Here is a 72,089-nt window from a genome sequence, read left to right on the forward strand (position 1 = left end):
ATATCTAAAAGATCGCCAATAATAAGATCCAAAAGAACTGATGAAGAAATCGATCATCAAAACACTGTGTTCACGCCACCGGGTAAACAGCAGTGAACGGCGAGGAGCAGTGAGGAGTGAGGAGGGTTCTTTGATCCTCGGCGGGTACGGTCACACCTATCCATCCGCCTCTCAACAAGCATACTTGTAAGGCCTGAGTCCACTGGATCAAAGTAGACAAACTTGGCACGAATTCACTTTTATGTATATTAGATTATCTATGTATATTTACTTATTTATTAACCAGGAAAAGAACCGTCTTATTGAACACTTTTAATTTCACATCTTATTTTTTAACAAGACCAACACAACTTCTTCGTCCAGCAACTCAAGCCTCTCTCTTCGTCGATTGTCAACCTATCGATATATATTAAACCAATATCGTTATCGGCATTCTGATACCATTAGGGGTTCTCACGAAATCCTACATACTGATAATGGCGCAATTGCATCAAAAAGAGTCAGAAGATACACGAGCTGAACGCAATCAAGCTATACGCAGAACAAATGGCCAACAACGAAAACAGCAACATCGAGCTTTTTAGTATGAGCCCGATGTTAAATATTAGTCACTTTTAACGATGGTAATTGATGCTGTGGACCAGGAATGTTCACATTGTCATGCACTAAAAGTGCAGCTACATAATATTGAAACATAACCTGAACCATTGAACGGATTCTTTATCGGCACGGATCCAAATTCTAACGTGTTTCTGAAGTCGATTCGAACATTCAATTTATGCTTTCAATTGACATCGTTTCGGAGCTACAGAAATAATTGGATATACTACGGCAATTGGTAACAATGTAGAGCTGTATCTGAATGACTGCACACTGTGACTATAATAACCTTGATTCATTGTTTGTCAGACGCATCGTCAGCAATCTGGAAGCATTATTGCACGAGCACAATGAATTGTTAAAAAAATATATGAGACACACATGCACAAATTTAAAAGCTCTAATCACGCTATGGTCATTAATCCTGTTGAAACACCAGCTGGAGTGCATATTCGTACATTTAACGCATCTGTTGGTGATGTCGTTGCTGGAATTATTGTTAGCGATCGTACAAGTGCCCGTAAATTGTGATAGAAGAAAAGCAATGAGGTGTCACGGGACACCCGGGTAGAGCGAAGCTCTCTAGGAATTCGTCGAATTTAGGGGGTCACTGAAGTGTAGCTGAATTTTGTGAATACATTTCGATTTGAAGTCTCACTAAATTGATCGCAATATTGGGGGGAGTGAACACCCCATGCCAGTACTAGGCGATGCCCTTGTGTACACATACTTTTTATACCCTTGCAAAAAGGGTACATTAATGTTTATCAAAAGTGTGCAACGCATAGAAGGAAGCATCTCCGACCATACAAAGTATATATATTCTTGATCAGCACGACGAGACGAGTTCAAATAGCCATGTCCGTCCGTCCGTCTGGATCAACGCAAACTCCTCCTAGACCGTAAGAGCTACAGAGCTGAAATTTTGCATGTAGGCTTGTATATCTCGGATTCAGCCGGATCGGATCACTATATCATATAGCTCCCATACAAATGACAAAGTCACAAACAGTGACTTTTCTTAATAACTTCGTTATTTTCTGAGCTATTGTCGTGAAATTTAATATTGGTGAGTTAATTACACATATAAACGACTATGCCAAATTTGATCAAGATCTGGTGACTATATCATATAGCTCCTATAGGAACGATCTTTCGAAAACAGTGACTTTTGTCAATAACTTCGTTATTTCCTATGCTATGCCGTTTTTCGGAAACATTAGCCTTTTTAGCTTAAACGTTTTTCCACTTTGATGGCTATAGGTAAGGAAAGAGTTACCAAAAATGTTGCAAGGGTATACAAACTTTGACGCGGTGAAAGTTAGCCCCGTCCCTCTGGTTTAAGCGTAACTCTTATACATACATACATACATATATATACATACCCTCCAGTACCAAATGTTCCCGGTCGACAATGTCGCCGCATCGTCGACTATACCGAAGTCGGCAGAATTAAATTCTGCCGGCGTCGACATGCAAAGACCAGCCGACGGTGCCCGAACTATCCAATGTTGTCATGGAAACACTTCGGCTACCGAAATAAGTTGAGCAAACACAATTTCTTGAAAAAAATTGACACAAAAAAAGGCAAGGAAAAATGCAGCATCAAATAATATTTATTTTCATGACGGCTTTTCCATACCCTTGTTACTTATGGATGAGGGAAAAATTTGAACATTATTACCATATACATATTTTTATATATGTATACATAATTTGTCAATAACTTGTTACTTATACATAAATTGATCATTAAATAAGCATGTTTTTTTGATGTGAAACATATGTAAATTTCACATAATTTTACATGCATCGTGACAAATTGAATTGAATAGAAGTGACAAATTTTAATTTTTTATGTTGCAGATGTCTCAAGGAGTACAGCCGGCGGAGAAGGTGCTCCGAAATGCCATCGGCTGCGCCAAAAATACAGTCAACAAAAAGAAGAATCGCCGTACGAAGGCATTAGAAGATACATAATTCATTGTTTGTGTTTATTGTTATACCCTTGCTGTTAAATAAAAATTTAATAAAAGAATAAATTAATAAAAAGAAAATTTTGTATTTTGTATTTTATTTTTGTATGGACAACAGTATCGACATTTAATGTAATTGTCGATGGAACGTCCTCTGACGCGCATGCAAAGAAGATCCGACGATCAACGGTCGACATTCAAAGCAAATGTCGATGAAACGTCCTCTGACACGAACGCAAAAAAGACCTGCCGACGTACCGTCGACGTTCAGAGGAAATTTCTTTGCAAATGTCCCTCAAAACATTTTCGAAAAACCATCCGCGGACATACCATCGACTATGTCGCTCAGTTGACCCGATTGTCCTTATTGCTAGGCCATCTAATGTTAAATGTCGCCGCAACTCAAATGAGCGTGTCGCCGCTATGTCCCCCAAGACAGCGGACATGTCCTCGTAAACTCGACGGAGAGTCTCCGCAGACACGTACTGCAGGGATATAATAAAAGTTATACATATACATAAAGTATATACATACATATATATATGTATATACATACATACATACATATATTCTAAAAAATTTGTTAACATAATTAACATAATAAGAACCCCCTTTTTTATATTTGTTAAATATTCTCGAACCCAAGAAAGGAAAAGGGGTGGAAACCCAATGTCGTTCAGTTTAGAAAGTAATAGGGTATGATTAACAGAATCAAAGGCTTTGCTGAAGTCAGTGTATATGACATCAGTTTGAGTTTTATAGAGGTAAATTCTAAAAGGTTAGTGGTTGTAGATGTACGTTTCACAAACCCATGTTGGGATGGCGAAATAATAGAGCTGCAAAAATGTTTCAATTAAGAAGTTATAATTTTCTCAAAAGCTTTCGGAATAGCGGACAATTTTAAGGTAACCCTGTAGTTAGAGGCTTCTAATTTTTTGCCATTTTTATGCAGAGGAATGATATATGACTCCTTCCAAATAGATGGAAAAGAGTAAGATTCGATAGACAATAAAAACAGTTTTAAAATGGGTATACATAATGCGTTTGCACAGAACCTGAGTACACATCCAGGTAGACCATCAGGCCCCGGAGAATAAACAGGTTTAACTAGTTTAAGATCAGTAAGAAGAAAACTTTCATTAATCACTGGATTAAAAGTACAATAGCCTTTTAAAATGATAAGGATAAGGACTCCTCGATATTCCGTTGAGGAATAAGTTGTTTTGAAAAAACTCCCAAACTCTTTTTTACAATTAATAAAATTATAAAATTGCTTAGGATCAGAAGAACACTGAAGATAATTCTTATAACATTGTATATTGAGCATCATAAATTTTGACTGTTTACAGAGCGAGATGTGATGAACGACGTGTTTTTTGAAACTTTTTATAAAATCGAGTCTACACATTTTTCAAATTGGATAACTCTCGATAGAACCAGGGAGGTTTGTTGAGCCGCTCCTGCCTACCAAGAGGCACACAAATATCACAGAGTTAATTCAGAGTATCATAAAAGCAGCAAACAGCTGATAGGACCAATCGGTAGTAATAATGTTTTCATTAAGGCTGGCAAAGTCAGTCTTACAAAAGCATCCACTTAGAGGTAACTCATTTGAACCAAGTAATGGTGAAAGCAACGGCAGATCAATTTTTAAATTTAATGTAGGATGAAGTTTGTCTTCGGGATGAACAAATGGTTCGATCCTAGAAACATCACAATAAGAAGAATCCAATACAAAAACCACAGGGCCGGAGCTAACTTCGACCGCGTCAAAGTTTGTATACCCTTGCAACTTTTTTGGTAACTCTTTCCTTACCTATTAGCCATCAATGTGGAAGAACGTTTTATCTAAAAAGGCTTATGTTTGCGAAAGAATGGCCTACAATCATAGGAAATAACGAAGATATTGATCATAGTCACTGTTTTCCACCGATCGTTCCTATGGGAGCTATATGATATAGTCACCCGATCTTTATCAAATTCGGCACAGTCATTAACAGATATATTAAATTAAGAAATGTTCAATTTGAAAGCAATCGCGCAAACTGTCACTGTTTTCGACCGATCGTTCCTATGGGAGCTATATGATATAGTCACCCGATCTTGATCAAATTTCACACAGTCGTTAACAGACGTTATATTAAACTAACAAATGTTTAATTTGAAAGCAATCGCGTTAAAAGTAACGAAGTTATTTACAAAAGTCACTGTTTTCGACCGATCGTTCCTATGGGAGCTATTAGATATAGTCACCCGATCTTGATCATATTTGGCACAGTAGTTTATAGGCGTCTCTCTAATATTAAGTTTCACGATAATAGCACAGAGAATAACGTTATTAAGAAAAGTCACTGTTCGTGACTTTGGGGTTTGTATGGGAGCTATATGATATAGTGGTCCGATCCGGCTGAATCCGAGATATACAAGCCTACATGCAAAATTTCAGCTCTGTAGCTCTTACGGTCTAGGAGGAGTTTGCGTTGATCCAGACGGACGAACGGACGTGGCTATTTGAGCTCGTCTCGTCGTGCTGATCAAGAATATATATACTTTGTATGGTCAGAGATGCTTCGTTCTATGCGTTGCAAACTTCTGACCAAAATTAATATACCCTTTTTGCAAGGGTATAATAAGATCTAACGATTTTCCAATAGAATTTAACACAGGATTGAATTGGGATAAAGATAAGCCTAGAAGGCCATCAATAAAGTCCTGTGACATAGAGGGCCGCAACATGGTAGATGCATCTGTTAGTGATCATGCTAAAAGAGGTAAATTAAAATCACCTAAAACTATAACTAGAAACTAAAGAGGAGACAAACTGAATTGCCTCTAAATGATTTAAATATACCACCATGTCTGACAATGGTGACACGTCTGAATATAAAAAATTTTTTGGAAAAAACCGATGCATCAGCAACATTAGGTCTTAGCCACGTCTCTGTAAAAATTTGAATTTTATGTTCAAAGGAAAGACTATCTACATAGAGATTAGGAAGTTTAGATTTCAGTCCTCTAACGTTCTGGTAACCCAGGATAAGGGACGAAGCTAGTTTTTTGACACACCAGCAGATGCTGATGTGGCAGGAACAGTATTAGTTGTTGTTGTTGGCAGGCGAATCGGTAGCCGATTTTTCTTTTTTACAGTACATTCCTTAACTATTATATGTTTTGGCCAAAAATCTTCTCGACATATAATGTCGAAGATATTGGCAGAAACACTAATTTTAAAGGACGATATGTCCCGAAAAATAAGAAAATTTAAACTTTTCCACCGCAATATTCGAGACGCTAACTTTCTTCCGAATATAGGCTATTACATCGTCAGATGTGACAACAGTGTCAAGCTTAAAAACAAATATATGTTTCTTTGGTGGTATGCCAACCAAAGGCCGCGGTCCCGAAGCGTCAGCCGCAGCAGCAACGTTGCCCAAGTCACCCACTGCAGCAGTCAACTTGTTTACGGGGCCCTTGATAATTTTAGAGCTATCGGCAATTTCCATTGGAATGAGTAATTGCTTGGACACATCGGACGATATCACGATGGGAGTGGACAGTGCATGAGACCGGTCGGGAACGATCAGAGACGCTGGCGGATCAACAGATAAAGAAACACCCCAAGGACTGGTTCTTTTATGTCTTGGAGACTAATTCATAAGCGATAAGCTTCCAAACTGAGTCTCCACCGCGGTAAACTCCGCTTGGAGTTTGTTAAAACCTGCCCTCAAAGTGTCAAAACTATCTCTAGTCCGCCTCATAAATGAGCGCATCTCATTCTCGACCTCCCGGAAAGCATCACATCCATATTATAGACGCCTTGATTCTGCCTGTGCAACCTGCACACTTAACGTGAACCGCACTGTCACACAACCAACAAAGAATATAATCATGGGAGTCAACCGCGTTAGTGGCAACAATGCAATTATTTTTAGAGCAGACAACCATTTTATAAAAGATTTAATTTAATTTTAAAAAGGTATAAATACAATTTTAAAGGTAACAACTATGTGTAAAAGTATATACTGATCAGTTCTGACACAAGTGTTAGTGTGCAGATTAGGCTTGGGTAGCTCATGAGTGAGTGAGCCAAAATGAATGGCTCACTGAACTGAGCCACTGAGCTGGCTCCTTCAATATGACTCTTTTTGGCTCACTAGCTCATTTTGACTCAGTAGTTCAGTTTTGTTCAGTAGCTCAGTTTTGCTCACTCACTCTTATGGCTCATTTTGCGTTCTTCTCAATTGGCGTTCCCAAAGTGAACGTTCTCTTTTTTGGCGCCTATTGTTCATTTAACTTATAATAAAATGTCGTTAATTAGAAAGCACAGCGATATTTGGAATCATTTTGAGGACATGGGAACGCAACAGGCTGAATTCAAGATTTGCAAAAGTGTCTTAAGCTGCAAGTCACAAAGCAATTTAAATAGGCATTTGAAAACCAAGCATCCATCAGCTATTGAGACTGTTGTACGAAAAAACGTGGAAAGCTCAGTTGTTTTGGAAACTACTCAACAAAAAATCACTTCGTTTGTCCACAAACCAATTCCGGCGAGCAAACCAGGACATAGCCTGTTACGCGCGAGCCCAAGCAGATAACTGCCCACCTCCCACCCGACCGACCGAGGGGTGCTGCCGTATAACGCACGGCACGAATCGCGTGGACAAATACACAATAGAAAAAACAGACAAACAAATAATACTACAGCTATCTATTAACTAAATGGGATAGAATATATGTTTTAAGCATATTAATAGAAAACTCTGAGCCGATTACAGGAAATAGAAGGTTGTAATCAGAGCAGAGGACCCTAAAAGGTTCATGCATAGCATAGTTAGAAGGACAACGACTAAGGGATAAAGGTATCAAAGGATGTCTACTCCGTCTACATGGTACCGACAGATTCACCTGAGCTAATAACTCAGGCGAGTCGATATCACCAATTAGGAGCTTGTGCATAAAAATGACACCAAGCATAATTCTACGGTTAGTTAGGGACGGAAGGTTAATCAAGAGAAAATCTTCGCAGATTGACCGGCAAGTGGTAAAAATGATTGCCAAGGGTCACCATGCCTTTAGAATGGTGGAGGAACCTAAGTTCCAAAAACTTCTTCACGACGTCTCACACTCTCCAGGCTATACCCACACTCTCCAGGAAGACGTTGACAAATGTTTTGCTCCCCAAATTACGGGATGAGTATGCAGGTGCTATTGTAGATCAGCTCAGTGCGGCTACAGCGGTCTGCCTTACGACAGATGGCTGGACATAAGTTGCCAACGAGAGCTTTCGCGCAATGACAGTGCACTTTATTGAAAAAGAGCAAACGGTGTTGAAATCATACACCATAGCTTGCTAGGAATTTTCCGTGTCCCATACCTCTAAAAATCTTTGTGAATTTCTTCACAAAACCGTTGCAAAATGGGGCATTGAGAACAAAATAGTGGCAATAGCATCTGATAACGCTGCAAATATTGTTGGTGCCATCCGAATGGGATATTGGGAGCATGTAAGGTGTTTCGTTCATACCCTAAATATGATTGCTCAAAAGGCCTTAAAGAAAATTAGTAGCGTACGCATAAAAGCTAAAGCGATTGCTGAATACTTTAGACGCAGCTCATCTGGCCAAAAAAAATTGAAGGAAATGCAAGCTTTGCTTAACTTGCCTGAACTAAAAATAAGCCAAGACGTGCAAACGCGTTGGAGTTCCACGTTTAAAATGTTTCAAAGACTGTCAATCTCAAGGGAGGCGGTGGTGGCAGCACTGTCGACCCGAGTCGATTTAATTTTGTCAACAGAAGAGTGGAATTTTATTGATGGACTTCTGCCTATTTTGCAGCCTTTTTATTATATAACCGAGGAAATTACGGCAGAGAAAAATGTGACTCTGTTCAAAATAATAGTCATTATTGGCTTATTGCAAAAAAAATGCTCACCTTAAGCAAAACGGTGAAAGATCGCATTTTGATAGAAGTTTGCAATGATGTTATATTGGATATGAATGATAGATTTCAGAATTGCGAGGCAAATGTGTTGTTTGCGGAGAGCACAATTTTAGATCCCAGATTTAAAGGAAGATATTTTAAATCTGTGGACGGTTTTCAAAAATCGGTAAAAGATATAAAAAAATTAATCAATGTGTCCAGTCGCTGCACAAACCACAGTTGAATCCGGTAATAACGATACTCACAAAACTTCAAAAGAGGACGACGTATGGGCTGAGTATGACAGCTCCTTTCTTCAAGTCAGTCAGCCCAGCAACAGGGCTGCTAATCAGCTGCTTTTACCCAAGTCTAGTGCAGATTAAGCCTTCACAACTAAAGAGTAAAAAGTTCAAGTGATAATTCAACACATGCAACAACAATTTGTACACAAGAGCGCTATAGTTAGCTAAAACGGTAAAATTTAAGACAAAAGCAAAAGAGACAAATAAAACAACAACACCGCTTATGCAAGTTTTGTGGTAAGATTAAATTTATGTATGTTGAAATTCTTCGATTTTATTTTGCAAGTGCACAAAAACTAGAGAGAGCAATCGCGAAATGAAAATAAAATTCGGATGTTTAAGTTTTAGTTAAGCAGAAAGTGCGTTTATTAGTAATACAAAATTATTTAATCGCGAGAAAAAAATAAGATTTGATAAGCGCAAAAAAAACACGTCCGTCCTTTGCAACGAGGGAAAGTTTTTTTGACGATATAGTGTTAAGAGATTGATATTGCTAATTCCCCTTTTACACTGAAAATTACATACAAATGTATAAACTAGAAATTACTTAAAAATAATTTATGTGGCAAAATTAATTATGTGGCACAGAAATTCAAAACTTGGCAGGCATTTGAGTGCTCTAGCAATGACGACAATCTGTTAAAATACAAACGAGCCAATGCGCTCTTTCGGAGGCAGCTCATCATTTCCAAAAACTTTTTTCTTAGCTAAAGGTGAACAAAAAACATGGATACAATGAAAATAACATCGGTAGTTTCTCCACTTCTAGTACATGGGTATGTAGCTGGGTAGCTATAATCCCACCTTTTTAAATGTTTTAGATGATACTGGATTAGGAAAGAAATTTAAAAATAAGTGTTTCAAATGTAAGCATATCCATAAAAAATAGATTGTAACTAAAAGCTTTTATTATTTAAAATTTATTTACTTGTATACTAATTCCGTAATTGATTTTGTTTTTCTAAATTTAAAATTTATACCAAATTTAGCAAATCTTCAAGAAATATAACGCGGCTAACTTTGTATATCCTTGCAACTTTCTTGGTAACTCTTTCCTTACCTATTAGCCATCAATTTGGAAAAACGTTTTATCTAAAAAGGCTTATGTTTGCGGAAGAATGGCCTACAATCATAGGAAATAACGAAGATATTGATCAAAGTCACTGTTTTCCACTGATCGTTCCTATGGGAGCTATATGATATAGTCACCCGATCTTGATCAAATTTGGCACGGTCGTTTATAAGCGTAATAAACTCTATAATATTAAGTTTCATTAAGTTTCGATAATAACATGGAAAATAACGAAGTTATTGAGAAAAGTCACTGTTCGTGACTTTGGGGTTTGTATGGAAGCTATATGATGTAGTGGTCCGATCCGAGATATACAACCCCTGCAGTATATACAAGCCTACGTGCAAAGTTTCAGCTCTTTAGCTCTTACGGTCTAGGAGGAGTTTGCGTTGATCCAGACGGACATGGCTAGTTGAACTCGTCTCGTCGTGCTGATCAAGAATATATATACTTTGTATGGTCGGAGATGCTTCGTTCTATGCGTTGCACACTTCTGACCAAAATTAATATACCCTTTTTGTAAGGGTATAAAATTGCTTGGTGTGTAAAAATATATTAGAAGTCAAATTTTGCGAAAAACAATTTAACTTGTTATCACCAAAATATAAGCGTCAATGTTGCCCGTTTGTTTCGATTACCCGAGACGATTGAATATCGTTTGTTAAATGTCGCCCTAAATTTCTATGCGGCACCAAAAATGGGGGGGGGGGGTTGATCTCTCGTTGATTTAATGATCAATCATATTTTTTTCTTTCAATTATTTGAATAGCACCAGGGTGCCTATGTTAATAAATATAAATATACAAAAAACTTTCGAGAAAACATATATTATGCAACTTCGTCTTTTTAGTGTCGTTGTTAAATAAAAAACGGTTATCGATTTTTATATTTAAAGTTTATATAAGCCCCTAATAAACTGAATCATCTTTAGTAATTTGCTGGATTGCATTCCTTTTATATCAGACTATTAAAATGATTTAAAGTAGTTCGTTAAACAAAAAAGTAATGTCGCGCCACAATTTTAAATGGTTTTGGATTTGTCTAGAAATATTAATTTCTACATTGGAAGCTGGTACGCAGGATACTTATTGTGCAGAGCTTTCACAAAAGGCACTGAGTTTAATTTTGGGGCAAGCGTTCAATCCTCGATACATGAGTATTGGTCCACCTGCAAGACCAACTGAAGATGCTTACAACTTTGAAAATAAAAGATTTTCTCATGAATTATCATTTTATGTTGACGAAGATGTTATCTCATTGGGAAGCTATCCCGCATGGGATACCAACCATTTTACCTTCTTTGAAAAAAAAGAGAAAGATTTGAAACAGCAAAAGGATAGGCGTTCGACAAACATTTTTGCTGATAAAAATGCTTATGTGAAATCAGATTTATTTAAGCCCCGCCCTTGGGAATGCCTAACAAAGGTGAACTGGATTGATTTGGGATTAAATTATTTTCCGCGCTACATTCGATCAATTGAATGTGTGGCACGAAAATGTTGGTACGGACACTTTAATTGCAAACCAAAGTCATTCACAATAAAAGTTCTACGACGAAAAGCGGGCTCTTGCATTCAGATAAGCGATAAATTAATTTTTATTACTTCAGAAAAATTTGAAACTGATCAAACGCAGCTCTGGATTTGGGAGGAAATAGCTGTAAATTTTTGCTGTGAGTGTGTTATGCTTTTTTAAAAAAAGATTTTTGTTGAAGTTTTTTTATTCATTAAATAACAATAAATTCAGAAAAAAGTTAACAAAACACCTTAATGGCATTAGGAACCACCGATATTTTAATTGGCCTGGGATCGTACTCCTCGCCATCAATAGAATAAAGTAAGCTTGTTTTAAGACTTGATGGATATAACTGAATGGTTCGACTCTTCAGTACTAGGCTTGGTTGTATGTTGCTTATGGAAATGTTAGGAATATTTTTTATAAAATCCCAGCCAGGATGTAATGATTTAATAAACTTGCTTTCCAATTCAACGAAGTTTTCCTTATTTCGGCTACATGCAATAGTCAAATCATTGGCCTCTATTTTTCCCTTAATTTGAGTACTGCAGTTGTTATTCTGAATCTGTTTCGTTGATGATTTTTGAGACCAGGGCTCGATTTTGGGTGTAACAAGTTTTCTGATAAAAAAGGGGCCACTACCAATCACAGCAGGGGTCGGCCCCACCGGTCTATTAAGAACGGCGCAGTTCCTGCATCCAGGACAAGGCGGTGTATATTCGTAAGCAATTTCAAAACTCCAATTTGATTTGTATGATGTAGAAGTCAAAAGCGCAGCTACATAATGCCTTAGTGGGCCGAAATACCAATACTTGTCTTTTAAAGAGTCTATATTTTTTAAAATTCCCCACGAAAAACGATTTAGTCCGAATATTGGCTTTAAACGATGAGCACTTTGTTCATTGGTGTTATCGTAGTTACTAAGAACGTCACATTGAATCACGCTCTTATACTCAAACTGGTTTTTAAGCAGGGGCCATAATGCACTTGTTATGGATTTTACACAATCTAAATCATTTTTTCCAGTTATAGCAAATTTTATTGACCCTGATTCGCTTTTTTGCCCAAGTGGTAGTAAAGTTAGTGGACACAAATGTCCACTTCTCCGCATTAGGCCAGTTACTACCTCGGAAGTAGTTCCCTCTCCACCTGCAACAACAACGACATCAGGCAAGTTGGTATTTTCCTCAATAAAGGATTTTGCATGTCCAATATGATTAGTTCGAAAAATTTCAACCTCGTATCCGGCTAAGTGCAATAAGGGCTCGCAATACTTTTTGAACTGAAATGAAAAAAAATATATATATATATATAAAACTTTTATTCACAAGATATGCCTTTCGTAATTTTTTAAGGGCTTGTAGTTTAGGATTCAATTCAAAAAACGATTACCTTTGAACTTGTTATTTAATTAACTTTAAATTGTCATATCAATAATGACCATCTGTTGGGAGCATAGTTTAACTTGGTCACCAAGAAAAACTGTATTCAAAAATATCACAGAAGTTAAATTCGGCTATGCCGAAGTTTATATACCCTTGCAGTCTGTGACAATAATAATTTTACATATTCAAAATTGTAATTGCAAAACTGCATCAATATCAAAAAAAAAAACACTTTTACTCTTCATTCTACAATTTTTTTCTTCTTCCCTCATTCCCTAAGCAAAGCAACGCACGCATACACATACAGTTCATGTAGCGTTGCGTCTGTGCGTGTGTGCATGTGCTCTGTTGATTTGATGATGACGTAGTAGGCAGCAAGTAGCGCTGCCGGCAGCGACTGAACTGATTTACATATATTGACTGTAACTTGTGTTCTATTTATCCGATCGATTGATTTTGGGATCGTATGTTTTACATATATCCAATCCTATCATATTAGCAAATTTCATGGGGATACTCCAATTCTTACGAAATTTTTTTTGAAAATGTTTACTCTATAGCTATATGATATAGTGGTCCGATCCGATAAAAAGCACAGAAAAAGCTGAGTCGATATAGCCATGTCCGTCTGTCCGTGCGTATGCGTTTTACTCAGCCACCTTGAGAGATATCGTAACACAAGTTACAGTCAATATAATAATCTCTGCTCTGCTCCCAGCTATGCCGGCAGCGCTGCTTGCTGTCTACTACGTCATACGACATCAACAGAGCACATGCATAGACACACAGATGCAACGCTACATGAACTGTATGTGTTTGCGTGCGTTGCTTTGCTTAGGGAATGAGGGAAGAAGAAGAACAAATTGAAGTAAAAAGGGTAAAATTATTTTGTTTTGTATATTGATGAATTGAGTTGCAGAAAACAAATTTTGAACATGTAAAATGATTGCCAAGGACTGCAAGGGTATAAATATAAACTTCGGCATAGCCGAATCAGAGAAGCATGCTGTTTCCTGATGTGTAAGAATAGTTTTGTGCTAGAGACTGTATTTTTTCGTTCTCTTTTCCTCCTATAATTTTAAATCCTTGCAAAAAGGTTCCATATATTAATTTTGGTCAGAGGTGTGCAACGCATGGAAGGAATCATCTTCGACCATATAAAGTATATATTGACCAGCACCACGAGATGAGTTTAAGTAGCCATATCCGTCCGTCCGTCTGGATCGACGCGATTTTGGCTTGTATATACTGCACAGTTTGTATATCTCGGGTTCAGCCGGATGGGACCACTATATCATATAGCTCCCATATCAACCTCAAAGCCACAAAAAATTACTTTTCTAAATAACTTCGTTATTTTCTACGTGTGCATAAATCGTGCAGAGATTATACATATAAGGCTTTATATTGAAAAAAAAAAACTAATGAAAGCGGAGCTACTGCCTAGACATTGGGCTGCTCATTTCCAGTTTGCCAACAAATACAAAGTTTGTACTCTCAGTGTGGACTGAGTGAAAAATATTTTTTTTAGAAACCAAAAATGTTAAATTTAGATGAACCTTATGTATGGCCCTATTAAATTTTCGATTTGCGCGCCCCAAAACAATTCCATGTGTCCAAAAATTTGTATAAAGACCCAAAGACAACGGAGATGAACAATTTAAACAATTGTTTGGTATCTAAAACAAATTTAGAATTTTCCCACTTCATGCTAAGATAAGAATTTTAAAATACTTTTTATACCTTGCCTTTAAGTCGGTCTTAAAAATGTATCCAAAAATCCCCAACAGAAAAAGAAAGTGTTAATTAAAAGCAAAAAGTTCAAAAGATTTCCGGGATAGTCTTCATAGTACCCACTCGAGAGATCGAGGCAAAGCAACATCCAACGATGGCAGAGTAGCGAGAAAATTTTTTCTCAAATTCACGGTTGTTCACGTAAATAAAAATTAAACCCATCGTTGTGCCACCTTCCAGCAAGCTTTGGCATCGGGACACAATATCAACCCGAAAAAATTTTTAGGAATGTGCCCCAAAGACTGCCACAGAGTTAATCAAGGAGTTTCCCTGGTTCATAAGGTGTTTGCTGGCGCAGATGATAATTACTTATAAAAAGTTTATTATAAAAACTCTTATGATTTTTCATGGCGCACGAGCAGGGCCAAGGTTAAGTGACAGTGATATTTAATAAACAATGCAAATCATACATACTAAAGTGAACCCCGTTTTGCATTTTTTTCTAGTTTTTTTGTTGTGTTATACATATATTACATTTATCAGAGAAACTAACTTCGGCTATGCCGACGTTTATATACCCTTACAGTCCTAGGAAATAATAATTTTTAAAATTTGTTTACTGCAACTCAATTTAACTCTTTACTATAATTTTTCTTCTTGTTGCCTTATTCCCTAAGCAAAGCAACGCACGCATACACATACAGTTTATGTAGCGTTGCGTGTGTATTCACGTAGTAGACAGCAAGCAGAGCTGGGAGCAGAGCCGATTTTTATATAGACTGTAACTTGTGTTCTATTTGTCCGATCAGATTTAAATTTTGGGATCTGAGGTTTTAAATCCAGTAATTTCATATATCTATTTCGTAGCGATCCTCCAACTCTTTCACCTACTTTTCGTATAGAACTATATGATATACTGATCCGATCCTCACGCATTTCATACTTGATCTGTTGCAGGTAATAAAAGGCACAGAAAAAAATTCAACCCGATAGCTTTCAAGACGGCTGAGTAAAACGCATACGCACGAACGGACGGACGGACATGGCTATACCGACTCAGCTTCTCTTGCTGATCAAGAATATATATACTTTATGGGGTCGGAGACGTCTCCTTCTGTGCGTTACAAACATCTCACCAATTTTATAATTTTTATAAAATCATATCCAAAATGTCGTTGCAAGTTCCATTCAACACACACACGAGCGACTTTTCTATTCGGTTGCCACGGACAACTTGGTTCTAGAGAGAATGTCCGAGGCGCTAGGGCATGAAATGGTAAATGTCGACACAAATTTGTATGACGTGTTCCCTGAAATTCCGAGGCGACATCTGGCAAGTCGCCGCGACTTCTTCGAATTTTCGGCGGCCGGTACTGAAGGGTATCTGTATGTACGTACAGTCAAGGAAAAAATCAATATACACCTCCAATTTTGCATTGTTTCGGAATGTTGCATTGTCGCCAGAAGGAATGTTGCATCCCGAAAAGACCCATAACTTTACTCACAACGGCGGCAATAAATTTAATCGTTTGAAATTTTTTTTTTCGCACAGAGTTAACTTTTTGTCTCCTAAATTATGACATATGTACATACTTAGAATTTTAATTTTTATTAAAAACTTTTTTCCTTAACTGTATGTTTGCGTACCAATCGCTGGATGCTTGTACAAGATGAGGTAAAGAAATTGGATTGATAGCTGAAAGGTTTTGTCTGTGCATCGAGAAATTAGTTTGCAGCAAGAATTCGGAACATGTAAAATTGTTATGGCCAAGGACTGCAAGGGTATATAGTTGGTGTATAGTAGTGGTTATGCAAACAACAGTTAGGCATCGTAGCATAAGCATATACTTGCATGCTTTTCTTACAACTCCGTTGGACCTACCCATGTGATGAACGCATTTATGGATAGATATTTTTATGCAGATATATTACGAAATACAATGGTACCATGTTCCAGTTGGGAAATGCCTATAAAATGGACATTTCAACAGGATAACGATCCGAAACATACCAAAAGCTTGCGAAAGATTGTTTTGCATCCAAAAAGATCGATGTTATGCTATGGCCACCTTAGTCCCCAGATCTTAATTTGATCGAGGACTTATAGAGAGATGTTAAGTGGGTTGTGGCAACATCAAATCCATCAAAAAAGATGAGCTTTGGCAAATAGTTTAGGAAGCAGGGTCGCAAAATACCTTGAAGCGACCTCATCGATTCGATGATCCGCCGATGCGATGACGGTATTTAAAAAAAAGGCTATACAACGAAGTATTAGACATTATTAGAACTAAAAAATTCTTTTTGAATTAAATTAAACTGGTTTTTTTTTTTTTTTTTTTTTTTTTTGATTTTTTTGTAACCACTACTATAATTATGAACAGGCACTTTTTGGTGTATTTCGCAAGTCATTAAAAAATTTTAAAAACCAATTGAAAACAAACGGAATCTACTCACTATTCTCACTTTGAAAAATATGAAAAAAATTTAATTTTTAATGTTTAAATTAATGTAAATTTTTTAAGGTGGTGCGCTACTATATTTTTGAACACAACTGTACATACAGTCAGCAAAACATTTATGCGTACATTCATATGTTTTTTTTTTTTTTGGAAAATCGTAGTCTTCGGGAAATTGGCAGATTAGTGGATTGGCCACATTCGACAGTGCAGAGTATCATTAAAACTTATACAAGCACTGGTCAAATTGGCACCAATCATGGAAATGCCGGTAGACCTGGCATTCTAACACCACGGGATCAACGCAATTTAGTAGTTTCTGTTGTCCAAGACCCAAAAATTAACGGAACTAAACGGAACTCTGCAAAAGTGTCCACGATGAAATGAAGAAAAAAGTCTGTTCTCAAACTATCCGCAACTGCTTGCACAAGGCTGGGTTTCACGGTAGAGTTGCTCGTTGTAACCCCTACATATCAATGGCAAACCAAAACCAGAGGGCCGGGGCTAACTTCGACCGCGTCAAAGTTTGTATACCCTTGCAACTTTTTTAATAACTCTTTCCACTGGTCAAATTGGCACCAATCATGGAAATGCCGGTAGACCTGGCATTCTAACACCACGGGATCAACGCAATTTAGTAGTTTCTGTTGTCCAAGACCCAAAAATTAACGGAACTAAACGGAACTCTGCAAAAGTGTCCACGATGAAATGAAGAAAAAAGTCTGTTCTCAAACTATCCGCAACTGCTTGCACAAGGCTGGGTTTCACGGTAGAGTTGCTCGTTGTAACCCCTACATATCAATGGCAAACCAAAACCAGAGGGCCGGGGCTAACTTCGACCGCGTCAAAGTTTGTATACCCTTGCAACTTTTTTAATAACTCTTTCCTTACCTATTAGCCATCAATGTGGAAGAACGTTTTATCTAAAAAGGCTTATGTTTGCGAAAGAATGGCCTACAATCATAGGAAATAACGAAGATATTGATCATAGTCACTGTTTTCGACCGATCGTTCTTATGGGAGCTATATGATATAGTCGCCCGATCTTGATCAAATTTGGCACAGTCATTAACATATATATTGAACTAACAAATGTTTAATTTGAAAGCAATCGCGTTAAAAGTAACGAAGTTATTTACAAAAGTCACTGTTTTCGACCAATCGTTCCTATGGGAGCTATATGATATAGTCAGCCGATCTTGATCAAATTTGGCACAGTAGTTTATAGGTAATAGTCTCTCTAATATTTAGTTTCACGATAATAGCACAGAAAATAACTAAGTTATTGAGAAAAGTCACTGTTCGTGACTTTGGGGTTTGTATGGGATATAGTGGTCCGATTCGGCTGAATCCGAGATATACAACCCCTGCAGTATATACAAGCCTACGTGCAAAATTTCAGCTCTCTGTAGCTCTTAAGGTCTAGGAGGAGTTTGCGTTGATCCAGACGGACGGACATGGCTATTTGAACTCGTCTCGTCGTGCTGATCAAGAATATATATACTTTGTATGGTCGGAGATGCTTCGTTCTATGCGTTGCACACTTCTGACCAAAATGAATATACCCTTTTTGCAAGTGTATAAAAAGAGGCTGCAGTTCGCTAAACTGTATTTAAATGAGCCAAATTCCTTTTGGGAAAACGTCATATTTAGTGACGAATCAAAATTTAATATTTTTGGATACGACGGCCCACCAAAAGTATGGCGAAAAGTTAATGAAGCCATAAAGGAAAAAAAAACTTAATTCCCACCGTAAAGCATGGCGGGGGAAATGTGATGGTTTGGGACTTCATATCCGCAGCTGGAACTAGTCAAATGATCTTCATTGATCAGAAAATGGATCTACGCGTATACATAAGTATTTTGGAAGAGAACTTGGTCTGGATCCAAAAACTTTAATTTTCCAGCAAGATAAAGATACCAAGCATACCACCTATAGGGTTCATGAGTGGCTTATTTACCACTCCAAACAATTGAAGTCTCCACCACAGTCTCCTGATTTTAATCCTATTGAGCACGTGTGGAATTTGCTTGAGAAAAGAAGTTGGAAACATCACATAACATCCAAGGATTCTCTTAAAATGGCTTTAAGCATTGAATGGGCTAATATTAGTGCAACTTCAAATTTGGTAAAAAGCATGCAACGACGATTGAAAGCTGTCATAGCTGCCAAGGAGGGACCAACAAAATATTAAAAACATTTGTGATGGGTAATTTTCCTTACAAAAAAACAGGTTTATGTGCACTGTACGAATAAATTGTGTGCGAAAAAATGGTTATTTTTTGACTACTTTTTAAGATTTTTATGTAAATAATTGAATTTTTTGTTTTTGTTATTAGAATTAGTTATAAAAACCAAAAATGAATCATATAGACTTAAATGATTTTTTGAAATCTAGTCTGATTTTTATTTACGAAGCAAAATGTTTTCAAATTTCTATTGTACGAATAAATGGTGTGCTGTTTGTATGTACATATGTATGTACAGCCGACGATAGCTTCTTTGATATTTCTCGTTTAAATTTAAATCCCGAATTAAATTCATTCATTGTGCATAAAATACTTACATTTCTTTCACTTTTCCTTTTATTTGCTATCGGGTTCAAAACCACCAAAACTCTTTTTGGAGAATTTGTAGATAAAGAACTAGAATTTTGTAACTCATTGGACAGAAGCGTCATATACTGAAATATTCTGAAATGTAGACATACACGTGAAGATAGATGTTCAAGAACATACATACATACATATGTATGTATATACGTACATACATATGTATGTTATACATTTATAATTTAATTTTTTACATACTGAATTCTCGTTTTAAACTCATTTACAGCATAGCCAGAAACCGCCAGAGCAAATACAGTTTTTTTCCAGTTATTTTTAAAAGCTCTTAATACACTCATATTTTTTGTTCCTTACATACATAACAAAATTTTAGTAATGATACATTTAGATAAGTAATAGAGCAATGAGTTCCATCGATGGCAGTATCGATAGTATCGTTGGCAATGGTCACATTTCTATGTCACAGAAAAATGTTCGTTGACGAGGTATTAGGCCCGATTCCAAGTAGATCCATATCTGGGGAATGCTTGTGCTTACGAGTGGATGTGAAACAGCGATTCCCACTAACACCATCCACCATCTCTTATCAGCTGATTTTACTGCAGCCACAGACAAAGTGCAGCGAGAAAAATAAATATTGCAACTTAAGAAAGATTGTTTGTATATATTGTAAGCAATTTTACAATTTTGCATACTTTAAGACTTTTAATAGCCATTTACGATACATTTTTATGGAAGGCCCTTGCATACATGGGCATAACTACATCCAAATGTATATACAGTGAATGTCACTGAAAATCGTACACCTATTGTGGATTTACATTTTGTTTCATAACTTTTAAAATAATTAATATTTTTGCACAAAATACATCTTAAATGAAAGGTAACACAATATAGTTTAATAATATGTTTATAAAAACAGGGTTGTCACTCTCAGTTTTTCTTAAAACGTGGCAATTCTTAAAAATGTACAAAAGTATGGTGTCACTGAAAATCGTACAACTGTTCATTTCGATGAATGTTTGGGGATTCCTAGAATTTTTCCAATTGAGCATAGCTGACATTGAGATTGGTCGCGTCTTTATCAATTTCCTGATATTTTTAAGGAGCATTTATTGAAGCCGAAAGAGTTCTGGTACGATGTTATTTTTTCTGATGAGTCGAAATATAACATATTTGCATCTGATGGGAAACAAACAGTATGGAGGAAACCAAATACTGAGATGGATATGGCCAACTTACGTCCAACCGTGAAACATGGTGGTGGGTCCGTGATGGTATGGGGATGTATGTCAGCTAATGTCGGAGTCGGCAATTTAGTTTTTATTGACGGGATTTTTAATCAGTATGGATACATAAACCTACTAAAAGAAAACTTGATTCCAAGTGCCGAGAAAATGGGGATCAGGAGCACTTTTAAGCTATATGCTGACAATGATCCGAAGCACAGCTCCCTTAATGCCAGGACATGGGCCCTCTACAACTGTCCAAAAGTGATGGAAACACCGGCACAATCACCAGATATGAATGTAATCGAACACCTATGGCATATCCTGGAACAAAAAATTCGAAATCACAAAATTTCTAACAAGGACGATCTTAAAAAGGCACTAATTGAGGAGTGGAACCAAATAAGTGTAGAAACATGCAAAAAACTGGTGGACTCGATGCCAAAAAGAATTGAAAGTCTTAGAAATTCACAAGGTGGTCCAACCAAGTGCTAAAAACCAAAAAACTTTAGTTACATTTATATGTTTTTTTTAAGAAAACTTAGCTGTACGATTTTCAATGAAAGATGCATTTTTGATCTCTGAAGATAAAATAATTTTTTTCTCATGTTTTTCACTTAAATTTTTTTGTTTTTATATTTTAATATGAAGTAAATATGTTAATAAACCCATGTTAATTTTAAAATATTTTTCCAAATTTTATAACATTGTTTTATTTAGCAGAGAATGAATATGATAGAGGTGTACGATTTTCAGTGACACTCACTGTATATGTATGTATCTATATGTACACACATACATATGCACATACATATGTATGTATGTTTTATACGCATCCCTTCAGTAGCGTTTTAATTAAATTGAACCTAAACATTATATATATTGTATAAAGTCCTTTTTATTTTATAAAAATGATAGTGATTAGTGTTGATGACAAAGATTTGATTTTTAAGTTTTCCATCTAGTGCGTCTGTCTTGGTTGAACGTCACCGGAAGAAGAGAGAGAAAACTTTCAATGCGGCACCAGGCCGATACCGATAGGCGACTTAATACTAACAAACGATACTTAAATACTAACAATCGAGACTTAGAAATACTGACCGCGATATATGTATGTGTAGATAGCAAAAATTAATCGAACAGAACTTAAATAAATGACATCTTACAACTCGGCCGTCCTGACGAAGGATCGACCTCGATCCCAGTGGCTAACAAGGGGGTAAACAATAACATCACTGGCCAGTTGATGTGGTTGTTTGGATATCAGAAGTGCAGTCTTCATCAGGGGCTAAGACGGCGGTTGGGGGGAACTTCAAATTGACGTGGCGGCGGCAGTTGCAGCAACTCGTGCCGTCCTCCCAGCGTCGCACAGTTGGGCCTCTGCTCGGATAGCGTTGCAAAAATACGTTTTTTCATTATCGCGTTTGGCAAAAATGATATATGCAATCGATAGGAAATACTTCAGAGATTATGAATCCGAAAAATTTTTGAGATTCATGGTTTCTAGAGGCGCCCAAAGTTGAGACATTTTTAGTGAAAAGGAAAAAATGATAATTTAAAAAAAAAAAACTTTAAAACTGAATATTGGGCGGTTTCAACAATCGATCTTAGATTTTTTTTATCTGAAAAGTATGTTCTTTATTAATAGCATGTTTGAAAATTTTTAATAATTACTTAAATAGTTATTGAACCAGAAGCGTTTAAAAAATGGACTAAATATTGGCATTTTTTGAACTTTGATGGAATAAAACTAGCAAGACTCAACGAGTATCAATACCGGACTATATACACTAGGTAGGTGAAATATTTACCAATCAGATGTATATAGTCCCAATATGCGGAGACCTGCGACAGCGATGCGTAAGCCATAAAACTAAAACAACCTCGCCTAAAATATGCGCTGCAGGTATAAGAAAGAAGAAGAGCACATGCGTATTGGCCTGTAGCTTCTTTGTATTTAAATGATAACATTGCGTAATGCTGTTTTGCAAATACTACCTTACATATATGCCTTTTTACAATGATAAATTGCTAATTACCTGCTTTGGAAAAAATTACAAGACTTGTTATTTAAGTTGATGAAAAGTTTGTCCTATTTGTGGGTTGGTCGTTTTTATTTCCGTTTACCTAATTGGATGTAAATATTAAGTTGTTTACCTAATTAATACAAAAAGGGTAATACCGAAACACGAATGATGGAAATACTTCAAGGAGATTTTTTGAAAATTATGAAGTGACATCTTTTATAACAGGTGTTAGTCAAGAGATCATTAAAAGGTTGGCTGTTATCTTGAATGTTATAAAGTGCAAGGAAATTGTAAATGGTGAAAAATTTGCCGAATATACTTCAAAGACTGCTCATCTTTTGACTGAATTGTATCCGCAAAAAAAACTTACCCCAACGGTACATAGGATTTTGGCTCACGGAAAGGATTTAATAGAATATCAGTGTTTACCACTTGGAGAGCTATCCGAAGAAGCACAGGAATGTAAAAACAAGGACTACAAAAGGTTCAGATACACTAATACATTAAAAACTTCTCGTGTTAGACAAAATGAAGACATTTTTAACATGCTAGCAGCCTCTTCTGACCCACTTATTGCATCACTGAGACACGTGCGATCACGATAGATTTGGAAAATAGCAACTATATTGAGTTTATTAGATACTGATGTAAATATTGAAAATTATTTTGAAGAAAATCAGCCATCAATATATATCAAATTTTCAAAATTAACCTAAAAAAAAATTAGAAAAAATTTTTTTTTCTTTTTGTAATTATGTTAAAAAATCAAACTAAAACATTAAAAAATGTTACATAGTCGTCTAAAACAATGAAAAATTCCATTTGTGATTGAAAAAACCCGGGTTTCGATCCATTTTTAAAGGAAAAACATGCATGGAAATATTTTCCGACTTTGACCTTGAATATTACAGCACCACGAACACCCAGCACTTTTGACAAACATTCATTTTGAAGCTTAAGGTATTCTTTATCATATGCTTTTTAAATTTTTGAAATCGATTTATTGGTTTAAACGCTATGATTTTTGCAATGCTAAATGCCAGAAGGCCTCACTGTGCGTCGTTAGTTGCTGGTCCGGAATGGAGGAGGCAGAAGCAGCAGGCGTGATGAATGTAGCGGAAGGCGGTACGGAGGGCACTACGGCAGTCATGTCTTCCCTTTGGTCAGCGGCCAAGAGAACGTCAGAGTCAGTAGGATGCGGCCAACAGTATGCATGGTGGCATGCAAGGCATCGCGCAGGGCAGAAGGCGTCATCGTCAGATGAAGAGCAGGAGTAATAACGGAGGTACCAGTGGCTGGAATCGCCACCGACTGTACAGCGAGCCGGGCAGCGGTATGCTCGGAAGCGTCAGCCGAGACAGCAGCGGGAACTGCAGAGGCCGGCATGGAAGCGGCGGGTACAGCAGCAGCGGGCACGGCAGCAGCTGGTCTTGCAGCGGCAAGCCTGGAAGCGGTGGATATGTAAGCTGCGGGTACTGCAGCGGCAGGTCTGGAAGCAGTGGGTACTGTAACGACAGACCTGGAAGCGGCGGGCACAGCAGGAGCTGGACCAACAGCGGCGGGCACAGCAGCGGCAGAGACGGGTGCGGCGGCAACCGATACTGCAGCAGCGGGCACGGCAGCGGAGGGCTTAGCGGCAACAGGTACTGCAGCGGCGGCCACAGAAGAGTCGGGTGCGGCGGTGGCAGGTACAGCAGCGGCGGGCACAGCGGCAACAGGTACTGCAGCAGCCGGCACAGCAGTAGCAGGCATTGCAGCGGCGGGCACAGCGGCGGACATGGCAGCGGCGGCCACAGGTACTGCAGAGGCAGAAATGGCAGCGGCGTGCACAGCAGCCATTACAGTGACGGGCGCGGCAGAGACGGGTGCGGCGGCGGCGGGTACAGCGGTGGTGGGCACGGCTGCAGCAGCAGGCACAGCAGTGGGAGCGGCGGCAGCGGGTACAGCGGCGGAGGGCACAGCAGTGGACACGTGAGCAGCGGGTGCAGCAGTGGCGGGCACAATGGCAATTAAGGCGGCGGCGGGTACAGCAGTGGTTGGCACGGCGGCCACATGTACCGCGGCGGCAGGCACAGCAGTGCGTGCGACATCAGCGGCGGGCGTAGAGACGGCCATCTTAGACGCGGAGCGTGTGGCCTGCCTTTTACCGAAATATGTATCCATTCGGGTAGAAATCCCACTTCTGAGTTATAAAGTCCTATTTATTTTATAAAAATGATAGTGATTAGTGTTGATGACAAAGATTAAATTTTTAAGTTTTCCATCTAGTGCGTCTGTCTTGGTCGAACGTCACCGGAAGAAGAGAGAGAAAACTTTCAGTGCGGCACTAGGCCGATACCGATATTTTCCATAGGCGACTTAATACTAACAAACGATACTTAAATACTAACAATCGAGACTTAAATACTAAAAATCGAGACTTAGAAATACTGACCGCGATATATGTGTAGATAGCAAAAATTAATCGAACAGAACTTAAATAAATGACATCTTACAATTGAATGTATTATTTTAATTTCATATAGAAACCACCGGCAGAGTCGTCTACAATGTAAAAATGGTAGGGTTTGATCTGCTTAGTTGCAGATGGTACAAGACTCCATAGCAAGTGTAGCATATATCAGTTTCATGAGTTAGGAGCCCTTCATGAGCCATGTAACAGAAGCTTTTCGAACATGTTAATGTAAATACAGTGGTAGAAATTTCAATAATCTTCAAAAAATAATATAAGAAATCTGAATATGTATATACAAATCTAAGTTAACGATGACGTCTCCCATTGTAGGATGAAGTATGACTGTTTCAATTTGCATAATCGTCATCTCTCAAAGGCAATAAAGCAAGTTTGCAGATTTGGCGGCGACTAAACCCTTTCTTGTTGCGAACATCGGTTACTTTGACCCTTACATCTGCCACAACTATAGCTTTGACCACGCGACCAGTAATCCAGCATTGCGGATCAAGATTGTCTTCATGGATAAGATCTAATTGATCTTTTGCTATGTTGCTTTCGGCATGCAACCACTTAGATATACCGAGCTCTTGCATTTGATATACCGAGTCAGAAGCCCAGAAGCGTTGTTTGAGATAGGTCACACTTTGCCAACGAAAAATATGGTTTACCGGTTCAGGGATCGCTTGCAATGAACAACCAATCAATTAGTGGGCTGGCTACAGGGCCTCTCCATCATTTGGATCATCGCGATGCATCGGTGTGAATGGGTATTGGTCGGGAGTTCAATATCGCCTCCACTTCAATTGCAATCGATTGAAGCTCTTCGTACATTAAATAAGAAGAGGTGAAGTTTTTGATGAGCAGAGTTCATTGATACTACTGCGGCTTCCCATGAGCCTCCAAGATGGGGAGCATGCGGTAGACAAAATTTGAATTCAAAGCCGGCATTTCGGCTAAAATCCTCCAGATTTTTATACCCTTGCAGAGGGTATTATAAAATTGATCAGATGTATGTAACGCACAGAAGGAGACGTTTCCGACCCCATAAAGTATATATATTCTTGATCAGCATGAGAAGCTGAGTTGATATAGCCATGTCCGTCTGTCCGTCCGGCTGTGCGTACGCGTTTTACTCAGCCGTCTTAAGAGCTATCGGGCTGAAATTTTTTTCGGGGGTTCTTATTACCCGGAAAAAATAAAGTATGAAAACCATCAGGATCGGATTACTATATCATATAGCTCTAGAAGAACTAGAAGAAACATTTTCATAAAAATCGAGTATGCTATGAAATTTACATATGTGATAATATTGGATATAAAACCCCAGATCCCAAAATTTGAATGTGATCGGATAAATATAACACAAGTTACAGTCAATATAATAATCGGCTCTGCTCCCAGCTCTGCCGGCAGCGCTGTTTGCTGTCTACTACGTCTTTCGTCATCAACAGAGTACAGGCATACACACACAGACGCAACGGTACATAAAGTGTATGTGTATGCGTGCGTTGCTTTGCTTTGGGAATGAGGGAAGAAGAAGAACAAATTGTAAAATAGAGAGTAAAATTGTTTTGTTTGTATATTGATGAATTGAGTTGCAGAAAACAAATTTTGAACATGTAAAATTATTGTTAAAAAGGACTGCAATGGTATATAAACTTCGGCATAGCCGATGTTAGCTTCTTTGATTTTTTACATTAAGTTCTGAACAGAATTGCCTTTTGAAGACTTTAAGTTACGAACATGTTCCGGCAAAGTTGGTAGCATTGTCACAATAAAACCTTTTGGGTATGCCACGTCGTCCGATGAGTCGCTTTAAACAGAGAATAAATCTATTAGCAGAGAGGTCTGTATAAAAAGCTTTTAAAGAGAAGCAAACAAATATGGCCAAATATGTTTTGTAGCGAACTTTGCTTCGACTAAGGTATGAATCAAGAAATGATTCACATAAGTCCACTCCGCATATCAGAAATGGTCGTTCGGCCAGGAGACGGTTAGCTGGGAGGTTACCCATTATTTGTCGCACACTGTTAATCCACGCTGAATTGCTATCAGAACCTTAGTTCCCGCTTGAAGGTTTCGCAAGTGAAGATGTTTAATAAATTTATAAGTAAAATGATGAGTCTTCGGAAGCAATAAGGGCATTCTAGCGTGCAATGGCATGTGAGCCATGGCAAGACGGCCTCTAACACGGATGTGTCGAAGATTTAGAGAACAGCTGGGTAGCTCATCTGATATGAATGGATTTTATTTTTGTAGCTTCGCTTCAGACTTCGGACTTACATGCAGTCCTTTAGTTCTTTGGCAAACACTTCACTCAGAATGGAAGAGATTATATGATTAAAGGCAATTTAAACTCTACTACTGAAATGCGTTTTGTAGCACTTAACGTATTATTGCGGTTAATAGATATTTGGTTGAAAACTCGTAAAACGTATCCTAAAACTCTTACAATTACATGGAACGATGATTGTCTACTAATGATCTGACAATGGTGTTTCGCAATTATAACTCTTTGGGCTCGAAATCTTTCTTTCAGATTTCGGCCAATGCAATGCTTCAAGTGCTAAGCGGGCTGCGCACCCACTTGTTGGCTGCATTATGCTTTCCAGGCGCGTGATTCCAAATGATATCCTGTGATTGAGTTTTTATGGTTAATACACCATTGGCAATAAAGGATTTTAAAGTTGACGGATGCATTTTAGTCAGATGAATCTGCAGAGAAGAAAATTTGTTTTGTCCATGTTTGGCATAATAGAACGTAAACACCAAGCTCTAAACGAGGTATACTTCGTGATTGAGAGGGTGCAACTCTCGATCTCGAAATGATCAATGAAGTTACATATTTTCCGTTGTCCAATACCCTTGCGTATATGCAACATCTATAAGCTCGATTTGAGGCATCGAAAATCCATCCATACATATTTTTTTTGGCAATGTGTTAACAAATCGATGTACGCGAACCATGTCAAGATTAGATAAATCAGCTTCAAGTTGTTGCCATCTAGTCTGTAAGATCTCTGGCAACGAGTCGTCCGAACGCTCAATCCACAAGTCTTGGATCAGGATTTTGTATTGTAATACGACTGGCGCTAATAATCCTAGTAGAACATAGAGGCCATGACCGATATTATTTTTTGCTTTGTTGGTAGCGCAGTTATTGGAAGATCAAATCGAAATAATATGAGATCTTCTGTTGGCAGCCACGACATGCCAAGAGCCTTGGTGACAAAATTATTGTCAATATTGAGATTATATCTGTTGGTGCCCCACTAAAATTCCACTTTGTCAATTCTAAGCCTGCCTTGAAAAGCAACCGGGTAACTTTATTTGTCTTAACATTGATTCTTCGATTGATTCAGCTCCATAATTGGAAGTAATTCCTTAATAAGAACTTTAAGGACCTGTTTGCGAGAAATGGAGCGCACGACATTCCATAGGTAACAGTATTCAATTGAAATAGCTGAATAGGTTCTTGCGGTGACTTTCTTCACAAGATTTGTTGGAAACTTCTATCCTGAGGTGCGACGAGAAATTGTCTGTACATTTTGGTTATGTTGTTGAATAGTGGGACCAACCATGAGTATATCATTTAGTGATACATTTGATAATGATTTGGACGAAGCGTCAAATACTACGCGAAGTTTAGTTAATGAGCTCTGTAGTCTAAATAATAGTGTGATGATTTCCTGCTTGGAAATTTTCTAACGAAGCTGCTTCAATGTGATTCAACTTAAGATATTCATTTAAAAATTCGTGTTGAGATGCAAGCCGTCTTTAGAGTTGAAGAAAACGTCTTTTTGCATAGTAGAACGAGTCTCTAAGTTGTTCTGGCGATTCCTTGACCGGCGACCGAACCTGTATGCGCCCTGAATTCAAGAATTGTCTGTGCACCTGAAAGTGAGTTTCACATGCTTGTTCTTCTGAGCTTACAAAATATCTTTATTGAATTTTATGTATTTCTTCCATTTTCTAAAACCTTTGTAATAATATGTAAAGGTCTTGATGTTGCGTTAAATTACAAGTGTAGTGTTGAGGTCATTGCGGTCATTCTCCCGACGATCCATCCTAATGCCATTTCCACTAGATGAGGAAGACAAACTCCTAAACTAACTTTACCCATCTTAGATCAAAAAACTCCTTTACGCAATAAATCTACATTTCCGGGCTTATAAAAAAATGGGTCGGCTAACTCGATTTTTTTGTGAATAACCCATTTTTATACTTTTTTTATAAGTGCATTTCCTCAGAGTGTGGATGCATGTTTTGTTTGGTTTTAGGCAATAAATGTAAAATGAATTTTTATGACTTAATATTGTTTTATGTTTTTGTTTCGTTTTGTATATTTTTTTGGTGCACCTGATTTGGTCAAGCCATTTCAGATGAACATGATGTTTATTCTTAAGCATTCTGCAAAGGGCCGCCAAATGCGGTGTTTTGGGATTTCCGCTTTATCTTCAGTTGTCTTATACAAATTATTATCAGTATTAAGATTAGTAAGATAACTAATATTAAGAAAGCATGACCGGTTACATGATGGAAGTTTAAGTCTAGAAATTCAATATGATGTTCCTTTAATGATTGTAACTGGCTTCCTTTTTTCAATACTGCTGAATTGCTTACTATGTTTGATTCTACTGGATTCCATACTAATAGCGCCTACGTGCGACGTTTTAATAGCTATGTACGACTCTGACTGTATGCTATGATGAGCCACTAAAATTTTATCTTCTGCCCTAGCTGTGCAGCCTGAGGTTCAAAATTCCTTGTTCTGGTATAACCACTATCATCTGCTGTTCGTTACCGCATTAGACTTTGGTGTTAGTTTTGGGTGGAACCTTCAATAACAAACTACTGCTGCCATTTTATTCTACCCAGTAGAATAAAACAATTGTTTTGTGTATGTAGTTGGATTTGGTATTTTGTTTGAGAGCTGTCAGCTCACAGACATTACCATTGGCACTACTCCATGGCCAACTTCCTTCACATGTTCTCGTATGCCACTGCCAGTTCCGACATGATACGAAATCTATTTCAAAATTATAAATTAAGTACTGGCTACCTACATATGAACCATTACCATTTGATTATTGTTTAATCGTACAGGCACTGGAATAAATTTGAAGAGAAAAGACGTATATCTAGCAAAAAGTATTTTTGGATTTATAATTAAATTTCTGTCAATAAAAATACCCTTGGCCATCCATAAAGTATATATATCTTTTAACTCAGTTAAAAGTCCTGTCCTTTACCTGGTAATACTACTGTTTCGGACAACTTGTCCTTTGTTTTTGTTATTTCCAACTTCATCTGACTTGGTTTCTAATAAAAGATTTAAATCTCCTGTCTGAATTTTTGCACATTCATCAATCACGGAACTCAGTTGCAATCAGTTACAATCATGAAGAATGGATGGATTCTCTATATACGTAACAGCTCTTATCGTATTGTCTAATAGGAAATGACACTGGTCTTCAAAATTATATAACTTTTGACATAAGTCCCTCATTTAAGGAATCAACCTGTCGCCTTTATTATATGCCGGCATGTCGTAGTACACTACCAGATCCCACGAGGACGCTAAAAATCAAATCCAAATCACCCATTGGATCTAAGTACAACCCGGCTTTTGCGTTTAGTTCTTTACCGTAATTTTTTGTCGATTATCTTTAATGCTTTCTGCGTTTGAAAGTTGACAAGGCAGCATCAACATTGCTAACATCATTACAATTACTACATTGGACAGATGTTCGAAACTGGTACTTTTCCGATATCGATTCTCGTCAATGTCTTCGGATGATTTTACCACAACAAGTGGACAGATTTTATTTATAGGATTTGTTGTTGACCATGTGAGGAACATTATATAGACAAGAATAATGTCCCACACAACAAACAAGCTACAACAAACAAGCTACAACAAACAAACTGCAAAGATACAACAAACAGCCAGATACAAACACAGCCAAGACACAAACTAAATACACGATATAAGACCAAGCACAGAATTGGTCGTATAAGAGTGAAATCGGCTGTGAATGAACAAATGAAGCAAGGCCGGCCGAACAGGGCCGATCGAACCCCACGCAACCGCTGGCGATTTCGTACAAGCGGGAAGATGCGTGGGAAGCATAACAAATATGAGTGGCTGTATAAGAGTAAATGAAACCGGGCTTGAGGGCACAATTGCATGTAAAAAGGGGGCATTGGCCTCATTAGATAAATTAAGAGCATGGAGAGGCAAATAAATGCATGCATTAGCATACATATAGGTCACACGTACACTATGCGTGAGTGACGGCAAGGGAGAATACCGGTGGCCAATGGGCCGCGCTATGCATACGTCACGCTCATGAGAGCGAAAGCAGTAAATTGCAAGCAACAAAAGAATTTCGTGAGCGAGAGAAAACAAAAGTGAGGGCCAAGCAAGCCCGAAAGACGGGTGCGGGGGACGCTTGGTACCGAAATGAAACCAAGTGAGGGCTATGCTTATGAAACGGGGAGTAGGGGGGAGAGTAAAGAAATTGTAAAACGAAAATGGTTTGTGGATTTGTGAGGGGAATATGCAAGCCGAAGGGGGAGGGATGAGCCATGGGGAAGCCCTCTATCTAATAGATACGAGATGCGTATGAAAGTGTTTTGCGTGGGGAATTAAATAATGTTATATATTAAAGTAATCAAGCTAATTATGTTTAAACGTTAATTTAGTTAATACAATTAGCATATATGTATGTAGATAATAATATTGAGTAAATGTGGGTGAATTTGGGTATGACGAGTGGATCAAAGGGAGCGACGGGCGACGGCAGCGTTGGCAGAGAAAGCAGAGAGAGTCAACGGGATACGGAGGGCGGCCAATAGAAAGGCGACGCCAATGCGAGAAAGTGATGCAAGTCAATATGTACAAACAAGAAAGACAAGGACAAGGCATAAATGGGCGCTCAGCCGCAAAGAAAGTGGTCATATGCGCCAAGGATTTACGGGACTTTCACCACGCATAGCAACAAGTGGATGCGTGGGTGAAAGCAGAGGGTCGATGGAAATGTACCAGCTGTATAGCGGTACTACACCAAGATATTCCTGAGGCCGGGGGATCTGCCTATATAAAGGCAATGCCCATCAAGCAAATCATCAAGTCAACAAGTCGTGATCAAGTAACAAGTAATTAAGGCCTTACGAGTAACCTTAAGAAACTTATCAAGGGAACACAAGGAACAACAGCAAAACTAAGAACTATACAGGCCTTACGAGTAACCTGTACAGCTTCATTCAATAATAACAAGTCCTTAAACAAGGATAACAAACACCGTACCCAAGCTAAAGTAAATTTGAGAGAAGCCAAGCAATCTCCAGGAGCATCCAAAGTCAGTGGTAGGCACGAGGATATATCCTACTGCCGAAATTCCAGGATCTATATATCCTGATGAGTACCAATTTCTGAGGAACATCCTGCGTCGTGACAACAGCCTTAACGCAAAAGCATTCTCAACAAATTTAGCGAAAAGGGTGCAGAGGTGTATCGCAAATCAAGCACACTGTACAGATCGAGGCAGTAGCCAGCAACGGCTACAGAAGCAAGAGGAAAACAGGAAAGGACGACGAGGGATTCGAAGTGACTCACTAGCGCTGTCCAAGCCCAGAACTACCATCGAGAAACCGTCATATCCAACCAATTCATTAACGATTTGAATACATACAATTAAACATTAGCAACTGAAATCGAACGTGTTTTAATTTCACCGGGGCACAAAATAAATTTGTTGTGCCGAACCTAGCCCAAGAGATATTGTAAATATCCCGAAGGACGAAAAAGGATCGTTACAACTGGCGCCCAACGTGCTATACTGGTGAAATTTTAACAAAACAAAAGTTTGAAAATTGTAAAGAAAACATTCAAAATGGGGAAAGGATGGATTTACCACATGAAGAAGGAGGATCTGTTACAGACAGGCCAAAGGATTGGGATCGAGATGACCGGCACAGTGGAGGAAGTGAGGAAACAGCTAGGCGAGTGGGTAGAAAGGAACGAAACGGACCCAGACTGGAAGGAGGAAATAAATAGATTGGAGACAAAGTACTCGAAAAATCTAAAAATGAAAACAATAGCAAGCACATCAAAAACATGCGAAAATGGCGTAGACAAGGAGGCCGATAAATTCCAGAAAATAAACATCGCCACACTAGCAATTCCTCCATATTTACCACCAAGATGGGGAAGCGAAGGAGCCCCAGATAGCGCAGAAACAAAGAGGGACATAAGGAGACAAACGATAGACCCCAAGAAAACGGTACCACATGCAACAAACAGGACCACCGAATACGCCAAGGTGGCAAAACAAGTGAGGGAATGGACATTCAGATTCGACGGCAATTCCAGACCGCTAGAGTTCATAGAACAGATCGAGTGGTCAGCAGACATGTATGGCATCGAGCTGGACATGATCCCAAGAGCAATGCCAGAACTACTGAAAGACAAAGCACTCAAGTGGTAAGTCGCAAACAACAAGCAGTGGCGATCGTAGAAGGAGTTCGTTGAGGGCTTCAAGAAATACTTCCTGCCAAGAGGATTCTTCAACAAATTGGCGGATCAAGTGAAAAATCGCAAACAAAACAGAAACGAGTATTTCAAGGACTATATGATCGACATGCAAACAATGATGAGACCCCTCAAAATACCAGAGTACGAACAATTGGAGGTTATATTAGAAAATTGCACTCCAGATTTGAAGATATTAGTTCGGCCGCACAGAGTCAGAAACCTAGATGAGCTGATGCAGTTGGCGGATGAACATGAGATGCTTGAACAAGAACGAGCAGATTTCCATCGCCCAAACAATGCTCAAAGAACACACAACAACCAATCAAGCCACAGAGGAGAAAATAATTACGGGCCAGCAGTCACACAGTGCCGAAGATGCCAAGACAACAGCATGGAGAACAATTCAAGACCAAGCCAAGAAAATAAAAACATCCAAGATGGAAAAGTCCTGAACCCAAACCAGGCATGCCGCAGATGCGGAGGAGCCGGACACTGGGCAAGGGAGTGCAACAATCAGAGACTCATTTTCTGTTGGCAGTGTGGAAGGATTGGGAAAAGAACAAAAGAATGTTGTTGGAGTTCGGGAAACGAAAGGCGGTTCCAGCCTATCAGGGGCGAGCAGGGACCCAGCCAACAAGCTCCTCAACACTAATGGGACAACTAATAGAAGAAGAGGATCAATTGTCGGCAATCATCGAAGTAGCAGGAGTCCAGATGAAAGCGACAATTGACTCCGGAGCCACGAGTAGTTTCATCAGCAAGCAAATGTTAGAAACAGTGAGGAATAAGGGAAAATGGGAGAACACACACAAACAGGTATACATGGCAGACGGAAAGGTGCGAGACATTGAAGAGCAATGGACAGGATACGTGAGATTTGGGGACAAAGAAATCCACATGCCATTCCTGGTCATGCCAGAAGGAATGGATGCGCTGATACTAGGTTGGAATTTCCTCCGGATTATGAACACAGAGATATCGTGTGGAGGCCACAAAGTGCTAATACCGACAGTCAAGCGAATACAGGGCAGGCTGGTAGAAAGAATATCCATGATGGTCACTCAGAATAGTGATCAACAAGAAATACAAAGTTTCCTAAATCAGGAGTTGAAGGAATTAGGGAAAGTGAAGGGACTGTCAAAGGTGGGGATACATCGCATAACGATGAAGGATGATATCCCAATAAAACAAAGGTATTACCCGAAGAATCCAAAAATACAGGGAGAAATCAACACAAAGGTCGATGAACTGTTGACAATGGGATGCATCGAACCATCACAAAGCCCTTATAGCTCACCCATAGTGATGGTGAGAAAGAAACAGACGGGAAAATGGAGATTATGCGTAGATTTTAGACAGATTAACGCAAAATCTATAAAAGATGCATACCCAATGCCATGCATCGACTACATTTTAAACCAACAACGTGAAGCGAATTTTATAAGCAGCCTAGACCTGAAGAACGGCTATTGGCAAATTCCATTGGAAGAAAACAGCAGGCCAATGACAGCATTCACAGTCCCAGGGAAAGGTTTATTCCAATGGAAAGTGATGCCATTCGGGTTACACTCTGCATCAGTAACGTTCCAACGGGCACTGGACCAAGTCATCGGCCCAGAAATGATACCAAACGCGTTCGCCTATCAGTGGTGGTAAGCAAAACAATCTCAGAACACATGGTCCACCTGCAAGAAGTGTTCAGGAGATTGAAAGAAGCAAACCTAAGAATAAATGCCGAAAAGTGCCAATTCTTCAGAAAAGAGCTAAAGTTTCTAGGACACTTGGTAACAGAAAACGGTATTGCAACGGACCCAGACAAGGTGGCAGCAATAGCCCAATTGAAGCCGCCCACGTGCACAAAAGAATTACGGCAATACCTAGGGGTGGCCTCGTGGTACAGACGATTTGTACCAAACACATCCGTTAAACGCACTGCTCAAGAAAAAAACCAAATGGCATTGGAGCGAGGAGCATCAAGCAGCATTCGAATCGGTAAAAGAAAAACTCACGAGTGACCCAGTATTGGCATGCCCAGATTTCACAAAAACGTTCGTACTCCAGACAGATGCAAGCAACATAGGATTAGGGGCCATACTAGTACAAAACACCGAGGAGGGGGAAAGAGTGGTTTCATATCTGTCGAGAGATTTGAATCAAGCAGAGAAGAACTATTCGGCAACAGAAAAGGAATGCCTAGCAATAGTGTGGGCAGTACGCAAGCTGAGACCATATCTCGAGGGATACCGATTTAAGGTGGTGACAGACTACATGGCGTTGAAGTGGTTGAATAGCATAGAAAGTCCCACGGGCCGCATAGCTCGATGGGCACTGGAAATACAACAATACGATTTCGAAATAGCATATCGAAAGGGCAAACTAAACATTGTCGCCGATGCACTATCAAGGCAACCGATGGAAGGGTGCAAAAGAATAGTAGACAATGGCGCCCGATTACGACAAGCAAACAAAGAATGTGAGTGGATTCAAGAAGTAATAAATAAAATACAACAACAACTGTTTAAGAATAAACTTTATGCGTGTTCATCTGAAGCGGCTTCACCAAATCAGATGCACTAAAGAAATTATAATACAACTGTACTTTTGTCACAAACAAGTAATCTAGCATATGACTAGAATTACAATCAGCCACACACATTGTAGAAAAACACTTGTAACTCTAAACTAACCCAAAAGATCACAACGGCAGGATGTCAAGTGGCCGAAGCCGTGCCCAAAATAATAATAATTTTCAACCCCCGAAATCTTGGGTTTGAGTCTCATTAGAATAAGATATTTTAAGAACAACTGTTACCTCCTAGAGCCTAAGATACCCTATATAAACTCCATACTTTTGTTAATAAAATCAGTTCATATTTTGAATTCAACGAATGAAGATTGGGTTATTCTTCTCCTCCGGAATCCCTATTCAACAACCACAGAAGTATCCAGATTACATAGTAGAAAACAGCCAGGTGTACAGAAATATTCCGCATAGAGCAGGTCAAGAAGAAGTAATATCATGGAAATTGTGTGTGCCCAAGACGCTACGAAACCAAGTGATGGAAGAAAACCACACTTCCATAACGGCAGGGCATACAGGAAGCAGGCGAACGATTTCCAGAACTGCGTCAAGATATTATTGGCCAGGAACTCAACGAGATATCAGGAAATTCGTGGGAAAATGCACGACATGTCAGCAATACAAACCCAACCAACATCAAGCAGCAGGGAAAATGCTGACGCAAATACCTGATGAACCATGGCCCACTGTTTGTGCTGATTTCGTCGGACCATTACCACGGTCGAAACATGGAAACTCAATGTTACTGGTAATCATTGACCGATTCTCAAAATGGACAGAACTAATACCCATGCGAAAGGCAACTGCGGAGAATCTAATCAAGGCCTTTAGGGAAAGAATTTTGTCGAGATTTGGAGTTCCTAAAGTGGTAATAACTGACAATGGGGTCCAATTCACTAGCAGAACATTTAAGAAAATGCTAGAGGAGTGGGGATGCCAACACCAATTCACGGCACCATACACACCACAAGAAAACCCAACCGAAAGGGCAAACAGAACAGTGAAAACAATGATTGCTCAGTTTACCGGTGAAAATCAACGGAATTGGGATGAGAACTGGCCGGAAATAACAAATACCAGTCAATCAGAGTCAACTGGATTTACGCCAGCATATGTGATACAAGGACGCGAACCTAGAATGCCAGGCGCGATATACGATAGTGTCAAAGGCACAGGAAAGCAAAGCGTACCACCAGAGGCAAAGGCAAAACAAGTGCAAGAGCTTTTCGAGCTGATAAGACGTAATCTGGAGACGGCGGCACAGGATCAGGCACGTCACTATAACCTAAGGAGGAGAGACTGGAGACCAACAATTGGAACAACAGTATGGGCAAAAGAACACCATCTCTCGAATGCGGCCGAAGGATTTGCAGCAAAGTTGGCACCAAGATTTGGAGGCCCCTATGAAGTGACAGGTTTTTTGTCTCCAGTTATATGTAAATTACGGCACAAAGAAACAGGAAAAACCAGGCAAGCACATATCAGCCAGATGAAACAACCAATATGTGAACAGACAGATGTCAATAAACTAAATGAACAATGAGTATGGACGATTCTGATGACATGGCAGCGAGAAATCTGCACAGACCGGTCGGCTGAGCAAAAATCTCAAAGACATGGCACAGAGCCGAAAATCTCAAAGTGCATCGAAATTGTACAAAATCACATAAAACAAGGAAAAAAAATCACAAAGTGCGTAAATAAGAACAAGCAGAATAGCAAAGTCGCAAACCGTATACCGGAACAAGATAAATATATGCGGACATCATATACATACAGTCAGGCAAATATGCATGAGCAAATAAAAAATAGCAAATCAAAAACAAGGATAAACAAAAAAAAAAAAAAAAAAAAAACCGATCACACAATCAAGGAGAGCCAATACCTACACATGCGCACGATATTACACATGTAATAGTATGAGTGCACAAAGAGAAAACAAAAGGAAAGAGAGGGGAACACACATACACATGCGCATAAGAGTGAGCATGTAATCGTGCAGCATCGCGACATACACACACATGCGCGCGTTAATACAGTAGTATTAGTGGAGCATTGCAGGGGCATTAAAATACTCGGCATCGGTAGTTAGAATAGAGAATCCAAAGTTGTGAATAACGGTAAGAATCTAACAAATATCAAAGATGCGAGGTTTCCTGCATGCAGAAATCATAAGCAAGAGTCACTCAAAGTTTAACACTCAGCGAGTAAAGCCCACCAGGAAAAAAAAAAAAAAAACCCCAAAATAATGAATGCGTTCAACGTAGAGTTTGGCCAGGATGAAGGCGTAGTTCGACGAGGTGCGGCACCGCGGGCCAATATGGAACGCGGTGACTGGCACTGGTCCGATGAGGAGTCCGACGACGATGAGCCGGATATGATGGATCCGGTAATCGCCGCCTCATCGGACGAGGAGAACGATGAGGACGTAGAGGTGCGGCTGATGGAGTAGCCCACCTCCACTCGAGCCAGAGGGGACAGATTGGGAGTCCGAACGGGCTATGCTGGAGAACCAGCAATGGATGAGTTGGTGGCGTCAGCAGATCCTGCAGCAGCAGGAGGCGGATAGGGATCTGCTGGCGTGGGAAAGGCACCAGCAAGACGAGCAACGGCTAGCAAGGGCCAGCGAAAGGCTGGCAACCGCAGTAAAACAACAGCAACAGCAACTACAGCAGCAGCAACAGCAACGACAGCAACAGCAACAACAGCAGCAGCAACAGCAACAACAACAACAGCAGCAGCAACAGCAACAACAGCAGCAGCAACAGCAACAACAGCAACAGCAACAACAGCAGCAGCAGCAACGACAGCAACAGCAACAACAGCAGCAGCAACAGCAACAACAGCAGCAGCAACATCAACAACAGCAGCAGCAACAGCAACAACAGCAGCAGCAACAGCAACAACAACACGCGCTAGAATATCAAGAGTGCCCATGGGTGTGGCCAAGACCGGCATTAAATAGACAAATGTCTGCACCCATGGGGCACAACATCAGTGCTCGGCCCATATTGGCCCGGCAGCTATCATGCCCAGTGCCATACGGGCATGAAAGGTATGAGGCAGTGGGAGAAGACGAATGGCCAGAAATGGTGGTGGATGTAGTGGGCCAAATGGCCCAACACGAAGGGCCACGAGTACTGAGATTGGTGTGGGCGGGTCAAACGAGATATAGGATTAGGATAGCGCAGGGGGTAGTTCGGGTATATCGGGAAAGGAGGGTATAATAAGTAGGATAATTAGATGTAAGTTAGGAAAAAAAAGATGCGGAACGGGCCAAAGGAAAAAAAAAACAATGAAAAGATGTCCTAATCCGCCAATATTTAACGAAAATATACTCAGTAATCGCCAACATTAGAAGATGCCAAATGGCCAATAAAAGATGCGAGCTGAGTCCTAAAAAAAAAAAAAAACACACACAAAACAAGCAAAACACAAGCAAAAACCAAAGAAAAACACAAAGCAAGCAAAAACACATAAAAAAAAAGCAAAAAAAAAAAAACACACAAAACGAGCAAAACACATGCCAAAACTACAAAGGCAAACATATTAAATGCACAAATACGAAAATAAAAAATACACATACAGAAAACAAACACAAGGTACAAGAGACAGGGGAGGGCAAATGGCTCCCGAAGAAGGGGGGAGTGTGAGGAACATTATATAGACAAGAATAATGTCCCACACAACAAACAAGCTACAACAAACAAACTACAAAGATACAACAAACAGCCAGATACAAACACAGCCAAGACACAAACTAAATACACGATATAAGACCAAGCACAGAATTGGTCGTAAAAAGAGTGAAATCGGCTGTGAATGAACAAATGAAGCAAGGCCGGCCGAACAGGGCCGATCGAACCCCACGCAACCGTTTGGCAATTTCGTACAAGCGGGAAGATGCGTGGGAAGCATAATACATTAAGTTCGATCGTATAAGAGCTAATGAGAGAGACCGGTCGAACATGGCTGATCGAACCCCACGCAACCGCTGGCGATTTCGTACAAGCGGGAAGATGCGTGGGAGACATAACGAAAAACCAATATACATGCACAGGCGATGGGCAACCAAGTCCAACATGGCTCGATCGAACCGAATCGAACCACATGCAACCGTTTGGCGATTTCGTACAAGCGGGAAGATGCGTGGGAAGCATAACAAATATGAGTGGCTGTATAGGTGTAAATGAAACCGGGCTTGAGGGCACAATTGCATGTAAAAAGGGGGCATTGGCCTCATTAGATAAATTAAGAGCATGGAGAGGCAAATAAATGCATGCATTAGCATACATATAGGTCACACGTACACTATGCGTGAGTGACGGCAAGGGAGAATACCGGTGGCCAATGGGCCGCGGTATGCATACGTCACGCTCATGAGAGCGAAAGCAGTAAATTGCAAGCACCAAAAGAATTTCGTGAGCGAGAGAAAACAAAAGTGAGGGCCAAGCAAGCCCGAAAGACGGGTGCGGGGGACGCTTGGTACCGAAATGAAACCAAGTGAGGGTTATGCTTATGAAACGGGGAGTAGGGGGGAGAGTAAAGAAATTGTAAAACGAAAATGGTTTGTGGATTTGTGAGGGGAATATGCAAGCCGAAGGGGGAGGGATGAGCCATGGGGAAGCCCTCTATCTAATAGATACGAGATGCGTATGAAAGTGTTTTGCGTGGGGAATTGAATAATGTTATATATTAAAGTAATCAAGCTAATTATGTTTAAACGTTAATTTAGTTAATACAATTAGCATATATGTATGTAGATAATAATATTGAGTAAATGTGGGTGAATTTGGGTATGACGAGTGGATCAAAGGGAGCGACGGGCGACGGCAGCGTTGGCAGAGAAAGCAGAGAGAGTCAACGGGATACGGAGGGCGGCCAATAGAAAGGCGACGCCAATGCGAGAAAGTGATGCAAGTCAATATGTACAAACAAGAAAGACAAGGACAAGGCATAAATGGGCGCTCAGCCGCAAAGAAAGTGGTCATATGCGCCAAGGATTTACGGGACTTTCACCACGCATAGCAACAAGTGGATGCGTGGGTGAAAGCAGAGGGTCGATGGAAATGTACCAGCTGTATAGCGGTACTACACCAAGATATTCCTGAGGCCGGGGGATCTGCCTATATAAAGGCAATGCCCATCAAGCAAATCATCAAGTCAACAAGTCGTGATCAAGTAACAAGTAATTAAGGCCTTACGAGTAACCTTAAGAAACTTATCAAGGAAACACAAGGAACAACAGCAAAACTAAGAACTATTCAGGCCTTACGAGTAACCTGTACAGCTTCATTCAATAATAACAAGTCCTTAAACAAGGATAACAAACACCGTACCCAAGCTAAAGTAAATTTGAGAGAAGCCAAGCAATCTCCAGGAGCATCCAAAGTCAGTGGTAGGCACGAGGATATATCCTACTGCCGAAATTCCAGGATCTATATATCCTGATGAGTACCAATTTCTGAGGAACATCCTGCGTCGTGATAACAGCCTTAAAGCAAAAGCATTCTCAACAAATTTAGTGAAAAGGGTGCAGAGGTGTATCGCAAATCAAGCACACTGTACAGATCGAGGCAGTAGCCAGCAACGGCTACAGAAGCAAGAGGAAGACAGGAAAGGACGACGAGGGATTCGAAGTGACTCACCAACGCTGTCCAAGCCCAGAACTACCATCGAGAAACCGTCATATCCAACCAACTCCATTAACGATTTGAATAAACATACAATTAAACATTAGCAACTGAAATCGAACGTGTTTTAATTTCACCGGGGCACAAAATAAATTTGTTGTGCCGAACCTAGCACAAGAGATATTGTAAATATCCCGAAGGACGAAAAAGGGTCGTTACAACCATTCTTGCAATTTGACTTTCACCACTCTTACCTTATCGTCCCTCCCTCCCCCGCCCAGAGGTCACCTGGCTGGCTGACCTGTCGATTCTCTAAGTTTTCTGTGGTTCGTCGGCACTTATTTCTTATTTCTTTGTTATATAGATATTCGTCTTTCCATTTCACACAGAAATCTTTTTTCATTTTTATACCTTTGCAAAAAGGGTATATTAATTTTGGTCAGAAGTGTGCAACGCATGGAACGAAGCATCTCCGACCATACAAATATATATATTCTTGATCAGTACGACGAGTCAAGTTCAATTAGCCATGTCCGTCCGTCCGTCTGGATCAATGCAAACCCCTCCTAGACCCCTCCTAGACAAACCCAAAAGTCACGAACAGTGACTTTTCTCAATAACTTCATTATTTTCTGTGCTATTGTCGTGAAACTTCATATTATACAGTTTATTACGCCTATAAACTGTGCCAAATTTGATTAAGATCGGGTGACTATATCATATATCTCTAATAGAAACGATCGGTCGAAAACACTGACTTTTGTAAATAACTTCGTTACTTTTATCGCGATTGCTTTCAAATTAAACATTTGTTAGTTTAATATATATGTTAATGACGGTGCCGAATTTGATAAAGATCGGGTGACTATATCATATAGCTCCCATAGGAACGATCGGTGGAAAACAGGGACTATGATCAATATCTTCGTTATTTCCTATGATTGTAGGCCATTCTTTCGCAAACATAAGCCTTTTTAGAAAACACGTTTTTCCACTTTGATGGCTAATATGTAAGGAAAGAGTTACCAAAAAAGTTGCAAGGGTATACAAACTTTGACGCGGTCGAAGTTAGTCCCGGCCTTCTATGTTGAATTTATTTCCATCTGTCTAAATTTCCAATATTTTTTGCTGACATGGATTCGGCTGCTTCTAATGTTCCAATTAAGAAATGACCGCTCTAGAACAGTGTAAAGTTATGCCCGTTCAATGCAAAATAAAGGGAGCAGTTTTTCTTGTCGTTTTCACTTTTAGTTGTCTTTATTGAATAATTTTTAATTCGCTAACCGCGTAGCTGCACTGCCAGTGACGCTGGCAGAGTACCGCGCTGCTTATGTATAAATGGATGAATGTATATAAGTATGCATGCTTGCATAAAATTATGTACGTATATAAGTATATACATAAATACGTATGCCGCCGCAATGGAAGAGTGAGAATGTATCATGTTGCATATTGGGGACAGAGTGGTCGCGCGTGTTAGATTCGCCGACTCAGCTATGTGTAGCATCATGCCATGGGGGCATGGCACTTGAATGTTGTATACATAAATATTGTAAAAAAGTGATAGAATATGCTCGACGACGACAATAATACGACCACTCGCATATGGCACACACACCATACATACACCCACTTAGCCTACTATTAGCATAAGAAATACACGTGGAAGAAATAAATGAAGTATCACGTGAAAAGTGAAGTGTTTTCTTGTAAAATTGCTAAAACATCGAACCTTAGCGCCAAACTCAACACCCGTCTGGCCACAAATCTTCGAAATGCTGCTAAGAAAGCATCAGTTGTCAAGTAAGTAATAACTTCTAAGTGAATTTCCTTAATTGACAAGTACATGAATACTGCTATGTACCCTTTAAATGTTATTTGTCCCCGGTTTTTATATCTTATATGATATGGACCGGCAAAATGGATCCCCCGGTTATGAAATGGAGATGAAAGCGTCATCCTATTTTTGAGTAGATTACCCCTTAATTTGCTCTGCAGTTACTTGGCGGTATCTGTCACAAATGACGCATTCCTTTAGGTTTTTTTAAAGGGCGTCTCTCAATCCGAAAACCCAAAATTTTCTCTAAATTTGGCTTCTCATAAGGTTAATTCCTCCCTGTTAGCTTTCCTCATGGGCATCTTTAATTAACAGCATTGATAGTTGTAAATTATCCAAAATTACAGGCTATTTAGTATAAAAACATATGTTAGCATTTTGCAATCTTTTCCCACCCCCCACCCTTCCCGTGTAATAAAAATGGATTTAAGCTTAAAATTTTGCTTTGAAATCTTTCTGCTAAATTGATATGCCTGTTGGTGTTTAATTATACATTTTTTAGCATTCTTAAGCTCATTGACAGTTAGATATGATGGGTAAACCTTATCTCTTTTTTAGTGCCAATAAATCTAAATTAATATGCCATAATTCTGACCGGCTTATTCATACAGGAATCGTTTTCAATTAGCTCCTGCATAATACTATTTCTGGTTTCTTGTTCTGTTTTTTGTTTAAGCCATTTTTTTTTTTTACCTCACCGAGCCACTTTGGCCCATTCCACCGCAATTCACAATCTGTTTAAAAATAAACATCGTGTTCATCAAATCAGATGCACTGAAAATATAATACATCTGTACCTTTGTCACAAACAACTAATGTAGCATATGACTAGAATTACAATCAGTCACACACATTGTAGAAAAACACTTGTAATTTTAAACTAACCCAAAAGTTCACAACGGCAGGATGTCAAGTGGCCGAAGCCGTGCCCAAAATAATAATAATTTTCAACCCCCGAATCTTGCGTTTAAATCTCATTCGAATAAGATATTTTAAGAACAATTGTTACCTCCTAGAGCCCAAGATTCCCTATATAAACTCCATACTTTTGTTAATAAAATCAGTTCATATTTTGAATCCAACGAATGAAGATTGGTTTATTCTCCGTCTCCCGGAATCCCTATTCATTTTGGTCCTTTAAGAAAAAGGAACTCTGTAGTTTTGCCCCACCAGTGGTAAGAGACTCAGAGATTGAATCAGCTCCTTGAAGTCTGAATTCTTAAGCAAGTGTAAATGCTAAGATCATCAAGGTAGCAAAATAAAATAACTTTTGTTTTCCTTCACCAGTGGTAAGAGACAGAGTATAATATTAAAGCAAACCAGTCGAGCAACTGCAATAATTTCGGCGGCGGCAAAAAAGAACAGTATAAAAGGAGTTGGCTTGTGGCGTATTCGAAGCCCAGATATCAAAAGTGAAAACCACAAAAAAAAAAAAAAAAAAAAAAAATAAAATGCAAATCAGTGTATATATGTATACACAAAAATAGTTGCAAATAGGCAACACAAAACATCAGCAAGCAACGACACAGCTGCAAAGAAGCAGCAAGGCAACACGAAAGTTGCGAAGACGAAGAAGGCGAATCATCACCAAGCTATCGGCGAACTCTACACATTGACGGACAAGCAGTAGCGAACAGCATCATCAGATAAGAAATAAATTAAAATAGTCATAAGTACATATGTACATCACATTTTACTTAGTTGAAGCTTAAAGAAATGAAGACGTCAGTTCAGTTTGGTGGTAATATTCAGATTGATTTTTATTCCAAAAATATTCTTTTGCTTAACCTATTGTTACATATACATATATTCTTTTGCTGCTTGTGCTGCGACTTAGGCGACAGCTACAAAAGAGAGGGAGAGTGTCAGTACATACATACATACTATTTGGAGCGCTTGCATCAAAGTGCTTGGTCAGCGTTCACACGCTGGCCTGGCCCTAGCTCATGTTACGCCTGCGCATTGCTGTTCATGTGAATATAAATTATGATGTTGAATATGTCCACTGGTTCCTGTTAGGGATTGCCGTTGGTGGGATCCAGCTTATGGATTGATTTATGTTGATTAGGATGAGATACGATTAGGTATCTGAATCACAGTCCTTGTGGATCAGCAATATATTAGAGATTACAATTTGTGTTACGGCTAAGTACCGGAGTTATGCTTCTTTATTGTTAAAGGGTTATATCAAAACTGAATATATTGAAGGAAATAAAAGAGAACTAAACCTAAGTACATAAATTGGAATATGAACCTAAAGCTAAATACATAAGTGGGAATATGAATCTAAAGCTAAACACAAAAGAAGTAAATATGTAAGGCGTATGGTCATGCTATGAGCTCTTGGTCAGACGCTGTGTTAGCGTATTTATGCTTATGTGGAATTCGTCACATCGACGATGCAGCTGCACAGATTCTTCTAAGACTTCTAAGACCTCCCCATTCATCAATCACGGAACTCAGTTGCAATCAGTTACAATCATGAAGAATGGATGGATTCTCTATATACGTAACAGCTCTTATCGTATTGTCTAATAGGAAATGACACTGGTCTTCAAAATTATATAACTTTTGACATAAGTCCCGCATTTAAGGAATCAACCTGTCGCCTTTATTATATGCCGACATGTCGTAGTACACTATCAGATCCCATGAGGACGCTAATACTTCCAAATCACCCATTGGATCTAAGTACTTTCACCACTGTTTAGAAATGTGTGGACTGTATTAATCTTTATTCGGTTATAGTGTAATTAACGATAGTTAACAATGAACGCGACTGGTCTGTACCAATGTCAAAATGTAAGTGTTTTTCTTACGCATGCATTTGATGCTAAGCAGCGTGGTTTGTGCAAATTGAGAAATGTATACGTAAAGAACAATAGAAAATATACAGTGGTTCGTGTACATGAATATTGACTTAAACTATTTAATGTCGTTTAATTCTCAAACATACCGCCCGCCCTGAACGATCGTTCAGAATAACGGTAGAACGGCCACCTTTACAATTGGGCGCTTGATTATTCCTCGAGCTGTCTGAACGCTGACGACTCTAATTTTCTCATCTTGTCCAGGATGAACTTCGGTTATGCGGCCCAGCAACCATTTGGAGGGTGGCAAATGCGGCTCTTTAATGACTACTAGCGTCCCGGGTTGCAGATTTAGGTTTTCGCGTTGCCATTTATTTCTAGGTTGCAGGGTAGATAAATATTCGTTGTGCCATCTTTTCCAAAATCCTTGAACTATAGCTTGCAACTGTTTATATCGTTGCAACCGATTGAGGTTAACATCTAGCAGATTAGGTTGTGGTATAGATGTATACGATTCACCCGTCAGAAAGTGTGAAGGCGTGAGGGCATCCAAATTTGTGTCACCAGCTGAACACAATGGTCTAAAATTGAGTATGCCCTCTATTTGGGCTAGAACTGTGGAATATTCTTTAAATGTTAGTACATGAGCACCAACGACTCGTCGAAGGTGTAACTTGATTGATCTTACGCAAGACTCCCAAAGTCCACCAAAATAGGGTGAAAATGGAGGTATGAAATGCCAGTTTATGCCGTGTTGTGCGACAAAATTCGCTAACTCCTGTGGTTTTGTAATAGTAGTAACTCTCGTATCTTTTTGAGTTCCTTCTGTGCACCTTGAAACGTGGTGCCGTTGTCAGAATACATATCTGTGATTGGTCCTCTACGTGCCCAGAAACGCTCCAAAGTGGCGATAAATGCAGACGACGTAAGATCACTCACCAGCTCTAGATGAATTGCCTTTGTAGATAGGCAAACAAATACGGGTGCATCAATGCCAAGTGGATCATAAAGCTTCGCAATGTCAGATAACAAAGTCCGTTTGCTTGGAACTTGCGCCTCCCTTTGGTTACTGAAATTGGCTGATAAATCATCTTTGCAGGGGTTCCAGTGTAGACCTAGAATTTTTACAAATGTTAATGTTTCGTTCGAAGGGTGATGTTCACAGATTTCTTTTGGGATTGTTTGTAGAAGTGCGTCACAATTTGAACTCCATTTGTGAAGTTTGAAATTCGCTTCATTCAGTAACGAAATAAGGTCATCTTTAAGTGCGATCAACTCGTTCACTAAATCGCATCCGTTGGGAATATCATCAACATATGCGTATCTTGCCAACGCGATTGATGCTAAAGGGTACTTCTCTTGATAATCAGCTAGAAATGGCGATGGACCTAATCCATAAGTAACTGTTAACAAACGATAATGCTGAAATGGTTCGTCTTCTTCCTTTCGCCATATAATTCTTTGATAATTAGTGTGCTTGGATGACACTAAAATCTTTATATCAGCGCAAAATACATAGCGATGCTGTCGAAAACGTAGACATACTCCCAATAAATCTCTTTGTATAGATGGTCCTATGTGAAGCCGGTCATTTAGCGAGAAACCCTTCTCATCCTTTCCAGATCCGTCGAATACAACGCGACATTTTGTAGTCGAGCTGCCTGGTTTAAGTACAGCGTGATGAGCTAAATATACACAAGTATCAGGGTTTTCGTCTATTTGCATCTGTGATAGAAGTTCCATGTGTCCTTGTTTTTCGTAGTCGTTTATAAACTTCACATATTGCTGCTTAAGTTGAGAATCCTTACGAAATTGTCGTTCCAATGAACTAAATCGTTGCTTAGCCTGAGACAATGTTGGGTAGATGGGTGGGGCTTCATCCTTAAATGGGTAGTTGACGATGTACGTTCCATCTTGTGTGCGGGTATGTGTACTTCGAAAGTGCTGCTCTACTGGATCGGTGGCTTCAATTGTGGCTTTTGATGCTTGAACGTTGTCTATCTCCAAAAAAGTCCGAACCAGTGTGTCGAGGTCTTCATGAGCATGATAGGAAAATACTGGCATTACGGTGTCACTTGCAGCGCTATATGAACCTGCAATGACCCTACCGAATTTTGTATTAAAAGCATAGGATTGTTTTTACCAAATGTTTTAATCTCTCCTAAGTAGAGATTCCATAGTTGATCCGAACCCAGGATCACATCGATAGAATAGGTATGTGGAATGAGGGATCAGCCAGCTTCAACTGACGAATCTGTCTCGAGTGGGATGAGCTTGTATTGATCGCTTGCGCTGGTATCGATGACGTTAGAACACTCATGATTAACGTAGTGACTTCAATAGAGTTTGAATTGGTCCGCGAATATAGTTGAATTGTTGAGCGCCCTCTAGTGACCCCAGCACTATTGGCGGCGAGACTTGAAACTGATATCCGGGCATGTGTTCGTGTAACACCAATACGTTGAACAAATGCTTCAGTCGCCAACGTGATTGACGACCCTGTATCGAGTAGGATCCTACAAATAGTTTTGTTACCCCATGCGTCGATTACAGTAGCCAAAAGAGTAGGTAGAATTGCTTGCTTAGCTTCCGCAGGAATAGTTTCCAAAGTGTGATGAGCAACAGCCGGACCGGAATGCGCCAATCCAGAGTTATGTGACTCTGCGTTACGATTAGCCCGCTGTGTTGACTCTCCTTGTACATTAGAGGCGTCTGATTGCTCTACATGTATCAATGTGTGGTGCCTTAATTTACATAGGCGACAATTAAAGGTTGACTTACATTTCTTGACTTGATCTTTACTAAGGCAGTTGTAACATAATCTGGTTTTTTATGCAAACATGCGACGGGTATTCAAATCAAGTTCTTTAAATTTCATCATCCTCATAGTTTCCCGAAAACGTTGGAATCTTGATTCTTTCACACTGTAATTCCGATTTGATGCCACTTTCGTTAAGTGTATGAAGTAATTGAGAAGTAAGCTCATCAGTTGAGTTGTCTGGTTTCCGTAGCACACTGGTAGCTTCTGAGAGTACATCATATGCCTTATAGTAGTTCTCTTCGCACTCTTCAAGCTCCTCATTAGGGTCGACGTAGTTTTCTACCCCTTGAAATTGCCAATAATCCTCGCTAAGATCCATGAAATGATCGAAAATGTTTTTGAGTCTTAGTAAGCGATGGTACAATGCGTCGACTGATTCCCCTGAATCTACTGCCTGATATGCGATGTTGCACGCACGTGTGAGTTGCGTAATAGTAAACGCACGTTGATTAGAAATGCGATTTATCGTTTGACAGTGATGGTTTCACAACTATTTAATTACACTCTAATTAGGCTGATCGAAATATTGAATTCAGAAATCCGTTATCTTTAATCCCGATTCGATCCGATCCCTATCCGGCTCGAAGGACCAGAAAATTTGTATGTTTATAGTGTAATTAACGATAGTTAAGAATGAACGCGACTGGTCTGTACCAATGTCAAAATGTAAGTGTTTTTCGTACGCATGCATTTGATGCTAAGCAGCGTGGTTTGTGCAAATTGAGAATAACGGATGTACCAACGTTGCGTTCACAAACAAATGTATACGTAAAGAACAATAGAAAATATACAGTGGTTCGTGTACATGAATATTGACTTAAACTATTTAAGGTCGTTTAATTCCCAAACAACCACTCTTACCTTATCGTGCCTCCCTCCGCCGCCCAGAGGTCACCTAGCTGACCTGTCGATTCTCTAAGTTTTCTGTGGTTCGTCGCCACTCATTTCTTATTTCTTTGCCATATAGATATTCGTCTTTCCATTTCCCACAGAAATCTTTTTTCATTTTTATACCTTTGCAAAAAGGGTATATTAATTTTGGTCAGAAGTGTGCAACGCATAGAACGAAGCATCTCCGACCATACGAAGTATATATATTCTTGATCAGTACGACGAGTCAAGTTCAAATAGCCATGTCCGTCGGTTCGTCCGTCCGTCCGTCTGGATCAATGCAAACCCCTCCTAGACCGTAAGAGCTACAGAGCTGAAATTTGAAATTGCACATAGGCTTGTATATACTGCAGGGGTTGTATATCTCGGATTCAGCCGGATCGGACCACTATATCATATAGCTCCCATACAAACCCAAAAGTCACGAACAGTGACTTTTCTCAATAACTTCATTATTTTCTGTGCTATTGTCGTGAAACTTCATATTATACAGTTTATTACGCCTATAAACTGTGCCAAATTTGATTAAGATCGTGTGACCATATCATATATCTCCCATAAGAACGATCGGTCGAAAACACTGACTTTTGTAAATAACTCCGTTACTTTTATCGCGATTGCTTTCAAATTAAACATTTGTTAGTAAAATATATATGTTAATGACGGTGCCGAATTTGATAAAGATCGGTTGACTACTTCATATAGCTCCCATAGGAACGATCGGTGGAAAACAGTGACTATGATCAATATCTTCGTTATTTCCTATGATTCTAGGCCATTCATTCGCAAACAAAAGCCTTTTTTAGAAAACACGTTTTTCCACTTTGATGGCTAATATGTAAGGAAAGAGTTACCAAAAAAAAGTTGCAAGGGTATACAAACTTTGACGCGGTCGAAGTTAGCCCCGGCCTTCTGGTTTGAATTTATTTCCATCTGTCTAAATTTCCATTATTTTCTTCTGACATGGATTTGGCTGCTTCTAATGTTGGTCTTCCAATTAAGAAATGACCGCTCTAGAACAGTGTAAAGTTATGCCCGTTCAATGCAAAATAAAGGGAGCAGTTTTTCTTGTCGTTTTCACTTTTAGTTGTCTTTATTGAATAATTTTTAGTTTGCTAACAATGGTCAAGTATAGCTAAGACCGCGTAGCTGCACTGCCAGTGACGCTGGCAGAGTAGCGGTCTGCTTATGTATAAATGGATGCATGTATATAAGTATGCATGCTTGCATAAAAATTTGTACGTATATAAGTATATACATAAATACGTATGCCGCCGCAATGGAAGAGTAAGAATGTATCATGTTGCATATTGGGGACAGAGTGGTCGCGCGTGTTAGATTCGCCGACTCAGCTATGTCTAGCACCATGCCATGGGGGCATGGCACTTGAATGTTGTATACATAAATATTGTAAAAAAGTGATAGAATATGCTCGACGACGACAATAATACGACCACTCGCATATGGCACACACACCATACATACACCCACTTAGCCTACTATTAGCATAAGAAATACACGTGGAAGAAATAAATGAAGTATCACGTGAAAAGTGAAGTGTTTTCTTGTAAGGTTGCTAAAACATCGAACCTTAGCGCCATACATCAACGCTCTCGTGGAAGACGGACGTGTTTTTTTTTTAAGCTCCCGCATTTTAACTGATTTTATAATTTTTTTATTTTGTTTTATCGGCATCGCGATCGAAAATTATAATTATAATATTAAATCTAACTTGCACCATATCACTCGTTTGCGTTTTTGTGTGTTTGTGTTAATAATTTTTAACAACCTTAATTCTGTTAATACCTTTGTTGGTTTTTTTTTTTTCTTTTCTTTCTTTCTTTCCCACCTTTTTTTTCCTTTCTTGTAAATCACAAGCACCGCTCATTTGTAGTTGTCTTGCAATTTCTGTGAGTTCTTGTTGCAGTGTTTTTGTTTTTGTGATTTCTAGCTTCCGCGCTCGCGCTCTTTAACTTTTTTCGTTTTCGTTTCACTCGTCGCCGTTATTTGCGCTCATACTGCAGTCTGTTGTGTGTCTGTAATTTAGACTCTATAGTGCTCTCTTATTCTTTTAACCCTTGTGCACCCTCAATATTTCGCTTTCTTATTATTTCTGGACCTCAGAGTGAGTTATATATTTTAATACCAATACATATCTCATTTTTATTTGTTTGGTTACTAATTCATCCAATTAACTCATAATGCCTGTCTGTTCGGTTAAAAATTGTTTGCAGCCCGCCTCACCCCTGAATAGTTTTATTTACTGTTGGTTGTGTAAAACTACAGTACATGTTAAGTGCGCCGGCTTTACATGCAGGGTAAAGGATCTTTTAGATCTAAAAAAGGGTCTCAAATGGGGATGTGAGTCATGCCGTATCGTGGAAGATGAAATGGAACTTTTCATGCGGCAAACAAAGGATAACCTGATGAGTCTGTCCGCCAATTTTCTTAAACTCTCGCAAGAGTTTAAAGCTGTCGAGTCACAGTTTAGTAGTTTAACGCTACTGACTGAGTCTCGAAAGCGTAAGAAGGCAGGAGAACAGACTTCTGATTTGTCCTTGTGTTTGCCTGTCTCCACATCGATATCGGTTCCGACCCCCTCTCAACCAATGCCAACTCTAATTCCGCAGACGATGTCTGTAGTGTCCGTTTTGTCTGGGCAAGAATCTACACCGATGGATTATGCCGATAGGGATTCTAGTGATAGTAGTGCCGGAGTGCCACTTGTTGCAACTGATGCTACAATAAATGCGGTAGCTGATGCAATACCTGCAATGCCGAAACCATTGGTGGGAGTGCCACCTAAAAAACACATTTTTGTTTCGAGACTTCTCCCTGATGCTACATCGGATGATGTCATGGCCCACATTCGGGCTAAACTGAATGTCTCCAATATATCAATAGAAAAGTTTAAATTTTCATATTCTAGGGAAATTTCATCTTTTAAAATCAGTGTTCCAATTGAGTTCTTTGACTGTATCTGCAGTTCTAGCTTCTGGCCGAAAAGCTTAATTGTGAAGGAGTTTACATCCAGAAAAAGGAAGACACGGGGCCACCACCTTCACCATCTATTCCTCTTTCTTCCTCATCTATTCCCACTCCTTCCTTATCTATTCCTTCTTCTACTCTATCAAAAAACTAACAACTTCCTTCTCTGTCGGTTATCAGAACGTCAGAGGCCTTAATACTAAACTTACTAAACTCTTTATAGATAGTCTGGCTTTTGATTTTGACCTAATTGCTTTTACTGAGACTTGGTTGAAACCTGACGTTTTTGACGCCACAGTTCTACCCTCTAAATTCAATATTTTTAGACGTGATCGTACTGATCGTAGGGGTGGTAGAGTTCTTATTGCTGTAGATTCCGCCCTATCATCGGGTCTGATAACAATACCTGTCTCAAGTACTATCGAATTTATATGCGTTAAGGTATCTTTTACTCGTTTTTCCATTTTTGTTACCTGTTCTTACATTCCGCCCCAATCGGAATGGCCAACATATTTACTACACTTAGATTCTATTAAATTTATACTTGAACTACTTTCTGACAGAGACTTATTAATTGTCCTTGGGGACTTTAACCTGCCCACTAAGACTTGGTCAACAGTTAATGGTAGCAAAACGTTGCTGCCCTCTGGGTGTCATGATTTTATTGATGGTCTGCTTGAGCTTTCGTTGGCCCAGCTGAATTCGATTTCTAATACGTCTGGCAGATTTCTGGATCTGATTTTTACTTCTGATCCTAGCTTTTGTGAAGTATTTAGAACTAGTCCAATGGTGTTACCAGAGGATAGTTATCATCCAACTTTAGAGTTATCTATTGAGTTTCCCAGCCGCGAGCCCATCTCCGAGTGTGATCCTATGGTACGCACCCGATGTTTTCGGAAGACTGACTTTGTCGCACTAAACAATGCCTTTCTTAATACCGATTGGACTAATTTATACACTTGTGAGGATATGAATTCCGCCATTTCTTTATTTTATACCACTGTTGACTCGATCTTTAACGACTGTGTACCCTTAGTGTCTCCTGTGGTGACGCAAAAATTACCATGGTTTACGCGGGAGCTGTCAAAACTGAAGAATCTTAAGTCTAGGTATTACAAAAAATATAAAGTCACGGGTCTATCATCGGATCTGTCTCGTTACTTGGTTGCTAAATCGAATTTTATTGTTTCTAATTCTAAATGCTATAATAATTACTTACAACGTTGCAAATTGCAATTCTCCGAAAATCCTAAAGAGTTCTACAGTTTCGTGAACTCAAAGCGAAATTCTATCTCCCTTCCATCGTTTGCAGTTTTTAATAATGATTCGGCCTCTTCTGATCAATCTATTTCTAATTTATTTGCTAACTTCTTCTCGACTACGTACATATCTACTAAGTACAACTCTAGTCAGATATATCCATATCCTATAACGAAATCCAACTGTATTCTCAATCCTATTATAACGCAAAGTTCGGTAGCTAAGGAACTAATGACGATTAAGCCGGTATACTCACCGGGCCCAGACGGTATTCCCGCTTGTGTCCTGAGGTTCTGTGCGGAGTCATTGTGCTCGCCTTTACTTAAGCTTTTTGAGTTGTCCGTTACACTGTCCGAGTTTCCAACTATATGGAAGGATTCGTTTATTTTACCTCTTCACAAATGTGGCAATAAATCTGACGTCACTAATTACAGAGGAATTTCTAAATTGTCAGCGATACCTAAACTGTTTGAGAAAATTATGACGTCTCAAATACAGCATTTATGTAAATCTATTTTTTCGCCATATCAGCATGGGTTTGTCAAGAATAGGTCTACCACAACTAACCTTTTACAGTTTACATCTTTTGTAATCCAAGGTTTTAAGAAACAAAAGCAAACTGATGTTATATATACGGATTTCAGTAAGGCTTTCGATTCGGTAAACCATGCCTTACTATTACATAAGCTGAATTTAGTTGGCTTTCCGGATGCTCTGCTTGCTTGGATTTCACAATATCTAAGCAATAGGAGGCAGAGGGTTCTTTTTTAGGTCCTCTCTTTCCAAGATCATTTGTGTTGAATCAGGAGTCCCACAGGGCAGTCACCTTGGCCCATTGTTATTTACCATTTTTATTAATGATCTCCCCACCGTTCTTTTAAATTCCAGAGTTCTTATGTATGCCGATGATGTAAAAATCGCTAATCGCATCGTAGACTCTCTCTCATGTCATACCTTGCAAGCTGACCTGAATGCTTTTCAGGGGTGGTGTAGGACTAACTTGTTATCTCTAAACTGTTCTAAGTTCAAAGTTATGTCTTTTTATCGAGGTTCTCCTCAATTAACGAGTTACTTTTTAAATAATTTCCCTTTAGAAAAAATTAATAATACTTCCTTGGTTGTAAAAGATTTAGGGATCTTAATCGACCACAAACTTAGTTTTAATCAGCATATATCGACTACTGTTAGTAGGGCTAAAAGTGTTCTTGGCTTTATAAAGCGCTGGTCGAAGGAGTTCAAGGATCCATATACTACCAAAATACTTTTTACTTCTTTAGTCCGTCCCATATTAGAATATGGATCTATTGTTTGGTCTCCTCAATATGAGTTTTATCAAAACAAATTAGAATCTGTACAAAAACAGTTTTTACTCTTTGCCTTTCGTGATTTGCGCTGGGATCCAACTGTACAACTTCCATCTTATTCTAGTCGACTTCAGTTAATTAACCTTCCTTCTTTAACTAATCGTAGAACAATGCTTGGTGTAACTTTTCTTTACAAACTTTTGAATGGTGAGATTGACTCTTCTGAGCTGTTGAGCCAAATTAACATTTCTGTTCCATCTAGAAGGACCCGCAATTACACACCGCTTATACTTCCCACTTGTACAACTAACTTTTCTCTGCATGAACCTTTTCGTATACTATGTAGTGACTACAACAGACTTTGGCACGTTATCGGTTCCGAAACATCGCTTCCGGGTATAAAAACTGCGATCTTGTCCTTCCTCGCTCGAAATTAGTTGTAATCATCTTTATTTTGACCTATCCTGTTTGCTTTTTATATGTAACCTATTATCTCATTACATTTAATATTTTCTATTTCTTTAGTTTAATTTATGTTTATATATGTAATACGCCTATGCCCTTAGGTCGGAGTGGGTAGAGGTTGTAACATTAACTTTACATAGGGTCATTCGTAACAGGCCCGGGCCTGGTGTCATATGGGCCACTTGTTCGTACTGAGCGTTGTACGACTACGTCTATATAAAAAAAAAAAAAAAAAAAAAAAAAAAAACTTAACACCCGTCTGTCCACAAATCTTCGAAATGCTGCTAGGAAAGCATCAGTTGTCAAGTAAGTAATAACTTCTAAGTGAATTTCCTTAATTGACAAGTACATGAATACTGCTATGTACCCTTTGAATGTTATTTTCCCCGGTTTTTATATCTTATATGATATGGACCGGCAAAATGGATCCCACGGTTATGAAATGGAGATGAAAGCGTCATCCTATTTTTGAGTAGATTACCCCTTAATTTGCTCTGCAGTTACTTGGCGGTATCTGTCACAAATGACGCATTCCTTTAGGTTTTTTTTAAAGGGCGTCTCTCAATCCGAAAACCCAAAATTTCCTCTAAATTTGGCTTCTCATACGGCATACAGGCTGTTTAGTATAAAAACATATGTTAGCATTTTGTAATTACAATCAGTCACACACATTGTAGAAAAACACTTGTAATTTTAAACTAACCCAAAAGTTCACAACGGCAGGATGTCAAGTGGCCGAAGCCGTGCCCAAAATAATAATAATTTTCAACCCCCGAATCTTGCGTTTAAATCTCATTCGAATAAGATATTTTAAGAACAATTGTTACCTCCTAGAGCCCAAGATTCCCTATATAAACTCCATACTTTTGTTAATAAAATCAGTTCATATTTTGAATCCAACGAATGAAGATTGGTTTATTCTCCGTCTCCCGGAATCCCTATTCATTTTGGTCCTTTAAGAAAAAGGAACTCTGTAGTTTTGCCCCACCAGTGGTAAGAGACTCAGAGATTGAATCAGCTCCTTGAAGTCTGAATTCTTAAGCAAGTGTAAATGCTAAGATCATCAAGGTAGCAAAATAAAATAACTTTTGTTTTCCTTCACCAGTGGTAAGAGACAGAGTATAATATTAAAGCAAACCAGTCGAGCAACTGCAATAATTTCGGCGGCGGCAAAAAAGAACAGTATAAAAGGAGTTGGCTTGTGGCGTATTCGAAGCCCAGATATCGAAAGTGAAAACCAAAAAAAAAAAAAAAAAAAAAATATAAAATGCAAATCAGTGTATATATGTATACACAAAAATAGTTGCAAATAGGCAACACAAAACATCAGCAAGCAACGACACAGCTGCAAAGAAGCAGCAAGGCAACACGAAAGTTGCGAAGACGAAGAAGGCGAATCATCACCAAGCTATCGGCGAACTCTACACATTGACGGACAAGCAGTAGCGAACAGCATCATAAGATAAGAAATAAATTAAAATAGTCATAAGTACATATGTACATCACATTTTACTTAGTTGAAGCTTAAAGAAATGAAGACGTCAGTTCAGTTTGGTGGTAATATTCAGATTGATTTTTATTCCAAAAATATTCTTTTGCTTAACCTATTGTTACATATACATATATTCTTTTGCTGCTTTTGCTGCGACTTAGGCGACAGCTACAAAAGAGAGGGAGAGTGTCAGTACATACATACATACTATTTGGAGCGCTTGCATCAAAGTGCTTGGTCAGCGTTCACACGCTGGCCTGGCCCTAGCTCATGTTACGCCTGCGCATTGCTGTTCATGTGAATATAAATTATGATGTTGAATATGTCCACTGGTTCCTGTTAGGGATTGCCGTTGGTGGGATCCAGCTTATGGATTGATTTATGTTGATTAGGATGAGATACGATTAGGTATCTGAATCACAGTCCTTGTGGATCAGCAATATATTAGAGATTACAATTTGTGTTACGGCTAAGTACCGGAGTTATGCTTCTTTATTGTTAAAGGGTTATATCAAAACTGAATATATTGAAGGAAATAAAAGAGAACTAAACCTAAGTACATAAATTGGAATATGAACCTAAAGCTAAATACATAAGTGGGAATATGAATCTAAAGCTAAACACAAAAGAAGTAAATATGTAAGGCGTATGGTCATGCTATGAGCTCTTGGTCAGACGCTGTGTCAGCGTATTTATGCTTATGTGGAATTCGTCACATCGACATTGCACAGATTCTTCTAAGACTTAGTGCAGGGGTAGTTCGCTAGATTGTTTGTTAACTTATATGTATGTATGTGCATATATAAATATACATACATATATGAACATGTTTAGCTGTATATTTATGTGAGTATGTTTATGTGAATAAAATTTTATCTTCTGCCCTAGCTGTGCAGCCTGATGTGAGGTTCAAAATTCCTTGTTCTGGTATAACCACTATCTTCTGCTGTTCCTTACCGCATTAGACTTTGGTGTTAGTTTTGGGTGGAGCCTTCAATAACAAACTATTGCTGCCATTTTATTCTACCCAGTAAGATCTTGTCTCAACAATTGTTGTGTATATGCAGTTGTATTTGGTATTTTGTTTGAGAGCTGTCAGCTCACAGACATTACCATTGGCACTCCATGGCCAACTTCCTTCACATGTTCTCGTATGCCACTGCCAGTTCCGACATGATACGAAATCTATTTCAAAATTATAAATTAAGTACTGGCTACCTACATATGAACCATTACCATTTGATTATTGTTTAATCGTACAGGCACTGGAATAAATTTGAAGAGAAAAGACGTATATCTAGCAAAAAGTATTTTTGCATTTATAATTAAATTTCTGTAAATAAAAATACCCTTGGCCATCAATAAAGTATATATATCTTTTAACTCAGTACCTGTCCTTTTACCTGGTAATCCTACTGTTTCGGACAACTTGTCCTTTGTTTTTGTTATTTCCAACTTCATCTGACTTGGTTTCTATTAAAAGATTTAAATCTCCTGTCTGAATTTTTGCACATTCATCAATCACGGAACTCAGTTGCAATCAGTTACAATCATGAAGAATGGATGGATTCTCTATATACGTAACAGCTCTTATAGTATTGTCTAATAGGAAATGACACTGGTCTTCAAAATTATATAACTTTTGACATAAGTCCCTCATTTAAGGAATCAACCTGTCGCCTTTATTATATGCCGACATGTCGTAGTACACTATCAGATCCCATGAGGACGCTAATACTTCCAAATCACCCATTGGATCTAAGTACTTTCACCACTGTTTAGAAATGTGTGGACTGTATTAATCTTTATTCGGTTATAGTGTAATTAACGATAGTTAACAATGAACGCGACTGGTCTGTACCAATGTCAAAATGTAAGTGTTTTTCTTACGCATGCATTTGATGCTAAGCAGCGTGGTTTGTGCAAATTGAGAATAACGGATGTACCAACGTTGCGTTCACAAACAAATGTATACGTAAAGAACAATAGAAAATATACAGTGGTTCGTGTACATGAATATTGACTTAAACTATTTAAGGTCGTTTAATTCCCAAACAACCACTCTTACCTTATCGTGCCTCCCTCCCCCGCCCAGAGGTCACCTAGCTGACCTGTCGATTCTCTAAGTTTTCTGTGGTTCGTCGCCACTCATTTCTTATTTCTTTGCCATATAGATATTCGTCTTTCCATTTCCCACAGAAATCTTTTTTCATTTTTATACCTTTGCAAAAAGGGTATATTAATTTTGGTCAGAAGTGTGAAACGCATAGAACGAAGCATCTCCGACCATACAAAGTATATATATTCTTGATCAGTACGACGAGTCAAGTTCAAATAGCCATGTCCGTCGGTTCGTCCGTCCGTCCGTCTGGATCAATGCAAACCCCTCCTAGACCGTAAGAGCTACAGAGCTGAAATTTGAAATTGCACATAGGCTTGTATATACTGCAGGGGTTGTATATCTCGGATTCAGCCGGATCGGACCACTATATCATATAGCTCCCATACAAACCCAAAAGTCACGAACAGTGACTTTTCTCAATAACTTCATTATTTTCTGTGCTATTGTCGTGAAACTTCATATTATACAGTTTATTACGCCTATAAACTGTGCCAAATTTGATTAAGATCGTGTGACCATATCATATATCTCCCATAAGAACGATCGGTCGAAAACACTGACTTTTGTAAATAACTCCGTTACTTTTATCGCGATTGCTTTCAAATTAAACATTTGTTAGTAAAATATATATGTTAATGACGGTGCCGAATTTGATAAAGATCGGTTGACTATTTCATATAGCTCCCATAGGAACGATCGGTGGAAAACAGTGACTATGATCAATATCTTCGTTATTTCCTATGATTCTAGGCCATTCATTCGCAAACAAAAGCCTTTTTAGAAAACACGTTTTTCCACTTTGATGGCTAATATGTAAGGAAAGAGTTACCAAAAAAAAGTTGCAAGGGTATACAAACTTTGACGCGGTCGAAGTTAGCCCCGGCCTTCTGGTTTGAATTTATTTCCATCTGTCTAAATTTCCATTATTTTCTTCTGACATGGATTTGGCTGCTTCTAATGTTGGTCTTCCAATTAAGAAATGACCGCTCTAGAACAGTGTAAAGTTATGCCCGTTCAATGCAAAATAAAGGGAGCAGTTTTTCTTGTCGTTTTCACTTTTAGTTGTCTTTATTGAATAATTTTTAGTTCGCTAACAATGGTCAAGTATAGCTAAGACCGCGTAGCTGCACTGCCAGTGACGCTGGCAGAGTAGCGGTCTGCTTATGTATAAATGGATGCATGTATATAAGTATGCATGCTTGCATAAAAATTTGTACGTATATAAGTATATACATAAATACGTATGCCGCCGCAATGGAAGAGTGAGAATGTATCATGTTGCATATTGGGGACAGAGTGGTCGCGCGAATTAAGATTGAGTCTGTTCTGGTTGAGTGTTAAATCAAGACTGCTTTATTGAATAGAATCATATTCTGGTTTGGCTTACATCTAAGTGTTTATAATGTTTTCTTCTGGTCACTTTTCTTGTGACACTCTATGTTTAGGGAAACTGTCACTTATCTTGTGACACTCTATGTTTAGGGAACTTGTCACTTATCTTGTGACACTCTATGTTTAATGGAATGGTATTGTTTATGTTTACATTAATGTGGAGTGTAGACCTCTTGGGTCGGCTGTTATAGGAAGTGTTGCTAATGGCATAACTCCTCCCCTCTGAGAGTATGAATTCTCCTGAATTCTGTTTACATTAATGTTTATATTTTTCTTTTTACAGTATATATGTATATAAATGGATAAACATATAATAATAATAATAAAAAGTGTTAAAAATATGCCATTTGTCATTTTCTTTTCGTATTTAAGTTCTGTGATTTCTTTTAAATTGTCAAAATTATCTATTGTTACATGATCAAAGTTAATTGTGTTTTTATAGGTTTGATTCAATAGTTCTGTTGGATAAAAAAATTTTTCGTGAAATTCTGTTTTTTCGTTAAAAAATATTTCATTTAGAATTTGAATTTTACAGTTACCGAATTGAATTAAGTTACTTCCCTTAAGTATAATATTTCTTTTATCGCAATTTTGATATATTTTTGTATTCTTGGCATTTTTGATTATAATTGTATCATCGTCAATTTCTTCGATACTCGTTATATTGTTGAATATAAATTTGCAATTATTATTAATGGTACAACTTTTACTTAATTTTAATTCTTTTAAAATTTTGTTGGGTTCATATGTAAATGTTTTATTATTTATTTCTACAATTAACTGATTTTCTTGGTCTATTTGTATATAATCTATATTTGGTATAGGAATAATTAACTTGACATCTATGGTTATAAATGATTTTGGGATTTTAATTGCGATTATGATGCAATTATTCTTATATTTTAAAATGCCCATACGGATTAGCTTTAATTTATAAAAATCAATGTCAAATTTATTTATTTCCTCTTCTGATAAAATTTCTGGTACGATTATATTATTTTTTGCTGATGCTATGTTTTCCTGAATATAATTTATTTTGAATTCTATATTTTTTAATTTCCCCATTTGGTCATTATGAAGTATTTTCATTTCTATTTCTTGATTTTGATTGTCCATGCTTGTAAGTATGTCCTTGATTATTGTTCTGTCTTGTTTAATTGTTTCTGCTAAGTTGTGTATTGTTTTATTAAAATGTGTATTTATAACAATTTGTTGGTTCATGTCTTGTATAATATTATGGTTGTTTTGGTCAATATTGTTAAGGTGATCTAAAATATCTGTTCTATCTTCATCATCCATAATTCCAAAAAGCCATTTGTATGTTGTTCCTACAATATTTAACATTCCTCTTTTTATTCTGTTGTTTGGGGTTATGGATTTTATTTTAGCTCTAATTAGATTTATTTCGGCTAATAGCTCCTTTTTTTCCTGTGATGTTAAAATGTTTAATGTTTGTCTCCATTTGATTTATTATAATATTTAAAGGGTCGATATTAATAATGTGTAGTATAATTACTGTTTCATTAACTATTTCCGTGGAATAAGTTTGTATAGGTGCATATCCTGCATTTGATTGAATTGGTTCAATTTGTAATCTGCCTTGAACACACATTATAACGTAAAAAATTATGAAAATCTGAGGATAAGAGAAAAAAAATTTTTTTGTTTCAAGGATGTCAATCTGTATTTTGTTGGAAATTAATTTTTTCCTGCTTTGACGGTCTTTTTTATATTACATGGATGAATATTATTTAATGTTGTAATTCTAAAATAAGGTTCATCCTTATGCCTAACTCGTTTATAGTTTTTAATTGGTCCTTCCTGTCTTTCCTCCTCATAATCTTCTCTTGTATTATTTTGTTTGCTTAAAATTTTTTCTTTGTGCTTGATAATAGTGTTTTTTAGTTTTTCCTCATCTTCTATGTTTTTTGCATAATTTGGTGTACATTTTATTGTGGAGTGATAACGGTTATTATAAGCTGTTATTGCTAATTGCATTTTGGATGAAATTGATAAATCATCATCTATTCCTGCTATTATTTCAATGAGAGTAGAATGTAGTCTTTCTATGTCTGCATTTCCTGTATGTGAATTTGGCTTTGTATAATGGATTTCTATTTGTTCTTGGTTTAAGTATTGTTTTATCTGTTCTGATCGAAATTCATTATCCATTATTATTTTATGTGGCTTATTGAATTTGGCAAAGTGTTCAATCATAATTTCCATTTTAGTTTTCCAGTTTCTATCTGTTATATTATAAGCGACTGCGAATTTTGTGAGCTTGTCTATGATTGTAACAAACGATTTATGTTTTATATGAAATATGTCTAAATGTATAATTTGATTTTTAACATCCGGTGTTTCTGTGAATTGAAACTTAGGTTTGATTGGTTTTCTGTCATATTTAATTTCCTTACATTTTTTACAATTTGAAATTATCAACTGAATATGGTCTCTTAGCTTTGGAAAATATATTTTGTTCTTTAACGAATTAAAAGCTTCATTTATTCCGCTATGTAATGAATCTTTGGTGTGGTAAATAGCTATTTGTTTGTGTAACTCTTCCTCGCTTGAAATTTCCTGAGCTCTCTTAGTACATTTAAAAAATTTTATATTATTACAGTGTGAAAAAATGTTCATTAAGATACATTGTATCTTATAATATTCTGAGTCTGGAACTTCTGAAAAAATTCCTACTGTTCCTTTATTTATATTATTTTGCATTTTGATTTCGATTTCAATTTCTGTTTCTGCTGGGCTTACTTCTATTATTTTTCTACCATGCTGAATATTAATATTGTCCGTTGTTGTATAAGTTACTATTATCTGAGTTTTATATTTGTTTACAATATCGTCTTTTATATAGAAATTTGTAAATCCTCCTTCCTCTGCTGAATGCTGTGTATCTGATAGTTCAAAGTTTGACTCATTTGTTTTATCCTTGTTTATTAGTTCAGCTGTTTCCTGTCTACTTAAAAAAATCTGCCACTTTATTGTCTTTTCCTTTCAAATATATTATGTCATAATCGAATTCTTGTAATTTTAAAATCCATCTTTGGTGTCTTGCTGTCATTTCTTTCCCTTTGTATTTTGAGTTTAGATATTTTATCGGAGCATGATCTGTTCTAATTTGGAATTTATTACCTATCAAATAGTGTCTAAAATAGTTTACTGCATGTATAATGGATAAAAATTCTTTATCAATTGTACTGTAATTTTTTTCATGTTTATTTAAAGTTCTTGAAAGGAATGCAACTGGTTGCTCTTGTTGAGACAATACTGCACCTATTGCGAAGTCACTGGCATCTGTTGTAATGGTAAATGGTTTATCAAACTCTGGATATTTTAAGATTGGATGTGAGCTTATAAGTGTTTTAAGGTTTTCAAAGGCATCTATAAACTGTGGGTCATTTGTATTAATTTGTGTGCCTTTTTGTAAATATCTGATCATTGGGTAAGCTATTTTGGAATAGTCCTTAATAAATTTTCTGTAAAATCCTGTCATACCAAGAAATCCTTTCAATTGCTTTTCTGTTTTAGGTAGCTGCATTGCTTTTATTGCTTCTATTTTATGTGGATTGGGTTTAATCCCTTCCTTTGTGAGAATGTGTCCTAAATATTCAGTATATTGTTTCATGAAGGAACATTTGTCTGGTTGAATTTTTAAGTTATGCTTTCTAAGTACTTTGAAAATATTCTCCAAAGCAATCTTATGTTCCTCAAGTGTTGTTGAAAATATCAAAATATCGTCCATGTATACAACACAATTTTTGTTTATATAATCCCTCAGTATTTCATTCATTAAACGTTGAAATGTGGCTGGGGCATTTTTTAACCCAAAAGGCATTCTAACATATTCATATAAACCCATTGGTGAAATGAATGCTGTTTTCTCTATATCTTCTTCTGCCATTAAAATTTGGTGATAGCCTTTTGCTAAATCTAATGTAGTAAAATATTGAGCTTTACCGAGTTTGTCTAATACAGCGTCCATGATAGGTATTGGGTACTTATCTGGAACGGTTACTTGGTTTAAACGCCTATAGTCTACACAAATACGATACTTTTGAATTCCAGAGCTATCTCTTTTTTTAGGTATGACACATATTGGAGAACTATATTTGCTTTTGCTTTTTCTTATAATTCCATTGTTTTCCATATAAATTATTTGTTTCTTTATTTCTTCTTCATATTTTGGGGAGACCCGATAGAGTTTTGAATTAATAGGTTGGTCTGTAGTAGTTTTTATGCTATGAACTATAGTGTTAGTATTGGTTAAGTGATCCCCTTCTTTGAAACATAACTTTTCGTACTTTTTTGAAAGCTTTCTTATTATTTGTTCTTCCTCAGTATTGAGTTCTTTTAACTTAAGATCATCAATTTCACTTACTTCCATTACGCAAACATCTTCTGATTGTTTGGAAAGGAATGGAATTTCGACCCCATTGTTAAGTTTAATAATTTTGTTTTGAAAATCAATATTTGCAAAATTCCTTTGAATGAAGTCCATGCCCAATAGAAAATCATATGATTTTTCCAGGGGCATAGCCACCCATTTTGTTCTTGCATAATTTATATATTTAAACTCCCTTGGCACTTTTGTTTTCACTAAGTAACTGTCACTTTCTATTTTTCCCTTTATCGTATGTATGGTTTTTGAATATTTTTCAATTATTTTGTATTTGGAATTATGTACATTAGTTGTGTTTAAAATGCTTATGGTTGATCCTGTATCTACCAAAATAATATAAGTATCTTCCTCTATTGTTCCTTTTATAAAAATATTTTTCCCTTTATCGTATGTATGGTTTTTGAATATTTTTCAATTATTTTGTATTTGGAATTATGTACATTAGTTGTGTTTAAAATGCTTATGGTTGATCCTGTATCTACCAAAATAATATAAGTATCTTCCTCTATTGTTCCTTTTATAAAAATTTTTTTTTCATCCGAGGCTAGTTGGTAAAAAACTCTTGATTATCTGTGCTGTTTACTACTTCCTCATTTATATTATCTACACTCATTGCTTCTGCTGGTGGTTGCTGATAATTTTGTGGTTGCTGATAATTTTGATTTTGTCTTACGTTCTGACTCTGTTGTCTATTCGGATTTTGATACTGTCTAATATTTTGACTCTGTTGTCTATTGGGATTTTGAGACTGTTTTACATTTTGACTCTGTTCAGTATTTTGGTTTGTATTTTTATTGGTTGTCTGTTTGTTATATGTACTATGGTCATTGTCATTTTTGGTTAATAATAGTTTTTTATTTAAATTTCCATAATTCAGACCAATATAATTTGCAAGTTCAATTCTTATATCTGTTAATGTTGTTTTATTCATTAAGGCAATGGCCATTGGACCACAAGATAATTCTTTTACTCTTTGAATTAAGAGACCACTTAATATGTCAACTAATCTGCTATTGTTTTCAAAGACCGAAAAATCAGTAATTTCCTCAACAATTGCTCTTACTTTAAAATCAAGATCTCGAACGGTAGTTACCCTTAAGTTATTAATTTTTCTGGTTAGACCCATTTGATCCGTTCTTGGGCGATAATGATGTCGAAGACGAGTTTTGCAATCAGCCCAAGATGTAGGGGGGGTTAATATTAAGCATAGTTCTTGCCTGACCTTGAATTTTGGTGTTGAATATAACAGTGAAGACCTGGTCGTTATCATCATACTCCTCCATGATTTGGTTGACTGCCGAAATGAAGCCATGTAACGTTCCCTCCTGTCCAGTGAACACCGGCAAGTACCTTGTTTCCTTCTCGATGCTGTTTCTCTCCCTTGTTGTTGGATTAGAATGCATCTCTTGATTGGATATTATTATTGATGTTAGCATTTGAATGCATTGTTGTATTTCGTTAATTTGTGCCATTTTAATGGTGTATGTTTTATTGTTTCGTTAACTTTTTTTTTTTTTTTAAGTTTCCACAATAATTCTGTTTGTTTGCACAAAGTGTTTTTACAATATTATATTGTTTCGTTATTTGTCACAAAATGTTTTTATAATATTATATTGTTTCGTTGGCCTAGATTTTCTCCAAGGTTTCCACAATATATATATTTTATTTTGTCACTAAATGTTTTGTTTTCCACAGTATTATATTGTTTCGTTATCTTTGATTGCGTTCAAAGTTTCCACAATATTTTAGCTGTGAACTCGAGTACCGACTGCGCCAATTAAGATTGAGTCTGTTCTGGTTGAGTGTTAAATCAAGACTGCTTTATTGAATAGAATCATATTCTGGTTTGGCTTACATCTAAGTGTTTATAATGTTTTCTTCTGGTCACTTTTCTTGTGACACTCTATGTTTAGGGAAACTGTCACTTATCTTGTGACACTCTATGTTTAGGGAACTTGTCACTTATCTTGTGACACTCTATGTTTAATGGAATGGTATTGTTTATGTTTACATTAATGTGGAGTGTAGACCTCTTGGGTCGGCTGTTATAGGAAGTGTTGCTAATGGCATAACTCGCGTGTTAGATTCGCCGACTCAGCTATGTCTAGCACCATGCCATGGGGGCATGGCACTTGAATGTTGTATACATAAATATTGTAAAAAAGTGATAGAATATGCTCAACGACGACAATAATACGACCACTCGCATATGGCACACACACCATACATACACCCACTTAGCCTACTATTAGCATAAGAAATACACGTGGAAGAAATAAATGAAGTATCACGTGAAAAGTGAAGTGTTTTCTTGTAAGGTTGCTAAAACATCGAACCTTAGCGCCATACATCAACGCTCTCGTGGAAGACGGACGTGTTTTTTTTTTAAGCTCCCGCATTTTAACTGATTTTATAATTTTTTTATTTTGTTTTATCGGCATCGCGATCGAAAATTATAATTATAATATTAAATCTAACTTGCACCATATCACTCGTTTGCGTTTTTTGTGTGTTTGTGTTAATAATTTTTAACAACCTTAATTCTGTTAATACCTTTGTTGGTTTTTTTTTTTTTTTTTTTTTTTTTTTTCCCACCTTTTTTTCCTTTCTTGTAAATCACAAGCACCGCTCATTTGTAGTTGTCTTGCAATTTCTGTGAGTTCTTGTTGCAGTGTTTTTGTTTTTGTGATTTCTAGCTTCCGCGCTCGCGCTCTTTAACTTTTTTCGTTTTCGTTTCACTCGTCGCCGTTATTTGCGCTCATACTGCAGTCTGTTGTGTGTCTGTAATTTAGACTCTATAGTGCTCTCTTATTCTTTTAACCCTTGTGCACCCTCAATATTTCGCTTTCTTATTATTTCTGGACCTCAGAGTGAGTTATATATTTTAATACCAATACATATCTCATTTTTATTTGTTTGGTTACTAATTCATCCAATTAACTCATAATGCCTGTCTGTTCGGTTAAAAATTGTTTGCAGCCCGCCTCACCCCTGAATAGTTTTATTTACTGTTGGTTGTGTAAAACTACAGTACATGTTAAGTGCGCCGGCTTTACATGCAGGGTAAAGGATCTTTTAGATCTAAAAAAGGGTCTCAAATGGGGATGTGAGTCATGCCGTATCGTGGAAGATGAAATGGAACTTTTCATGCGGCAAACAAAGGATAACCTGATGAGTCTGTCCGCCAATTTTCTTAAACTCTCGCAAGAGTTTAAAGCTGTCGAGTCACAGTTTAGTAGTTTGCCGGTCTCCACATCGATATCGGTTCCGACCCCCTCTCAACCAATGCCAACTCTAATTCCGCAGACGATGTCTGTAGTGTCCGTTTTGTCTGGGCAAGAATCTACACCGATGGATTATGCCGATAGGGATTCTAGTGATAGTAGTGCCGGAGTGCCACTTGTTGCAACTGATGCTACAATAAATGCGGTAGCTGATGCAATACCTGCAATGCCGAAACCATTGGTGGGAGTGCCACCTAAAAAACACATTTTTGTTTCGAGACTTCTCCCTGATGCTACATCGGATGATGTCATGGCCCACATTCGGGCTAAACTGAATGTCTCCAATATATCAATAGAAAAGTTTAAATTTTCATATTCTAGGGAAATTTCATCTTTTAAAATCAGTGTTCCAATTGAGTTCTTTGACTGTATCTGCAGTTCTAGCTTCTGGCCGAAAAGCTTAATTGTGAAGGAGTTTACATCCAGAAAAAGGAAGACACGGGGCCACCACCTTCACCATCTATTCCTCTTTCTTCCTCATCTATTCCCACTCCTTCCTTATCTATTCCTTCTTCTACTCTATCAAAAAACTAACAACTTCCTTCTCTGTCGGTTATCAGAACGTCAGAGGCCTTAATACTAAACTTACTAAACTCTTTATAGATAGTCTGGCTTTTGATTTTGACCTAATTGCTTTTACTGAGACTTGGTTGAAACCTGACGTTTTTGACGCCACAGTTCTACCCTCTAAATTCAATATTTTTAGACGTGATCGTACTGATCGTAGGGGTGGTGGAGTTCTTATTGCTGTAGATTCCGCCCTATCATCGGGTCTGATAACAATACCTGTCTCAAGTACTATCGAATTTATATGCGTTAAGGTATCTTTTACTCGTTTTTCCATTTTTGTTACCTGTTCTTACATTCCGCCCCAATCGGAATGGCCAACATATTTACTACACTTAGATTCTATTAAATTTATACTTGAACTACTTTCTGACAGAGACTTATTAATTGTCCTTGGGGACTTTAACCTGCCCACTAAGACTTGGTCAACAGTTAATGGTAGCAAAACGTTGCTGCCCTCTGGGTGTCATGATTTTATTGATGGTCTGCTTGAGCTTTCGTTGGCCCAGCTGAATTCGATTTCTAATACGTCTGGCAGATTTCTGGATCTGATTTTTACTTCTGATCCTAGCTTTTGTGAAGTATTTAGAACTAGTCCAATGGTGTTACCAGAGGATAGTTATCATCCAACTTTAGAGTTATCTATTGAGTTTCCCAGCCGCGAGCCCATCTCCGAGTGTGATCCTATGGTACGCACCCGATGTTTTTGGAAGACTGACTTTGTGGCACTAAACAATGCCTTTCTTAATACCGATTGGACTAATTTATACACTTGTGAGGATATGAATTCCGCCATTTCTTTATTTAATACCACTGTTGACTCGATCTTTAACGACTGTGTACCCTTAGTGTCTCCTGTGGTGACGCAAAAATTACCATGGTTTACGCGGGAGCTGTCAAAACTGAAGAATATTAAGTCTAGGTATTACAAAAAATATAAAGTCACGGGTCTATCATCGGATCTGTCTCGTTACTTGGTTGCTAAATCGAATTTTATTGTTTCTAATTCTAAATGATATAATAATTACTTACAACGTTGCAAATTGCAATTCTCCGAAAATCCTAAAGAGTTCTACAGTTTCGTGAACTCAAAGCGAAATTCTATCTCCCTTCCATCGTTTGCAGTTTTTAATAATTATTCGGCCTCTTCTGATCAATCTATTTCTAATTTATTTGCTAACTTCTTCTCGACTACGTACATATCTACTAAGTACAACTCTAGTCAGATATATCCATATCCTATAACGAAATCCAACTGTATTCTCAATCCTATTATAACGCAAAGTTCGGTAGCTAAGGAACTAATGACGATTAAGCCGGTATACTCATCGGGCCCAGACGGTATTCCCGCTTGTGTCCTGAGGTTCTGTGCGGAGTCATTGTGCTCGCCTTTACTTAAGCTTTTTGAGTTGTCCGTTACACTGTCCGAGTTTCCAACTATATGGAAGGATTCGTTTATTTTACCTCTTCACAAATGTGGCAATAAATCTGACGTCACTAATTACAGAGGAATTTCTAAATTGTCAGCGATACCTAAACTGTTTGAGAAAATTATGACGTCTCAAATACAGCATTTATGTAAATCTATTTTTTCGCCATACCAGCATGGGTTTGTCAAGAATAGGTCTACCACAACTAACCTTTTACAGTTTACATCTTTTGTAATCCAAGGTTTTAAGAAACAAAAGCAAACTGATGTTATATATACGGATTTCAGTAAGGCTTTCGATTCGGTAAACCATGCCTTACTATTACATAAGCTGAATTTAGTTTGCTTTCCGGATGCTCTACTTGCTTGGATTTCACAATATCTAAGCAATAGGAGGCAGAGGGTTCTTTTTAGGTCCTCTCTTTCTAAGATCATTTGTGTTGAATCAGGAGTCCCACAGGGCAGTCACCTTGGCCCATTGTTATTTACCATTTTTATTAATGATCTCCCCACCGTTCTTTTAAATTCCAGAGTTCTTATGTATGCCGATGATGTAAAAATCGCTAATCGCATCGTAGACTCTCTCTCATGTCATACCTTGCAAGCTGACCTGAATGCTTTTCAGGGGTGGTGTAGGACTAACTTGTTATCTCTAAACTGTTCTAAGTTCAAAGTTATGTCTTTTTATCGAGGTTCTCCCCAATTAACGAGTTACTTTTTAAATAATTTCCCTTTAGAAAAAATTAATAATACTTCCTTGGTTGTAAAAGATTTAGGGATCTTAATCGACCACAAACTTAGTTTTAATCAGCATATATCGACTACTGTTAGTAGGGCTAAAAGTGTTCTTGGCTTTATAAAGCGCTGGTCGAAGGAGTTCAAGGATCCATATACTACCAAAATACTTTTTACTTCTTTAGTCCGTCCCATATTAGAATATGGATCTATTGTTTGGTCTCCTCAATATGAGTTTTATCAAAACAAATTAGAATCTGTACAAAAACAGTTTTTACTCTTTGCCT

At 38.0% G+C, this 72,089-nt stretch overlaps 4 protein-coding genes across 4 annotated transcripts; 2 read left to right on the plus strand and 2 right to left on the minus strand.

The window, feature by feature from the left end:
- The first annotated feature begins 10,808 nt into the window (after positions 1-10,808).
- On the plus strand, positions 10,809-12,346 carry trk (trunk). Its single transcript, XM_068302394.1, has one exon. It carries the CDS (start codon positions 10,875-10,877, stop codon positions 11,562-11,564), a length of 690 nt encoding a protein of 229 aa, XP_068158495.1. The 5' UTR covers positions 10,809-10,874; the 3' UTR covers positions 11,565-12,346.
- Mulk (acylglycerol kinase-like protein Mulk) lies at positions 11,572-19,938 on the minus strand. Its single transcript, XM_068302393.1, has 3 exons — positions 19,771-19,938; positions 19,527-19,653; positions 11,572-12,666 (listed from the first exon to the last, which is right to left on the minus strand). The coding sequence occupies exons 1-3, from the start codon at positions 19,866-19,868 to the stop codon at positions 11,623-11,625; spliced, it is 1,269 nt and encodes a 422-aa protein (XP_068158494.1). The 5' UTR covers positions 19,869-19,938; the 3' UTR covers positions 11,572-11,622.
- Positions 19,939-23,932: 3,994 nt separating this feature from the next.
- LOC137586362 (antifreeze protein Maxi-like) lies at positions 23,933-24,901 on the minus strand. Its single transcript, XM_068302375.1, has one exon. It carries the CDS (start codon positions 24,899-24,901, stop codon positions 23,933-23,935), a length of 969 nt encoding a protein of 322 aa, XP_068158476.1.
- Positions 24,902-37,370: 12,469 nt separating this feature from the next.
- LOC137586363 (uncharacterized) lies at positions 37,371-38,813 on the plus strand. Its single transcript, XM_068302376.1, has 2 exons — positions 37,371-37,776; positions 38,629-38,813. The coding sequence occupies exons 1-2, from the start codon at positions 37,371-37,373 to the stop codon at positions 38,811-38,813; spliced, it is 591 nt and encodes a 196-aa protein (XP_068158477.1).
- The last annotated feature ends 33,276 nt before the right edge of the window (positions 38,814-72,089 follow it).

Source organism: Drosophila tropicalis, unplaced genomic scaffold, assembly GCF_018151085.1.
Source record: "Drosophila tropicalis isolate 14030-0801.00 unplaced genomic scaffold, ASM1815108v1 contig_980, whole genome shotgun sequence".
Taxonomy (NCBI): Eukaryota; Metazoa; Arthropoda; class Insecta; order Diptera; family Drosophilidae; genus Drosophila; species Drosophila tropicalis.

Bases quoted from the DNA above. Each gene is read 5' to 3' on its own strand.
- trk (XM_068302394.1), top strand. From the start codon at position 10,875: ATGTCGCGCCACAATTTTAAATGGTTTTGGATTTGTCTAGAAATATTA.
- Mulk (XM_068302393.1), bottom strand. From the start codon at position 19,868: ATGAGTGTATTAAGAGCTTTTAAAAATAACTGGAAAAAAACTGTATTT. The intron at 19,654-19,770 runs GTATGTAAAAAA...TCTACATTTCAG, and splicing joins GAGTTTAAAACGAGAATTCA to AATATTTCAGTATATGACGC. The intron at 12,667-19,526 runs GTAAGTATTTTA...TTTTCATTTCAG, and splicing joins AAAGGAAAAGTGAAAGAAAT to TTCAAAAAGTATTGCGAGCC.
- LOC137586362 (XM_068302375.1), bottom strand. From the start codon at position 24,901: ATGGCCGTCTCTACGCCCGCCGCTGATGTCGCACGCACTGCTGTGCCT.
- LOC137586363 (XM_068302376.1), top strand. From the start codon at position 37,371: ATGATTGCTCAGTTTACCGGTGAAAATCAACGGAATTGGGATGAGAAC. The intron at 37,777-38,628 runs GTTTTTTGTCTC...CGTTCAACGTAG, and splicing joins AGGCCCCTATGAAGTGACAG to AGTTTGGCCAGGATGAAGGC.